At 37.6% G+C, this 72,089-nt stretch overlaps 3 protein-coding genes and 1 long non-coding RNA gene across 4 annotated transcripts; 2 read left to right on the top strand and 2 right to left on the bottom strand.

Moving 5' to 3' along the window:
• Nucleotides 1-1,228: 1,228 nt before the first annotated feature.
• On the top strand, nt 1,229-29,505 carry LOC138879600 (uncharacterized). The gene is made up of 11 exons (XM_070159216.1): nt 1,229-1,336; nt 17,388-17,872; nt 18,038-18,344; nt 21,100-21,165; nt 22,301-22,457; nt 22,538-22,741; nt 24,268-24,361; nt 24,611-24,739; nt 26,433-26,626; nt 28,676-28,844; nt 29,031-29,505. Exons 1-11 carry the CDS (start codon nt 1,229-1,231, stop codon nt 29,503-29,505), a joined length of 2,388 nt encoding a protein of 795 aa, XP_070015317.1.
• Nucleotides 29,506-65,147: 35,642 nt separating this feature from the next.
• On the bottom strand, nt 65,148-65,608 carry LOC104243437 (uncharacterized). Its single transcript, XR_715193.2, has 2 exons — nt 65,528-65,608; nt 65,148-65,422 (listed from the first exon to the last, which is right to left on the bottom strand). It is a non-coding gene; the product is annotated as an uncharacterized lncRNA (long non-coding RNA).
• Nucleotides 65,609-66,764: 1,156 nt separating this feature from the next.
• On the bottom strand, nt 66,765-67,553 carry LOC138879601 (protein FAR1-RELATED SEQUENCE 5-like). The gene has a single exon (XM_070159217.1). The coding sequence runs from the start codon at nt 67,551-67,553 to the stop codon at nt 66,765-66,767; it is 789 nt and encodes a 262-aa protein (XP_070015318.1).
• Nucleotides 67,554-69,491: 1,938 nt separating this feature from the next.
• Nucleotides 69,492-70,268, top strand: LOC104243436 (agamous-like MADS-box protein AGL80). Its single transcript, XM_009798620.2, has one exon. It carries the CDS (start codon nt 69,492-69,494, stop codon nt 70,266-70,268), a length of 777 nt encoding a protein of 258 aa, XP_009796922.1.
• The last annotated feature ends 1,821 nt before the right edge of the window (nt 70,269-72,089 follow it).

Raw genomic sequence — 72,089 nt, forward strand, 5'->3', positions numbered from 1 at the left:
TAGTTAGCATTTTCAGTGTTCTTTAGAGTCTTCGTAGACTATGACCCAGTCAGTCAGATATTAGCAGGCTTACATGTGTTAGCCTTGTCGGCTACTCGTTTATACTGTAAGCACGTGATTTTTGCCCAATATGAGAATTACTCCCAAAAAATCCAAAAATAAAATAATTTTTCTTTGGTGTGCAATTTTGTGATATTTTGAATAATTATTTGTATTTGTCTGTGCGTGTTTATTTGATAAATTAATAAAAAATACAAAAATATATCGCATTTTGCATGTAGGATTTAATTCTACAGTTGTTAGTAATTAAATTTGTTTTACAAAAATTAAAAATTACAAAAATAGACATCGTTTGCATTTTTAGCATTTAATGTCCAAATATACAATTTTATGCTTAATTATTACTTAATTGTGCGTTAATTGTTATTGGGAGTTAATTTGCGCTTTTATAACTTAATTTAGTTCTTAATAATAGTTTAAGTATTTTTATAATTTAGTTTTAGAAAAATAAAAGAAGAAAAGAGAGCGAAAATATAAAGAAAGTCGGAATTGGGCCTCTTCTTCAATTTCAAGCCACAGGCCCAAAAAATGGCCCAATCTTCCCTACGACCCAGTCCATTTCGAACTGGGTCGACCCAGTCCATAACCCAAAAGACCCAAACCCCTTTGTCTTACATTTTACAAAACAAAACAAAAATAACAAAAACAAAAAACCCTAAACTAAACATCCGCCCCCTCCCTTACTTTCATCTCCTCCAAACTCCAAAAACACCCCATCCATGGCTGCCCAAACCAGCTCCCTTCGTCCATTCCGGCACCCACGCGTAGACCACCACCAAACACCACTGTTACACCCAGTCGCTTGGCCCGTCGACCCTACTGTTCCGTCGCCTCCTTCCACTGTTACACCCAGTCGCTTCCATGGCCAAGCTCATCGTTGACCAGCTGCTCAGGTTGCTGCGTCCTTCTCCTTCGATGTCCTTAAGCCGAACAAGTCGACACCACTGTGTCACGCTGCTGCCCATGTCCAGCTGCGACGAGCGTCCATGGCTACTCCAAGCTCGCGCTACTGCTTTTGTCTCTCGCTGCTGCCCTTGTTTCTGAAACACCATGGATTCCATGGATGCGGCTCATCGCTGCTTACTCCGTCGCTAGCCAAACACACGAACAACTGCTTTAGTCTCCGAACTACTGCTGCTCGCATTTCTGGTAGTTGAATTCGCTGGCCATGGCAGCATCGTCATTAGCTGCTTCTGCCTCCTTCGTCATCCCGTTTGCTACTGCTTCATCGTCCAGATTTTGCTACTGTCCCGTTTCTTCAGTTACTTCTTATCGCGTTCGTCATCGTTGGTTCGAGCTTTGGTCGAGGCTCGTCAAGTTCGTTGTTGGTTTAGTCGTTTGTTCGTCGTTCATCTCCGGTTAGTAGATTTTTGAATTTTATTTTGTCCACATTTCGTTTTGATATTTTCGAATCTAAAATCGGCAAAGGTTTGTTTTGTTTATCGTTTGAATTAATTTTTAGTTCATGTTCATGTGTTGTTTGTTAAATTAATTTTCAGATTTCAAAATAGAAGTTTAATTAGTTGTTTTCATGTTTATTTCATGTTTGTATTATTGTTTAAGTAAGTATTTGTTAGTTTGATGTTTGTTAGATTCAAATTGAAATTTAATCAACTATTTCTTCAATTTGTTTCATGTGTTTATGTATTGTTAGAAATTGTTAATATTGTTAAGTTCAAGTTTAAGTTCATAATTGTTTCTTCGTCGATCTTGTTATTTGTTTAAAGAATTTAGTTGTATTAAAGGAATATATTGTTTTAATCGTTTAATCCGTCATGTTTGTTGTCTTAAAATAGATTCATTCATGTTCATACTTTGTTTGGATGATCTTGAATCCGAATTTTGTATAGTTTGATTTCTTGTTTACCATTTATGATTATTGCTTGAATTGTTCTCATAATCTTGTTTAAAGTTTAATATAAGAATTGTTTGTTGTAATGTTGTTAGAGTTGATTTTAAGTTCAATATGATTGAATTTAGAAATCTTCATACTTTGTTTGTTGTTGTTGTTGAATCCGAAAATAGGATTGTTTGTTGCTAAAATATTGTTCAATCAAATTTTAGTTGTTCTTTGTTGTTCAATTCGTGTTCATGTGATTTGTTGTTGAAATGTTGTTAAAATCGTGTTCATGTGATATTGTTGTTATGATGTTCATCCATGTTCATATTGTTGTTTGAACATTGTTAGAAATTGATCATATTGTCTATATTTTGGTTAAGTTTGATTAATTGATGTGTTATAGCTGATGGGTAGTTTGGTAAATTTGTAATACGTTCAGGGGTAGTTTGGTAATTTCAGTAAGGTCGGAAGGGGTAGTTTAGGAATTGTACATTTTGAAATTGTTTATTTGAAGCATGGGGGACAAAATGAAATGGGGTGGGTTGTGATATGATTATTTAATATAAAGGGGGGACAAGATTTAAATTAAAGGGGAATCTTGCATTATTTTAAATAAAGCATGGGGGACAAAATATAATGGGGTGGTGTGATATGTTTATTTAATGTAATGGGGATGAGTGGAAAGATAATGGGTTGGGTAGAGAAAAAGTATTGATTTAATTGATTAAAAGGTTTATGGGATGTGTTATATATATGTGAAGTCTTGAACACAAATAGGAAGAAGAAATACAGAGAGAGAAATAGGGAGAGAGATACGAAAAAAATACACACACAGATAGAGAGAAAAATTCCGAAAAATATTTAAGCTTTCAAAATAAAAAATAAAACTAAAAAAAGATCTACTGCTTTCTTTCTTTGTTTGAAATTAGTATTAATGGTTGTTGTTTCATTTAAAGCTTAAAGCTTTTGTTTTTGGGATTACTACTCCACCGGTCTGTTACTGGGTTGTTACTGTTGCTGGGCAGTTGTTGCTATTGTACTGTTATTATTGCTGCTGATTCTCATCATCATTTTCTTTTGCTTCCAATATCAGGTACATATCTGTAAATTCATGTCATGAAAAGCTTCAACATGGCAAGTAAATGAAGTTTGGAATTATAAGGATGTCTTCTACTCATTTAAATTTTATTAGTTTAAATTTCAGTTTGTTTCAGTTGGTTAACAAAGTAGTATGCTTGACATGAAGACTATTATCTAATCATTTTCTTTTTAAAAGTTTGCATAAGTTTTGTAATAATATTGTCCATTTCGAAATCTCATTAGTATAGTTATATTTGAATTGTCAAAATAGGGAATATGACATAAAAATGGGCCATTGATTACATCCCGTAACATTGTTAGCTAAATGTAAAGTAGAATAGAAATATCAAGAAAACTACATTCTAACCTCTGTTGTTGAATAAGGTTAAAATGATGTTGATTGTATTTTTTCATATATGGTAAGATAACGGGTATATGTATAACCATAAGAAAGGTGAATTGATTAGCTTGTTACGACGTTAAAATATTATGAATGGTTCCGACGAATTGATTAGCTTGTTACGACGTTAAAATATTATGAATGGTTCCGACGAACAACTACGTTGTATATAAAGCAATTTTATTGAATCAGTTTGTAATATTTCTTTTTTCTTATCAACTTGACTCTTATCTTCCATTGCAAACATTAACCAAACCATTATAACTTTGGACTAAAAACAAGTAGATGAGAAGGAGATATAATTTCTTCGAAAACTATTAGTTTGTTTATCAAATTAATTCTCTTTCCTAGTTTTATATGTAATTCATTTTTTGGGTATGCATATATTGTATTTACGGAAAAATGGTATTATTAATCCCACGTTTATTTTTACCCTTTTAAATTTGAATGGCTTGGATTTCTCATGATGTTCACATAAAAATACGTGGATATAATAAACAATTTGTAAACAAATTTATACTACCATCAAGAATATTTTTGTGATTAGGGATACGTTCGCGTAACCTAATTATATTTCTAAAGGCAATTCGGATTATGCGTTCGCGCAACTTCGATCGAATATTTAATAAAAGGGATTTCTCGGAGAATATCATTATTAATTTCATAAAAACCCGAGATGTGAGGTTCACTACTTAATTATACCAAAAGGGCGAATGTTCTTGATTTTATTTAAAGCATAATTTCGAAAATAATTATTTTAATAAAAATATTATCTATATTATTGTGTACACGTGCGCGTGACACAACTCCGCATGTTTTAAAAAATATAATTTATAACACGAATATACGTACGCGTGATTCGATTCAAAGAAGGGACTTTAAATCTAAATAGAAGCGGTAACAATAAAATCATGCAATAAAAAATGTATTTAGCTAATCAAAATAATAAAGCCGAATATAACAGTTGAGCGACCGTGCTAGAACCACGGAACTCGGGAATGCCTAACACCTTCTCCTGGGTTAACAGAATTCCTTATCCGGATTTCTGGTGCGCAGACTGTTAAATAGACAGAGTCATATTCTTTTCCTCGATTCGGGATTAAAATAGGTGACTTGGGACACCCTAAATCTCCCAAGTGGCGACTCTGAAATAAAGAAATAAATCCCGTTTCGACTGTCCTTTAATTGGAAAAAACTCCCTTGCACCCTAGTGGGGGCGGAAAAAGGAGGTGCGACATATACTTGTAGGCCTTTTAGTATTTTCCACATCTATGATATTTCAGTCAGACTCTTTAGACGATTATCATGTTTTATATTTACCTCTAGCTCATAGTTATGCCACATGATGATCCAGCCATACAGTTGGTTCGCTCGGTCACATGCAGTCAGGAACCAAGTGTCGTGTTACACCCAGACCATGGTTCGGGGTGTGACAAACACTCTCTCACCAAAACAATACACGACATCACCCTTCGTGCTTTAACACTCTTCCTCACCTAAACAACAATCACAAACAATAGGGTAAGGAAATGAATGAAATCACAATCAGAATCCCGGCAAGGGAACAATAGTTCAACAATCAAGTCCTGGCAAGGGAACAACATCAAAAGAATCATTAACATCCCGGCAAGGGAGATAACATTAAAAGCAACAATATCCCTGCAAGGGAGGCCACATAATGATTCTCTTCTCTTTCTCACTTTTACTTCACAACTCAATTCATAACTTGAGCCAATGCTCTAAAAGGATCAATTACCACTTATACTTTCACATTTAATTATACAACTTGAGCCAACGCTCCTCAATGTTCAAATGTCACAATTACTTCCACAAACTTTGCCCAATAATAGAAATCATCAACCAAAACATGTATAATACAACGAAGTCATAATAATCACAATATAAAACTCACGGGCATGCTTGACACCAACGTATAAATACTCGTCACCATGCCTATACGTCGTACTCAACAAATATCACATAGCAAATAGGACTCGACTCCTAATCCCTCAAGCTAAGGTTAGACCAAACGCTTACCTCGATGCCACAAATACAATTCAAGTCTCAACTATCGCTTTACCTCTTGATTCCACCACCAATTCGCTTGTATCTAGCCACAAGTTACTTAATTACATCAATAAATGCTAATTGAATCAATTCTAATGCATGAAAATAAGTTTTCTTAAATTTTACCCAAAAAGTCAAAAATTGCCCTCAGGCCCACATGGTCAAAACCCGAGGTTCGAACCAAAACTCGATTACCCATTCCCCCACGAATCCAAATATATAATTTATTTTGAAATCGGAACCCAAATCGAAGTCCAAATCCCCAATTTTTGAAAAACCTAGGTTCTACCCAAAACACCCAATTCCCCCGTGAAAATCATTGATTTTGAGTTGAAATCATGTGAAAAGATGTTAAAGATGGAAGAAAACTAGTTAGAAACAACTTACAATCGATTTGGAAGAGTAGTTGTCTTTGAAAAATCGCCCAAAAGTGTTTTAGTTTTGAAAGAGTGTGAAAAATGAAAGATTTTCGGCTAAGTTATAAAATTGCAGGTCGCAGATGTCGCAATTGCAACCAGGGTTTGCAATTGTGAACCCAGACTTCTACTAAGCTCGCATTTGCGAAGTCGCTTTTGGGAAAAATATGTCGCATTTCCGACGACTGGCCAAAAGGGGAAACATCGCATTTGCGAGGTAGGTTGACCTGGGCTATTTTCGCATTTGCGACATAGCCTTCGTATTTAAGAACTCGCATTTGTGAGGCCTGCAGGCCTGCAATAGAGCAGCTGGAACCTGCAATTTCCCAAGTCCAAAAATCCACCCCGTGGCCTATCCAAAACTCACCCGAGCCCTCGGGGCTCCAAACCATACATGCACACCAACCTAAAAACATCATACGGACTCGCTCGTGAATTCAAATCACCAAAATAACATCAACAACTATGAATTTAACATCAAGATCATGAAATTTCTTAAGAACTTCAAATTTTCCAATTTTCTCAAATACGGTCCGATTCATATCATTTCAAGTCCGTTTCTTTCCAAATTTCAAAGGTTCGACTCAAATCATATATAAGACTTGCACCGGGCTCCGGAATCAAAATACGGGCCCGATACCATCAAACTTTAAACACATTTCACTTTCAAAAACTAATAAATATTCCCGAAAATAATTTTCTTTAAAAAATCCATTTCGCGGGTTTGGGACCTCGGAATTCGATTTCGGGCATACACCCAAGTCCCATATTTTCCTACAGACCCAAAATCACGGGTTCGGGTCCGTTTACCCAAAATGTTGACCAAAGTCTTAATTCATTTTAAAGTCAAAATTTATCATTTTCACATATTTTCACATATTGACTTTCCGGTTACGCGCTCGGACTGCGCACGCAAATCGAGGTGAGACAGAAAGAATTTTTTAGGCTTCGGAACATAGAATTTATTTTTAATACATGTGATGACTTTTGGGTCATCACACCAAGTTAGGATTTCTTACCCTAAAGTTTCCCTTGAAATCTCATGAAAAATCGCCACAAACTGAGCTCTCTAGGTCCAAAAAGGAATTATGAAATTAAACGCTCGAAATAGGCCTTTTTTGCCCAGCGATCCTCGCTTCTGCAGTCTCTTAGTCGCTTATGCGATGCCGCACCTGCGAAAAAAGCACCTGCGCACGCGCGCCTGTGGAAAAATCTCCTCTTCTGCGATGACCCACCAAGCTTGCCCTGTTCGCATCTGCGACCACTTTTCCGCACTTGGGGACTCGCAGGTGCGAAAAGTTCCTCGCACCTGTGATCCCAGGTCTGGGCAGCCCTTTCGCTTCTGCGCTTCATCACTCGCATTTGCGAGTTCGCACCAGCAGCCATTCCCTTAGGTGCGATGACACCAGAAGGCTGTCACTTCAGCAATGAGGCTAAGTCCAAAATTGATCCGGTTTCGATCTGAATCACACCCGGGGCCTCCGGACCCCGTCTGACTATACCAACAATTTTCAAAACACATAACGGACCTACTCGAGGCAAAAAATTACGTAAAACAACATCGATTCGACGAATCACAACTCAATTCAAGCTTATGCAACTTTGAACTTTCGAATTCCAAAATGAATGCCAAACCATACCAAATTAACTCCGATTGACCTCAAATTTTTCACACAAGTCATAAATGACATGACAGACCTATTTCAATTTCTGGAATCAGAATCCGACTCCGATATCAATAAAGTCAACTCCCGGTCAAACTTCTAAACTTCCAAACCTCCAACTTTCTAAGTTTTACCAATTCACGCTAAAACGACCTACGGATCTCCAAATCAACATCATGATACGCTCCTAAGTCTAAAATCATCATACCGAGCTATTGGCACCGTCAAAACTCCATTCCAAAGTCGTCTACATAAAAATCAAACTATGGTCAACTCTTTCAACTTAAAGCTCCACCTTAGGGACTATATGTCCCATTCCACTCCGAAACTTGCCCGAAACTATAACCAACCACCCCCGGAAAATCACATAGCCATAAAACAATATAGAGGAGGCAATAATTAGGGGATCAGGGCAAAATACTCAAAACGACTGGCTGGATCGTCACTAGTTGCTCATGACTTGTGACACCAATTTTTGGATAGTTGTTAAAATTTTGCATTGTAGTTACTTATTTATACGACTATCTTCTATTGTGGGTTACACATGTGTTAGTTGGTTCACCTAGCGAATACTTATGTACCATCACGACCCGATGTGATTTGGGTCGTAACATTTCTCTTTTTTTTTTTTCTATTACTGACAAGTACAATCAAAAGTTAAAATTAACAAGAAAATCAAGTGGGTAGAACCCTATGTTTTTTTTAAGGTGCTTTGCTCGTGGCTTCTGCGCAATCATGTACTTGGATTCACCCATTAATGTTTCTTTTATTGTTAGACTTATGGTTCCGTTTTTTGGGGATCGCAGGGAAGTGAAGGGAGAGGGGGAAGAGAAGTATTGGTACAGTGGTGAGGGGAATGGCGGAGGAGGTGGTGGGCTGATGGCATGAGAGAGACAATAAGGAAGCAGACACAATTTTAATATACATCAGATGTTCAATAGGTTAGCCCTTAAAATAAAGCGTTTAAGTGAAAATTTGGGGCAAGTTTTGGTGCCATATATTAGGGGTGACAAAATAGTTAAAAGAAAACAGTTAACCACCCATATTATTAATTAAAAATGAATTGAATAATGAACTTTTTAAAAACGGGTCAAATATGGATAAGAACCATATTCTCCATTTAGAAAATGAATAACTAATGAGTAACCAATGGATAACCAATGAGTCTAACTTTTATATTTGTAAAGCCTCAAATTGGAGGTTCCTCAAATTATGGACATTAAGAATTCTCCCAAAAATGATCATATACAAGAAGTCATGGATAATATGGGTAACCCATATTATCCGCCGGTTAACCCATTTTTTTATCCATATTAAATATGGGTCGGGTCGGATAATTGATATATTTTTTCATTACCTATTTCGACCCGAACCATATCCAACCTAACCCGCCCGTTTGCCACTCCTACCGTATATGTATTTGGCCCATAAACATCCTCCGCAGCTTTGAGCTATATATCTTAGACTAGTAAGGGTAGCCCATGCTGCGCATGGGCCCAATAACACTATGTTTAAGTTGAGATAATTAGCAAGAGTAAAAAAATTTCTTAAGTTATATACATTGATAGTATAAAGATTTACTCATCATTTTTACAAGCTAGGTGATTATTTGTTTTTGTGTTTCAACTAAATGAAAACATCTTTTTCCTCACGTTAAGGCATATAGTTTAATATTTTTATTGTTTATTGTTTATTTTTTATTTTTATAGATATATCAATGCCTTTGGATTCCAATTAAATTCTTTTTTTCTGTTAATTCTTCTGTAATGTTTTTAGTCTTTTGCTTAATTTTTATAAAATTTATTAGCATAATAAATGTCATTCTTCTATTTAATTAGAAAATTTATCCTTAATATCATTGTAAAGAAAGTAATACCTCCGGCAATGTTGCACTAAATTTGCACCAAGTTAATCACGTCGTTTGATAATACTAGACTACTGGATTTTTCCTGCTCATCAATAACTTTACATTTTTTTTCATATCGCTTTTATGTGCATAATTCATTTTTCTTCTATTATAAATTATTGAATAAAAATGTTCACTTCATTTGGAATAGTCTTATATTACGTCTAGAGTATTAGGTCTGTATGTTGCTTTATTTTTGATAAATTTTCTGTAATTTATTTTTACAAAAGGAATTTTTTTCCTCCAATAAATACCTTGTATCGCTTCCATTGTATTAGGTTTCTATCTTATTTCATTTTTGATAAATTTTCTACAATCTATTGTAAGAAATAATTTTTTACTCCAACCAAAATCCAAATTAAAATCTGATAGGAGTAATAGGTTTGGACATCAAAATACTAATTCAATATTTTTATCCACAAAAGTTTTGCAAAATGACTACAAAGTAATACAAAAATGTGCACACAGAAAGGAAGGAAAATGAAAATTGATGTACTTTGGGTTAGAATATAGCTGGAAAAAAAGGCTGATATGTAATATATTTAACATGACATAAGCCATTTGATACTCCAGGAAATGGCAATTTCGTAAATGTAAGGTGTGTTGAAAGTTGGAACTTTGAAACATTAAAAGAGGGTCCACGTGATAGGAAGTGGCAACTTCAGATGCTACTATAAACGCATGGAATGTAGAATAAATAGTCAGATGGGCCCACATTTCCAAAACTATGCATATCTTAAGGGTGATGAGCAATGACATAAGCAAAGGGTAGTTTAGGTAAATCACTCAAACGTTTATACAGTAGCTACCGTAAGATTCTTTTTTGACCAATCGTATTACTCCATTGTAATTGAAATGACCAAAATACCCTCTAAATGCCAAGCAGGCATGTTGACCAAGAGGTGCCTGCTTATCCTCTCTTATATAATAGTAATGATGAAATGCTCCTACTTTATTTTACATGTAGAGAAAGGTTACTCGATGTTAATTTGTTAGGCAATTGGTCGATCCATAAAATCATCTAGCTGACATTTCACACAAAGGCCCTCAAAAAGGATCAATTCTCAGTGTCATGGAGCAAGTTAGGAGTGGTAATCAATCTACCTCGTATTTAGCTTGAGGAGAAGTGTTGAAAATAATTAAGGACAAAAAATAGAAGGAAAGAAGTTTGAATTCCAAGTAGATAGATTAACCAGGATCTTCCTATGCTATTTTCCTTGTTAATTTCCTATTAACTCTACCGTGTTTATATATATATATATATATACTTACAACTTGTGATACACAGTAAAACCAAAAAGCACCTTAATTGTTCTTCCTTTCATGCTGTAATAATTCACATATAATTGGTATCTTTAACCTTTGAACATAAATCAAATTAAATAATGAAGTTATCTATGAAAAAATGAACTTATGGTATATGAAATGTCACTACCCAAAATCCATTAAAGGTAATGATAACGTCAGACATCGCTATCACGCAAGCCAACACAGAATACTTAATTTAAGTCTCATTTTAATATTTTTGAAATCATAGTTTTTCCTTCAATTAAATAGTAGAAGGTGCAAATATCAGAGTAGCTGAATAACCCAAAATCACCCCAGAACCCGGTGTCACAAGTGCATGAGCATCAACTAAGAAGTAAAATAAAATACAGCATATGTCCGGAATACAAATTTAGACAAGAAAGAAAACATAAATACTTTGAAGGAGACTCTGCTGGTTGCGGGTCGTAATATGGAATGCAACCCATCTAAGTCCCTGTACTAAGCACGCCGCTGCGCCCACAAGACCACTAAATATGTATGCATGTACAATAAAATGTACAACAAGTGTAGTATGAATACTAAAACAATGCGTACCCATTAAGTATCTAGTCTAACCTCGAAGAAGTAGTGACGAGGGGTAGGCTCTGACACTTACTATGGGCTATAAATAAAATGCCAATGATATAATTTAAACATGGGTTGTATAAAACAGTTGTAAGCTCAATATTATGAAGTAAGTAAGCAATTCTTTTATAATTAAGAAATCTCCAAATTTATTTCTCATCATTTAACAATTTATCTTAGGCCAACGAGGCAATATAAATTATTATAAATTCCAAAGTAATCAATTCAATCATGCGCAAATCATGCCGAGGTCGTGTGGCCCGATCCAACATATAAATATAAATTGTGTACTGCCGAGGGTCGAACGGCTCTAACCATATATGCATCTATTAAAGCTGTCGAGGTGTTCGGCCCGTTCCACAAAAAGGTAAACACATTCAAACAACCAAATCAAAAATTTATTAAGGGACAATTATTCAAGAAAATATCAATTCTCATTTAACGGTCAAGAAAACGAATTTTTATCCTTTTAAAATTTCTTTACCAAGTTCAATTTGATTTAAGCAATCAAATTAACAAGAAAGTTGCAGCCATCACAAGTATAGTATGATTTGGGTCCTAGACTACTCGGACTTAAGCATAATAGTAGCTACGCACGGACTCTCATCACCTCGTGCGTACGTAGCCCCCCATAAATAGAAGCACATATTGAATTATTTTACCTATGTGGTTAATTCCCTCGTACAAGGTGAGAAAGGAGACTTACCTTGCTCTGAAACTTCATAACTAGCTCCCAAGCCCTTCCAACGACTCAAACCGATGACTAACGCTCCAAAACTACTCAATAATTGTGCAAACCCATAAATATATACTCAAATACTCATTATAATCCTATTTACAATAATTCCCAACTCCGCTTGAAAAGTCGATAAAATCACCCTCACGCCCACGTGCCCGGATTCCAAAAATTTTCGAAGATAAACTTTATCCATAACCCAACGAACTCAAATATATAATTTATTTCTAATTCCATGCCCAAATTCGTGGTCAAAATCCAAAAATACCAATTTTAGTTTTTTCTTTAAAATCCCAAATTTTCTACAAATTTTCACGTCTAAATCCATATATAAATCTTGTATTTAACTCAAAACTAGTAGAAATCACTTACCTCTTAATGATGATGGAACCCCTCTCCAAAAGCTCTCAAAAATCGCTTAAGACCAAGTGAGAAATGGGCTGAGTCTCGGAATAAAAAAACCTTGGCTCCAGCCGCAGATGTCGCAATGTCGTATTTGAGACATCTAGCTCGCAAATGCGATGGTATCGCATTTGCGACAAATGCGATGGTATCGCATTTGCGACAAATGCATCGCAAATGTGAAGCTAAGCTGTCCCTGCCATGGTCGTATTTGTGACCAAAATCTTCGCAAATGCGAAGTGGACAGCATTGCAAAAGCGATAAATTCTTCGCAAATGCGTTCTTTCCCTCAACAGCCCAGGTTACACCACCTAGCAAATGCGATGGTTGCATTTGCGACCAATACATCGCAAATGCAATCACACCAGAACCAGCAATCCAACTTCTTCACTACTTCAAAACTCACCCGAGCCCCCAGGCTCCAAACGAAATACCCACACAAGTCTATATACATAACAGGAACTTGCTTGAGGCCTCAAATCACTCCAAACAATGTCGAATTCATGAATTGCACCCCAATTCAAGCTTGATGAACTTTAGAACTTCAAACTTCTACATTCGAACTCGAAACCTATCAAATCACGTCCGATTGACCTCAAATTTTGCACACAAGTCACGTTTGACATTACAGATCTACACCAACTTCCGAAATCGAAATCTAACCCCGATATCAAAAAGTCCACTTCCGGTCAAACTTCTCAAAAACCTTCAAATTTCTATCTTTCGCCAAACGATTCCAAAATTACCTACAGACCTCCAAATTTACTTTTGGACACGCTCCCAATACTGGAATTACAACATGAATCTATTCTCAGACTCGAAATCGCAAACGGACCTCGATAACATTGAGATGTACTTCAACCCAAAGTTATGAAATTCTTCCAACATGCTAACTTTCACAAAAGGCGCCGAAATACTCCCGGGTCATCCAAAACCCGATCCGAACATACGCCCAAGTCTAAAATCATCATACAAACCTGCTGGAACCTTCAAATCTCGATTCCGAGGTTGTTTACTAAAAAATCTAACTTTAGTATATTCTTCCAACTTAAAACTTCTGAAATTAGAATTTTCTTTCCAAATCAACCCTGAACTTCCAAAATTCCATTCCGATCATGCGCACGAGTCATAATACCCTAAGTGAAGGTGCTCATGGCCTCAACCCGCCTAACAATGCGATTGAGCTCAAAACGACCGGTCAGGTCGTTACATGAAACAATCTCTAGGTCAACAAAGATGTTTGTGTTTGTTAACCTACTAATTATGTGCATGCAAATGTTAAAGAGAGGAGTCATCTATCATATTAGAAATTTTTCACTATATGACACACACTAGAACCACATGCATCTGCATCAAAGTTAAATTAAAATTATATTAAGTTGGGCATGTCCAACTCACATATAGTTGCTGAGGTGGTTTGATTTTGTGTCCCCTTCTTTATATATCTAATTATTTAATCTTAATAAGGTCTACCGTATATGCCATACTCCCTTAGTCATATAATTATGACTTTTTTCTAATTAAAGTACTCATACAACTATGTCTTTTTCTTCTATGATTTTTTCCACTAAAGTCATATAACTAAGTCTTCTAATACAAATATCACAATACTTTCACATACTCACAAAAAAATTACAATTCCCAAAGACATCTAGAATATTTTTTTACTCTATATTTTTATTTTTTATTTTCAATGTAATAAATATTGACCCAATTAAAAGAGACACGAATCAACGAATTCGTAAATTTTAATGGAAGAATATATTATTCCAAAGAATTTTATACGCATAGTCTACTGTTGACACAAATCAACGATTGGAAGGAGTGTTCCGCAGGAATTACTGTCGAGCATAGTCTACGCATTAGATGCTTCAAAGATGTGGGTTGAGTTCAAGGAAAGGTTTGGCAAATCGAATTTGACCAGATTATATTATCTTTGGACTCAAATTGTGTCACGATCCAAAATCTAACCGTGTCGTGATAGAGCCTATCGTGATACTAGGCCAGCCACTTATTTCCAAATACTCCATTTTTCAAATAAATACTTAAGGAAAATCATAATTTTTAACATAAATTCAATAAGATAAAAGTAGAAATCAAAATCCAGCAGAAAAAAATACAATCCCGATCTCGGTTGTCACTAAGTCATGAGCCAAAACTACTACATCTATTCGAAATAACATGACCAACACGGTCTGAAAATATCCAAATAAACATACTAAAGGAAGATAAGGAAAGGAGAAGGCGGAACTGCGGTCGCCAAGCAGCTACCTTACAATCTCCACAGAAAGTCTCCAATCGTCAAGACAACAACCGCTACCATGCCACGAGATACCTGGATCTGCACACAGGGGTGTATGGGGTAACGTGAGTACACCAACTCAGTAAGTAACAAGTCCAAACTATGGACTGATGGTAGTGACGAACCAAACCTCAACAGGTTGTAACAATTAATTGTACGAAAAGTTAGACATGCTTACAGTTCATGTAGTTTCTCAGAAATAATTAAGCACAATATGAACGATACAAAGTATAAAGCTCAGGAACCTCTAAGTACCAATGCACATATAGCATGATCAATGTTATGTATAATACCTCCACTCACATTGCTCAACCACTCAGTACTGTTTACGGCCCACTCAACCCAAGGAAGATCCATCCCAGAATGTATATACATCATAGACTATAAATCACCCAGTACCGAGGAAACAAGCCAATCCAGCCTCATGGAGAAGATCCATCTCCATACCAATACTTTAGACAAGATCCATGTCCAGGGTAGATCCATCCCTTAATATCATCAACTGCGCTCACCGGGGGTGTAAAGACTCCGAAGGGGCTTCTCTGAGCCCAATCACTATATTATTGCCAGCGAAGGCATGATCAATATCTCGCCAGGGCGTGCAGCCCGATCCCATACTGTCAATCAATATCAGGCTCTCGGCCTCACTCAGTCAATACTCTCCAGTATCACACACACGGGCTAAAAATATCATGAGGCAAACCCGAACAATGATATGATATGTCAAATAGCAATAATCGAGACTGAGGCATGATATAATATGCATGAACAGGACTGAGTATAGATTGTAGATGAAGCTAATGACATGACAGCAAGAAACGACCTCTCGGTTCTCAACAGTGTTAGCGTGAAGCCTTAGCATGATAATTAGCATGATTTGCAACTTATTAACTTAATCACATAATTACAACACAGGTATCAACTTAAAAGAGTCACTAAGCGGTGCCATGGAATGATCCAGACAACATTTCTCACGGTGCATGCCCACATGCCCGTCACTTGGCATTGCGTCACCTCAATAGTAATCATAGAACACATAGTTTGGGGTTACAAACCCTCAGAACCAAGTTTGGAAGCGTTACTTATCTCAAGCCAAGCCAAACTCTAGACTACGACACCCTTGCCTCTTGATTCGACCTCCAAATGCCCCGAATCTAACCAAAATCAGTATATAACCATCAAAATATGCTAAGGGGACAAAGCCTACTCGAAAACAATCAAATTACATAAAAATCTCAAAATTGGTCAAAATCCGACCCCTGGCCCCACGTCTCGGAATCCGATAAAATTTACGTCAATAGAATCCTTATTCCTCCATAAGTTCATACATATCAAAAGTACCAAAAATGCAACCACATATGACCCCTCAAATCCCTAAATTTAGGTCTCCAATTCCCAAGCCCTAAAACCCAATTTTTGCTACTGATTTTCCTATGGATTTCATGCTTACAACGTTAAAAATTATCATACAACCAAGTTTAGGGACCAAAAACTTTACCTCTACGAAACCCTCTTGAACTCTCCCTTGAATTTGCTATCCCAAGCTTCTTCTCGTTTGAAAAGTGATGGAAAATAACCCAAATTCGCGAAGGGCAAAATATATATGTTCTGACCAAGCAAAATCGCATCTACTATCAAAATTCTCGCACCTGCGGTCCCAGGTGTGCATCTGCGGAAACCACTTAACGCACCAAGACCGCACCTACGATCGAAATCTCGCACCTGCGCCATCACAGGTGTGCCAAATATTTCACATCTGCGACTCCAGCCATTTATCCACTTGGCCGCATCTGATCTCCCTTTCCCTTATGCGGTCATCGCACCTGTGGAACCCTAACTGCAGGTGCGGTTATGACAGTAAATCAGCAGCTGAAGCTGCTCCAACAAATCCCCAAACTCCCCGTTAACTATCCGAAATCATCCCGATGCCCCCGGGACCTCAGCCAAAAGTACGAACAAGTCATATTCTACCTCCAAACTTATACCATTCTTCGAAACACCTAAAACAACATTGAAACATCAAATTAACCACGGATTCAAGCCTAAGAACTCTAAAAACTTCCAAATTCTGCTTTTGATCAAAAGGTCTATCAAGCCTCGTCCGAATGACCTGAAATTTTGCACACACATCACAAATGACATAGCAAACCTACTGCAACTTCCGAAATTCCATTCTGACCCTGATATCAAAATTTTTGCTAGTAACCGGAAAATGCCAAAATTCCAATTTCGTCAATTCAAGCCTAAATCTACCACGAACCTCCAAATTACATTTTGATCACGCTCCTAAGTCCCAAATCACCTTCTGAATCTATCCGAATCATAAAACCAAATTCCGAGATCGTTTGCTCACAAGTGAACTTCCGGTTGACTTTTTCTAACTAAAGACCAACTTAAGAGACTAAGTGTCTCAAACCTTCCCAAAACCTTTCCGAATTTGAACCGACTAATCCGATACCATATAACACAGATTAACAAAGCATAAAGAAGCAGAAATGGGGAAAACAGGGCGGTAACTCATGAAATGACCGGCCGGGTCGTTACAAATTGGAACCCTAACTCAAGGTAAGGATTCTATTACTACATATTTCACTAGAATGAAGGACCTTTGGGATTAACAGGATACCGTAATACCAGGTCGTGGTTGTAAATGCAAAGAATTAGAACCATTTTCTGAAATATTCTATCAGCAGTGTCTAGTGCAATTTCTAGTTGGATTAAATGAGACTTATGCTTATGTTCGTAGTCAAATTCTATTGAAAACTCTTGTACTTACAGTAAACCAAGCATATGCCCCAGTAATACAGGAAGTGAGTCAACGAGCTCCTGGTGTAATGGACTTGAACAAAGAACCATTAACCATGTTAGCTGGAAAAGGACAAATGACGAAAGGAAAGAAACTTGGTGTGATTTGTGATCATTGTGGGTATAAGGGACATCAAAAGGAAAACTATTACAAATTGTGGGGTATCCACCTGATTTCAAAAGTAAAGAGGCCAATGCAGGGTACTGGTTTCAAAATCTATGTGAACAACACAACAGTTGAGAGAACTAACTCTGTTGAACGTCAATCACAAGGCCATTTCTTTACAGAAGAGGAATATAAGTAACTGGTGAATTTGTTAAACAAATCAGCATCATCTGGTGACTGTAGAGCCAATATGTTAGGTATTATTTCCCTGCTATCCAAAACTTGTGGTATTGAATAGATTATAGATTTAGGGGCATCTTATCATATTACTTCCTGTAAAGCAAAACTGATTGACATTAGGAAATTAGGGAATCAAGAAGGTAGAAAAGTGCAGGTGCTAAATGGGAACAAGTCACAGATAACTGATATTGGAGATGCAACAATTTTAGGAGGTCAGAGGATTAGAAATGTCCTACATGTACCAGTTTTCAAGTTTAATTTGCTTTCAGTAGCCAAGCTAATCAAGAACCTTGTTTGTACTGTTAAATTCTTTCCCGATTTCTATCTTCTTCAAGGTCTTTATAGTGTCAAGGTGATGGGGATTGGTAGAGAATCTGATAGCCCTACATTCTCCAAAAAACATACAAAACCAGTAATAGGAGAACCAGTAATAAAAGGGAAGCATGACACAAAATTGTAGCGCTCAAGACTAGGACATCCTTCCATGAAGGCAATGCACCAGATATCTATCTTGAGAAATCTAGTAGATGAGTGTGTGCAACAGGAGTGTCAAGTATGTCCAATGGAAAAACAACATAGATCAATTTTTCCAGTTAATAGCAGTAAATCAAATTGTATTTTTTAGCTTATACATGTAGATGTTTGGGGTCCCTATAAGAGGCCTATACGTGATAAGAAGCATTACTTTGTCACAATTGTTGATGAATTTAGTAGGTACACTTTGGTTTGCCTAATATAGTCTAAGTGTGAGGTATTGGTTGTATTGACAAATTTCGTCTCAATGATAAAAAATCAGTTTACTATGATAGTTAAGGCGTTGAGATTAGACAATGACACATAACCTTTTAATTCAAAATGTAATGATTTACTTTCTGGTCTTGGAGTGATCATCAAAGTAGTTGTCCATATACGCCACAACAAAATGGGACTGTCGAGAGAATACATAGGCATATTCTGGAAGTTACAAGGGCTCTAAAACTGTAACGACGCAGCCGGTCGTTTTATGAGTTACCACTCCGTTTCCTATATTTCTACTTATTTATGTCTTGTTTAGTTGTATTGAATGGTATCGAGTTGGTTGGTTCGAGTTCGGAATGGTTTTGGTGAGGTTTGAGACACTTAGTCTCTTAAGTTGGTCTTTTAGTTAGAAAAGTCAACTGGAAGTTGACTTGTGAGCAAACGATATCGGAATTTGATTTTTATGATTCAGATATCTTTGGGAGGTGATTTGGGACTTATGAGCGTGATCTAAATGTGTTTTGGAGGTCCGGAATAGATTTAGGCTTGAATTGGCGAAAATGGATTTTTGACATTTTTCGGTTGATAGAGAGATTTTGATATAGGGGTTGGAATGAAATTCCAAAAGTTGGAGTAGGTCCGCTATGTCATTTGTGATGTGTGCGCAAAATTTTAGGTCATTCAGACGAGGTGTTATAGACCTTTTGCTCGAAAGTGGAATTCATTAGTTTTTGGAGTTCTTAGGCTTGAATCCGTGGTTGATTTGTTGTTTCGATGTTGTTTTAGGTATTTGAAAGATTGGTATAAGTTTGGATGGTGGTATATGACTTGCTAGTACCTTTGGTTGAGGTCCCGGGGGCCTCGGGGTGATTTCGGATGGTTGTCGGGATGTTGAGAGTTATAATTGTGCAGCTGAAGCTGCTGATTTTGCTGTCATAATCGCACTTGCAGATTGGGGACCGCAGATGCTGGGCCACAGAAGCGGAAGAATAGGCGCAGATGTGAGAGTGGGCAAGAGGAGCTGAAGGCGCATGTGCGAAAGGTTGATCGCACCTGCGAGACCGTAGGTGCGGAAGGGTGTGTGCAGGTACGGCTTTGGGGATTTAAGTGAAAACCGTAGAAGCGGTTGGTTTGGATGCAGAAGCGGCACCGTAGGTGTGTTAAGAGGACCGTAGGTGCAAAAAGACTAGGTCAGAAAGTATATAAGGTTTCCTTCACAAATTTTTGGTTATTTCATCATTTTTTCATACGGGTTTGAGCTTGGGAGAGCAATTTGAAGAGAGAAATCAAGAGGGTTTCATGGAGGTAAGATTTTTGGATCTTAAACTCATTTCTATGATGGTTTTTGACTGATTAAGCTTGAAATCAATGTAAAGTAGTAGCAAAAATTGGGGGGTTTAGGGCCTGGAATTTGGAGACCTTAATCTAGGTATTTGAGAGGTCATTTGTGGTCAGATTTTGGTAATCTTGGTATATATGAACTCGTGGGAGGATAATGAGTTTATTGATGTAACTTTTATCAGATTCCGAGACATGGGCTCGGGGGTCGGGTTTTGCTAATTTCGGGATTTGTGCTGTAATTTGATTATTTTCGCATGGGCTTCGTTCCCTTAGCATATTTTGACATCCTGATTCTGATTTTGGATAGATTCGACGCGAGTTGAGGCCGAGTTGAGAGGAAAGGGCATCGGGGAGTAGTATTTCATCCGGTTTGAGGTAAGTAACCATTGTAAATCTAGACCTGATGGTATAAAACCCTAGTATTTCGTATTGTTTTGATAAACGAGGTGGCACACATGCTAGGTGACGAGCGTGTGGGCGTGCACTGGTAGGGATTTGTGACTTGTTCCATCCCGTAGCGGCTATATATATATATATATATATTATGGATCGGGCTGCACGCCGCAGCGATATATATATTGGATCGGTCTGCACGCCGCATCCATATGACGCTTGGGCTATAGGAGCCCATCCGAAATTTGTACACCCCCAGTGAGTGTAGTCGACTATAAACTATGTATCGGGTTGCACACCGCAATAGTTATTACTATTATTGTTATTATGAGATATCTATCGAGCCGGAGTGATGAGTGTGAGTATTGATCGACGAGAGCTGAGTCAGGAGTGACTAAGAGGCTTGCCCGAGAGGCTATAGTTATGAGTGATACCTTGCCCGAGGGGCCTATTTATGACATTTTGTTGCTTTCACTCTTCTTTTCATACTGATCCTCTGTTGAAATCTGGTAAATAAATGATTTCAAAGTATTTTAATTGAAACTGAAGTTTTACGAGATGACAAACTTTTAAATTGCAGAATTCGACTTTCTATTTCTGTTGAGACTTATTATATGATCTTTACTGCTCGTCAATTCACTCAGACCTTATTTACTTTAGTTACTTATTGAGTTAGCGTACTCACGTCACTTCCTGGACCTTGTGTGCAGATTCAGGTGCCCGAACAGCAAAGTGAGAGCTTCCAGCACTCTCAGAGCTTTACCATAGACTGCAAGGTAGCGGCACAACGTTCGCAGCCCTACTTTCCTCCTTCCTATCTTAGTGTTCTGCTATTTCAAACTTTTGATGTATTATTCAGTCAGTTTGAGTTGTATTTAGAGGCTCTTGACTAGTGACACCGGATTGTTGGGTTGTGTTGGTATTTTGTACTGGTTTTTCCGCATATTCTATTTCACCCATCTATTTCTTATGATAAATTTGAGACTTCTTCAATACTAGAAAATGATTTTTATAAAAGATTTTGCTGTGGTAAATATTTGGTTGGCTTGCCTAGTACTGTGATAGGAGTCATCATGACCGAGTATTTGGGGTCGTGACAAGTTGGTATCAAAGCATAGGTTACATAGGTCTCGCGAGTCATGAGCCGGTTTAGTAGAGTCTGGCGGATCGGTACAGAGGCGTCTGTATTTATCCTCAGGAGGCTGCAGAACCTTTAGGAAAACTTCACATTCTTGAATTCCTGTCGTGCGAAATCTGTTGATTCTAGTACTAAACCTTTGTTATTCTATTCTCTCACAGATAGTGAGGACACGTGCTATGGGTCAGGACGGACGACCACCAGTACCACCAGTTGGGGCTACTAGAAGCTGAGGACGCGGTCGAGGCCGTGGTAGGGGCAGGGGTATAGCCCACACAGCAGCTAGGGCAGCACCTACAGATCCACCAACTTCCCTAGTTTAGGATCAAGTCCTAGTTGTGGACGCTCCAGCAGCACCAGCTCAAGCACCGACTATGCCTATTGTGGTTCCAAGCCTTCAGAAGGATTTAGCTCAGATTCTATGAGTATGCACTGGCCTGGATCAGGCGGTCTCAGTTACTACAGCCACAACTACTTCTCAGGTCGGGGGAGGCACTGAGACTCCCGTTGCTCGCACACCTGAGCAGGTTGTGCAGGGACTTCAGACGCCGGGGGAACCTCTAGCCCAGCCGGTTGCACCAGCCTAGGATTATGTGGTACTAGTTATGCTTGACGACGAGCAATGTCGATTGGAGAGGTTTGGTAAACTTCAGCCTTCGACTTTCAGTGGTACAGAGGGCGAGGATGCCCAGGGTTTCTTGGACAAGTGTCAATGGATTCTTCGTACAACGGGTATTCTAGAAACCAGTGGTGTAGCATTTACTACTTTTTAGTTTTTTGGAGCTGCCTTTACTTGGTGGGAGGCTTATGAGAGGCGTAGTCCTGTTGATGCAGTGCCCCTTACCTGGAAGCAGTTCTCGATTCTCATTTTGGAGAAGTATGTGCCACATTCTCGCAGAAAGGAGCTGCACAGGCAGTTCAAGCAGTTGCGTTAGGGGGATATGACTGTGACGCAGTATGATATAAGGTTCTTGGAGTTAGCTAGTCATGCTGTTGGTTGGTTCCTACAGACAGAGAGAGGATCAGAAGGTTCGTTGATGGCCTCACATATCAGCTTCAGATTCTCATGACTAGGGAGAGAGTGTCAGGTTCTACTTTTGAGGAGGTTGTTGATATCGCTCGCGAGATTGAGTCAGTTTGTTGCCAGGAGCGAGATGAGAGAGAGGCCAAGAGGCCTCGGGGATCTGGTAGTTTTGGTGGTGCTCCTTCGAGAGGTCAGTTTTAGCATGACAGAGGCCATCTATTCAGGCATGCTCAGTCAGCTCGCCCAGTTTGTCGTGGGGCATCGTCGGGCCATGGTTCTCACAACTCACATCAGGGTTATTCATCATTTAGTGCTTTACCCGCCCAGAGTTCGTCCCGTGCTCCATCGGTTCAGGGTTCTTCTATGCCAGGTCCTTCTATTGGTCATTCTGGTACCAAGGGTTCCCTTCAGTCCCTGTTCCCCACACTAGGGAGTTGTTATGAGTGTGGAGAGTTTGGGCATATGAGGAGACATTGTCCTCGCCTTCTTGAGGGTCCGTCTTAGCAAAAGGGTCAGCCCTCAACTTCAGCTCCAATTACTTCACCACCCGCTCAGGCAGCTAGGGGTAGGGATCAGTCGGCTAGGGGTCGCCCTAGAAAGGGAAGTCGATCAAGTGGCGGTCAGGCTCGATTATATGCACTCCTAGCTAGACCAGATGCTATTGCTTCAGATGCTGTGATTACAAGTATTGTCTCAGTCTTCCACAGAGATGCCTCTATATTATTTGATCCTGGTTCCACTTTTTCATATATGTCATCATATTTTGCTTGTTATTTGGATATGCCCCATGAGTCTCTTGTTTCATCTATTCGTCTATCTACTCCGGTGGGCAATACTATAATTGTGGACCGTGTATACCGGTCGTGTGTGGTGACTATTGGGGCTCTAGAGACCCGAGTGGATCTATTGATGCTTTGTATGGTGGACTTTGATGTTATATTGGGCATGGATTGGTTATTTCCATGTCGTGCTATATTGTACTGTCATGCTAAGACAGTGACGTTGACTATGCCTGGTGTGCCACTGATTGAGTGGTGAGGTTCAACTGATTTTGTCCCCAGTAGGGTGATTTTATTTCTGGAGGTCCAGCGTATGGTTGGGAAGGGTTGTCTTTCATACTTAACATTTGTGAGGGATGTCGGTGTAGAGACTCCGGTATTGATTCTGTTCCTGTTGCGAGGGATTTTCCCGATGTGTTTCTTGCAAACTTGCCGGGCATGCCGCCGGATAGGGATATTTACTTTGGTATTGATTTGGTGCCGAGCACTCAGCCTATTTCCATTCCACTGTATCGTATGGCACCGGTAGAGTTGAAGGAGCAGCTTCAGGAACTCCTTGATAAGGGGTTTATTCGGCCTAGTGTTTCACCGTGGGGTGCTCCTGTTCTATTTGTGAAGAAAACGTATGGCACGATGAGAATGTGCATTGATTACAGGCAGTTGAACAAGGTTACAATTAATAACAAGTATCCTTTGCCTCGCATTGATGATTTATTTGACGAGCTTGGAGGAGCGAGAGTGTTCTTCAAGATTGATCTCTGTTTAGGGTATCACCAGTTGAAAATCAGGGACTCGAATGTTCTTAAGACAACTTTCAGGACCCGTTATGGTCATTATGAGTTCCTTGTGATGTCTTTCGGGTTGACTAATGCCCCAACAACGTTCATGCATTTGATGAACATCGTGTTCCGACCTTATCTCGACTCATTTGTCATAGTTTTCATTGATGATATTCTGGTGTACTCGCGTGGCCAAGAGGAGCACGTGGAGTATTTGAGAGTTGTGTTGCAGAGATTAAGGGAGGAGAAGCTGTATGCAAAGTTCTCCAAGTGTGAGTTTTGGCTTAGTTCAGTGGCTTTCTTGGGGCACGTGGTGTCTAACGAAGGTATTCAGGTTGATCTGAAGAAGATAGAGGCAGTTCAGAGTTGGCCTAGACCATTCTCAGCCATAGAGATTTGCATTTTTCTTGGTTTGGCGGGTTATTACCGTCGATTCATTCAGGGATTTTCATTTATTGCATTGCTCTTGACCAAATTGACTTAGAATGGTGTTTCATTCAGGTGGTCGGATGATTATGAGGCGAGCTTTCAGAAGCTCAAGACTGCCTTGACCACGACTCCAATATTGGTTTTGCCATCAGCTTCAGGTTCATATACAGTGTATTTTGATGCTTCAAGAGTGGGAATTGGGTGTGTGTTAATATAGGAGGGTAGAGTTATTGCTTATGCTTCTCGTCAATTGAAGCCCTATGAGAAGAACTACCCCGTTCATGATCTAGAGTTGGCTACCTTTGTTCACGCGTTGAAGATTTGGAGGCATTATTTGTATGATATGTCTTGTGAGGTATTTATTGATCATCGTTGCCTCCAACACTTGTTCAAATTGAAGGATCTCAATTTGAGGCAGCAGAGATGGTTGGAGTTGTTAAAAGATTATGATATTACTATCTTGTACCATCGGGGAAAGGCCAATGTGGTGGCCGATGCCTTGAGTAGGAAGGCAGTTCGTATGGGGAGTTTGGCGTATATTCCAGTTGGGGAGAGACCTCTTGTAGTTGATGTTTAGGCCTTGGCCAATGTGTTTGTGAGGTTGGATATTTCGGAGCCCAGTCGGGTATTGGCTTGCGTGATTTCTTGATCTTCTTTATTTGATCGCATCAGAGAGTGCCAGTATGATGATCCTCATTTGCTTGTCCTTAAGGACATAGTTCAGTACGATGATGCCAGAGATGTGACCATTGGTGATGATGGAGTGTTGAGGATGCATAGCTGGATTTGTGTGCCCATTGTAGACGGGCTTCGGGAGTTGATATTAGAGGAGGCCCATAGCTCGCGATATTCCATTTATTCGGGTGCCGCGAAGATGTACCAGGATCTGAGACAACATTATTGGTGGAGGAGGATGAAGAAGGATATTATAGGATTTGTAGCTCGGTGTCTCAATTGTCAGTAGGTGAAATATGAGCATCAAAGACCGGGTGGCTTGCTTCAGCAGATGATTATTCCAGAGTAGAAGTGGGAGCGGATCACCATGGACTTTGTAGTTGGGCTCCCACGGACTTTGAAGAAGTTCGATGCTATTTGGGTGATTGTGGATCGGCTGATCAAGTCCGCACATTTCATTCTTATTTGTACTATCTATTCCTCAGAGTGGTTAGCTGAGATTTATATCCGAGAGGTTGTTCGGTTACATGGTGTCCCAGTTTCCATCATTTCAAATAGAGGTACTCAGTTTACCTCACAGTTTTAGTGAGCCGTGCAGAGAGAGTTGGGTACTCAGGTTGAGTTGAGTGCAACTTTTCACCCTCAGACGGACAGGAAGTCCGAACGCACCATTCAGATATTGGAGGACATATTGCGCGCTTGTGTGATTGACTTCGGTGGTTCATGGGATCAGTTTCTACCGTTCGCGGAGTTTGCATATAATAATAGTTATCAATTGAGCATTCAGATGGCTCTATACGAGGCCTTATATGGGAGGCGGTGTAGATCTCCAGTTGGTTGGTTTGAGCCCGACGAGGCTAGACTTTTGGGTATAGACTTGGTGCAGGATGCTTTGGACAAGGTGAAGGTGATTCAAGAGAGGCTTCGTACAACGCAGTCGAGGCAAAAGAGTTACGCTGACAGGAAGGTTCATGATGTGTCTTATATGGTTGGGGAGAAGGTGCTACTAAAGGTTTCACCCATGAAGGGTGTTATGAGATTTGGAAAGAAAGGGAAGTTGAGCCCTCGGTTCATTGGGCCTTTTGAGGTGCTTCAGAGGATTGGGAAGGTGGCTTATGAGCTTGCTTTGCTACCCCAGCTTGTCGAGTGTGCATCCGATATTTCATGTTTCTATGCTCCGAAAGTGTATTGGAGATCCGTCTCATGTTCTGGATTTTAGCATGGTTCAGTTAGAGGGTGAATTGACCTATGATGTAGAGCCAACAACCATTTTAGAGCATCAGGTTCGAAAGTTGCGATCAAAGGATATAGCTTCAGTGAAGGTGCAGTGGAGAGGTTGGCCCATGGAGGAGGCTACCTGGGAGACCGAGGGGGAGATTTGGAGCAGATATCCTCACCTATTTGAGGCTTCAGGTATGTTTCTTGACTCGTTCGGGGACGAACGTTTATTTAAGAGGGGGAGGATGTAACAACCCAGCCGGTTATTTCATGAGTTACCACTCCGTTTCCTATATTTCTGCTTTTTTATGTCTTGTTCACTCGTATTGAATGGTATCGAGTTGGTTGGTTCGAATTCGGAATGGTTTTGGTGAGGTTTGAGATATTTAGTCTCTTAAGTTGGTCTTTTAGTTAGAAAAGTGAATTGAAAGTTGACTTATGAGTAAACAATCTTGGAATTTTTTTTTATGATTAGGATAGCTTCGGGGGGTGATTTGGGAATTAGGAGTGTGATCGGAATGTGTTTTGGAGGTCCGAAGTAGATTTAGGCTTGAATTGGCGAAAATGAATTTTTGGCATTTTTCGGTTGATAGCAGAGATTTTGATATAAGGGTCAGAATGGAATTCCAGAAGTTGGAGTAGGTCTGTTGTGTCATTTGTGATGTGTGTGGAAAATTCCAGGTTATTCGGACGAGTTGTGATAGACTTTTTGATTGAAAGCAAAATTCGGTAGTTTTTGGATTTCTTAGGCTTGAATCCGTGGTTGATTTGTTGTTTCGATGTTGTTTTAGGTGTTTCGAAGATTGGTATAAGTTTGGATGGTGATATATGACTTGCTAGTACCTTTGGCTGAGGTCCAGGGGGCCTCGGGGTGATTTCAGATGGTTGACAGGATGTTGAGAGTTATAATTGTGTAGCTGAAGCTGCTGATTTTGCTGTCATAACCGCACCTGCGGATTGGGGACCGCAGGTGCGGGGCCGCAGAAGAGGAAGAATAGGCATAGATGCGGGAGTGGGCAAAAGGAGCTAAAGGCGCAGGTGCAGAAGGTTGATCGCACCAGCGAGACTGCAGGTGCGGAAGTGTGTTCGCAGATGCGACTCTAGGGGTTTAAGTGAAAACCGTAGATGCGGGTGGGTTTGCCGCAGATGCGTTAAGATGACCACAAGTGCGAAAACACTGGGTCAGAAAGTATATAAGGTTTCCTTCGCGAATTTTTGGTTATTTCATCATTTTCTCATACGATTTTGAGCTTAGGAGAGCAATTTGAAGATAGAAATCAAGAGGGTTTCATGGAGGTAAGATTTTTGGATCCTAAACTCGTTTCTATGATGGTTTTTGACTGATTAAGCTTGAAATATATGGAAATTAGTAGCAAAAATTGGGGGGGGGGGGAATTTGGAGATCTTAATCTAGGGATTTGAGCGGTCATTTGTGGTCAGATTTTGGTATTCTTGGTATGTATGAACTCGTGGGAGGAGATTTTGGTATTCTTGGTATGTATGAACTCGTGGTATGCAAAAATTTTGGATAGATTCGACGCGAGTTCAGGCCGAGTCGAAAGGCAAGGGCATCGTGGAGTAGTATTTCATCCGGTTTGAGGTAAGTAACCATTGTAAATCTGGACCTGAGGGTATGAAACCCCGGTATTTCGTATTGTTTTGATAAATGAGGTGGCGCACATGCTAGGTGACGAGCATGTGGGTGTGCATCGGTAGGGATTTGTGACTTGGTCCATCCCTTAGCGGCTATTAAGCCTTGTATTTGATTTGAAATTTTATGATATCTCGTATTTTAGAGATTGATACTATATTTTGTGTCGTATTCCATGTTTGGGGCCTTGTGCACGACGTTCGCAGCCCTGCTTTCCTCCTTTCTATCTTAGTATTCTGCTATTTCAGACTTTTGATGTATTATCCAGTCAGTTTGAGTTGTATTTAGAGGCTCTTGACTAGTGACACCGGACTGTTGGGCTGTGTTGGTGTTTTATACTGTTTTTTCCACATATTCTGTTTCACTCATCTATTTCATTTGACGAATTTGAGTCTTATTTGATACTAGAAAATGATTTTTATAAGCGATTTCGCTGTGTTAAATATTTGGTTGGCTTGCCTAGTACTGTGATAGGCGCCATCACGACCGGATATTTGGGTCGTGACAAAAACTTAAAAGTGTTGTCCCAATTAGATTCTGGGGTAAGTGCATTAGAACTGCAGTATATTTGATTAACAAACTTCCAAGTGCAGTACTAAATGGCAAATCACCCTATGAAATGCTACATGGGAAGGTGCCTAAAATAGAGCACCTAAGAGTGTTTAGATGTTTGTGTTATGCTAGTGTCTTACCAATGGAAGATAAGTTTGTTGCAAGAGCAAAGAAAATAGTATTCATGGGATACTCAGAAACACAAAAGAGGTATTGGTTGTATGATTTGGAGTCATAGATCTTTTTTGTAAGCAGAGATGTGTCTTTCAGAGAGGATATATTTCCTTTTAAAGAAAAGAGACATAAAGATATTAAGGAAGATGACTTATTCCTGGCAGATCCTATAACACATAAATGTATGCAATTAGTCAATTTAGAAGAGGAATTTTAGCATAGACCAGCTACTGAGCAGGAGGTAAATGTTGATCGGGAGACAACCATTGATATCAACTCAAAAGCAACACATTTAGAGGAAGATGATATCAACTCAGAGCTAGAGGCTGAAAGGCCAACTGAACATAATTTGAACACAAGTGGTTATAACTCAGAGCCTGAATTCTCAGATGAACAGACTCAACATGAAATCTTCACAGATGTCCAAACTGCAGGGGAACAACCTGATATTCCAGAGATGGATAAAATCAAACCTAGTAGAGTGATACAGCCTCCTACATGGCTGAAAGACTATCTCACTAGGAAGAAATCTTCAGCATTTTGCAAATATCCTATCACCAACTATGTGTCCTATTATTACCTTTCTACAACTTACTGTACATATGTTGGACTTTTTATAACCTCTACTGAACCAAGAAGCTTCAAAGAAGCAGCTCCAGATAGGGGTGGACATTCGGTATTTCGGTTCGGTATTTAAGAATTTTTGTTCGGTATTTCGTTGTTCGGTTTATCAATATTGTATACCAAATACCGTACCAAATTATTTCGGTACGGTTTGGTATTTTTATTTTGGTTCAGTACGGTTTCGGTTTAATAATCGCTAAATAAATAAACTTAATTTGGTTCGATACTGTAGCACCAAACTGAAAACATTTAAACTTTGCAGAAAGTATTTCAATGCTGACTTTTCAGATCACGAAATAAAGTAGATAGTTAATTAACAAAGTGTTCAAGCAGATAGAGGCATCCAGTAGTGTTTGTAATTTTAAGTATCCAAGAGTGCACGAGTGTTTTTTGTTTCAATGAAAACACCATATTTAAAACAAAATAAAAACTAAGAACTAGTTTTTGCTAGTAATTGGTAACTATTGCTGATAGAAGAACGTAACAGTTTAAACTATTTGTTTTCCGCAATTGAGATTCTACATACGTCTAGGTAAGGGAATAGCAGAAAAATCTAAGTTAGTTGTTCCAAAATACAGAAATGCACCACACTACCACCTCTCTTCACAAGTAAACTAGCAATCCAGTTGAGAAATTAATACAATCTAAAAATCACCATTCCTATTTATCCAAAAGAACAATCAGAATGTCAAACAAATGCAGAGTCACTAGTGAAAGAGATGGTGAAACTGAATCAGTTCCAATAGTCATCACAGTAAAGCAAATTTTAGAAGTACCGAAACAAGTATTATCAATTACACACTGCCAACTGCCAAGAACCTATTATCATATTGCAATTTGCAATCCAATTATCATTGGCTCATCTCTACCAGAATTAGGACAATGGCAGAATTACGACTTACGTTTCAATACCCACCCACTGGAAAGTGGAAATACCTGAACAACCAACATTCTTCGAAAAAAGGCCATCCACAAACATTTAAGTCTCTAACATAAACACAACATTAAAGACAATAGCATAAACAAAGAGGGCATCAGACTCTAACAGCAGACCCTAAGTCTCTAACACAATAGTAGCAGAATTAAACAAACTTCAACAGAAAAACAGAGAGGCCATCCCTCAATTCAAGTTTACACTAATAGTCTCGAATCAACTTAGTCTTAATTCTTGAATACAGATTCCAGGAAGACGCTCAAGACAAAGCGTAATATGATTCCTTAAGCCAAATGTTCCATCCCTCTTTGGATGAACATTATAGACTCGATCAAAATGCTTGCACTCTACTTTGCGAACTTCTCTGTTATCTTCTTTCACCTCAAAGTGTTCCCAAATATGAGAGCGTACTTTAGAAGCACGGGGCATGATTGTAGTTGAACCTAAAAAAAATATAAATCATAAGTTAGAATATTATTTTTTGATGATAATAAAATAAAACTAAAAAAGTATATCACCAAACGAATAGAGTATTAAAATTACCACTCATTTCGCAAGTTGCAACTATACATCAATGTTCAAACAATGCTAGTAGGGCTTCCATTATTTCCATATCTAAAGATAATTCGATCAAATATGTCATACAAATAAACAAGTATTATATATTTTTTTGAACTAAACTACACACAAAATATTAAAGCTTACCAAGCTCGAGTTCCTCAAGATACTTCAAGTCTTCTTCAACACTTATAGGATTCTTCTCTTCTCTAAGCCAATATTGAACACAAACAAGAGCTTGCACACATTTAGGAGTCAATAAATTCCTAAATGAATCAAGAATACGACTACCAATGCTAAACACATATTCCGATGCCACACTAGAAATTTGAATGACCAACGCATCATGAGCCAACTCCGAAAGAATAGGAATCTAGGAGCATGTGTTTTCCACCAACTTAAGATATCAAATTCTTCTCTAAAAGGCTCTTGTTCTTCACTAATGTATTTATCCAACTCCGATTTAGTACCCTCACTTCCATTGTCTTGCTTTTGTTTCTTCAAGTGAAGCTTCGTCCTTATTAATGATGCAGTTATAACACTCCCACTAGATGTATTAGATGAAGTAGAACTAGATGGAGAATGAGAAAGATCCAGTTGAATACATTTTTAGATACTTTCCAAACAAAGAATTCATATAAGCATGCACCTCACCATTTATTTTCTTCCCCTTTTACTCCCCAAAAAGGTCTTCAAGTGTTCCCTTTACATATTCAAATTTGTTACATGGATCCAAGACGGAAGCAATAAAAATTATTTTATTCATCTTTTCAGGCTCACCCCAATACTTCTTAAACTTTTCTTGCATTTGCTCAACCATTTTTCTCAAATGCTCATCCTCACTAACTAAACACATTTTTAAATGACAATAAAGTTCAGATACATCCCCAAAGTGAGAATTACAAGCGACATAATGTGAACCTGAAACTTTTTTAGTTAGCTTGTGAAATCTTGCAAGAAACTCTATCACATTCCTCACATTCACCCAATCATCAGAATCAAGAGGACCTGCACTACTACCATCTTCACAAAGATGATAACATTGATAAGCAGAAAATCCATCATCAAAAAGATGAAACTTGTCAAAGGCCTTTTCAAAGTTTTGTGCCATATCCAATATCAAATAGGTGGAATTCCACCTAGTAGTAACATCCAAACATAATGTTTTGGTACTTTCTACCTTTACATGTGCACAACACTGTCTAAACTTTAAGGTCCTTGCAAGTGAAGATCTCACATACCTCACAATATTTCTAACACGTGTGACAGAAGCATCAAGTTCTTTCAAACCATCTTGCACAATTAGATTTAGTATATGAGACATGCATATCACATGAAGATGTTTACCACTCATCATATTAGTTTTTCACACATCTAACTATTTAGACAATTCTTTGACTATGACATCATTTGAAGAAGCATTGTCCACGGTAATAGTGAATACCTTGTCTAATTTCCATTCAAGCAAATAATTAGAAATAGATTTAGCCATCTCTTCACCCTTATGACTAGTGATAGGGCAAAAATATAGTATTCTTTTATGCAACTTTCAATCCCTATCAATGAAGTGGGCTGTCAAACACATATAATTTATTCTTTGTAATGAAGTCCATGTGTCTGTTGTAAGGCAAATTTTTGGTTGTGCTTCTCTAAAAGACCTTCTTAGATTTTGCTTCAATTCACCGTAAACTTCATAACAATCCCTTGTTATTGTTCTACGAGAAGGAAGACGAAATAGTGGTTGAATTTTTCTCATAAACTTCATAAAGCCTTCATTTTCTACAAAGCTAAATGGTAGTTAATCAATAACTATCATCTCAATTAAGGCCCTCCTAACCACTTCTTGATCAAATTTACAAAGTGATCCTCCATTATTTTGGCAAGATTGAAAATTTATTTTTGTTTGACTTTTATCTTTATCAATGTTAAGTGGGTATTCTTTGTATCTAGTCAAATGAGTCTTCAATCATGTTGTTCCATTCCTAGATGAATTAGCAACATAAGCTTGCTTACAATATCTACACCTTTCTTTACCAACCCCATTTACCTCAAATTTATCAAAATAATTCCAAACGTCGGATCTAGGTTGCATGACTTTCCTTTTCTTAGAATCTTGAGTATTAATAGTATTGGTGTTGCTATCTTCAGTAATAGGTAAACTTTCACTTGAACCAGCATCACTTACTCTACTTTCATCTGCCATCCATACAAAATTAAAACAAATATAAACACAAATTAAGAACTTTCCATTATTTTGTCAAGCAACTTATCAATAGGGAGAAAATTTCTTGTCTAAGAACTTTTCTTCTGTTAATCTTTGTTTGCTACCTCTATTTTTGGTTAATTCTGGATATTTCTTGTCTATTTCATACTCTCTTTACCTCTAGTCCTCATTTAACTTTCAGTTAAAGGCACTCTTCATTTTACATATTCTTCTATTCAAAAAAAGCAAGTTTCTTGGAAGGTAGACAAGTCTTTGCAAAACAGATATCCAAAGCAGATATAAGAAAGTAACAGATAACCAATGTTTGATCTAGGATTCAGACCATATTGAAAGGACAAACACTTAGCAACTATGGTTATTTGCTAATCAATTCGTAATGAAACTCCAAGCTTATCATCAATAGCTAACAAATGATTAATAGCTAACAAATGATATCCAGAAACTCCAAGCTTATCACCAATAACTTACAAATGATTTCCGAATTGGACATTTTAGTCTGTTATTTGCTAATCAATTCATAATGAAAGCTGGTTTCTTGAAAGATCTAATTAATTTTTTTGATAACCCAACTAACTTCCAACTAATGTACCAGCAAGAGCACTTGAAGACATGTATAAATATAAAAAGTTATATGCCTAAAAGTTCCAGAACAAATTAGTGCAAAAAAAATGAAGATTGAAGAATGAAAAATTTAAAAGTTATGAACCGTTGAAGTCTTGATTTGAAGAGTTGACAGCCGATCTCAGTTGTCACATGCCACAACTGATCTGGTGATCTCACAGGCGACAACGGACAGCCGACCTCAGTTCTCACTTCTCTGAGTTTCTCAACAAGGAGTTGTTAGGTTTCTCAGTAAGGAACTAAGGAGTAAGGATGTTAGGGTAAACTAGGGTCTGGGGGTAAGACAAGAGGGTAAGAAAGTGAAAGACTTTTGGGTTATTGGGTTATTCATTATTAGGTTGGGTCTTATTGGGTTGGGCTCCAACACTAAAAATAAACATTTTGGATTTTAGGTCGGTACTTGGGCTGGGGTGTTGGGTAGTCTACTCCTACATCATTTTTAAAAATTCGGTATACCGAATTGTCAAGATCCTAATACCGAGGACCGTACCGAAATATCAAAAATTTAGTACTGAATTGAACCGAAATACCGAAAAAATAGAAACCAAAATACCAAATTAATTCGGTTCCGTTCGGAATTCGGTATTTCGGATTTTATGCCCACCCCTAGCTCCAGATGAGAAGTGGGTAAAAGCCATAAAGCAGGAAATTAATGCATTGGAAGACAACCATACTTGGGAGGCTGTTGATCTCCTAATGGGCAAACAAATAGTAGGCTCTAAGTGGGTGTACAAGATTAAGTACAAAGATAATGGAGAGGTAGATAAATACAAGGACAGGTTGGTGGCAAAGGGATACCCACAACAAAAGGGCTTGGACTATCATAAAACATTCTCCCCAGTTGCCAAAATGGTAACTATGAGGATAGTGATAACACTTGTGTCACGATCCAAAATCCAAACCGTCGTGACGGCACCTAACCCCACCCGCTAGGTAAGCTAACTAACAATAAAACACAATATAATAATACTGATGTGAGTCAAAAAAATGAGATAACTGAATTTTATACAACTCCCCAAGGACTGGTAGTACAAATCATGAGCGTCTAAGATTTAGACTTTTACAAGACTGAAGTAAAATAGTTACAACTTCTGTTCGAAATGTAAAGACGCATAATTCGAATCTAATGATACCAAGGACAAGTGATAGCCATAACTAGAACATAGGTACATCTTCCGATCTAGCTCCCTCCGTACGCAGCAACATCAGCATCCAACATTTATATGCAAGGTGCAAAAGTGTAGTATGAGTACAACCGACCTCATGTACTCAATAAGTAACAAACCTAACCTTAGGTTGAAAGTAGTGATGAGCTGGTACAAGGGTCAGAGTCCAACTCAAAAAACCAGCAACAGTTCATAACAATATAATAAAGGTGGTACAAGAAATAACTAAGGTCGTTCATTGTTACAGAAAATAAGCATGCTTTTTAAGTATATAGTAAATCCCAAGTCTTTCACCGAAAACCCCAAAAAATATATAAGTAAGTTTGAAAACTGTGATATTTCCCAAAAATCTTTCAACAATAAATAAGATGTTTCATTTTCAGATATCATGAGGAAAATATACCTCTATGCCTACATGTTAATATACAGGTGAAATCATAAATGTCACCAAAAATCGGGTAGCAGAAAGAGATGCATCTTTATGCATGTATCTCAGGTACGCATGACAAATGCAATGCATCTCAGTGATGAACTCATGTACTCAAACTCTCAGAGTACTCAATCACTTAGTACTATACGGGGCAGGTCCAGCTTAGGGAAGATCCATCCCTCGATGTAAATAGCGACTCACAGTCAGTCACTTAGTACTGTATATGGCTAACCCAACCCAGGGAACTCTATCCCAAATATGAAATTATAAGGCAACTCCATTCCCAGGGAACTCCATACCAAATGTGAATATATAGGGCAACTTCATGCCTAGGGAACTCTATCCCAAATATAATATCCACTATGCTTATTGTGGGGGTGCAGACTCCGGAGGGGCTCCTTCAACGCTATAATAAGCCATATCCAGGCATAAATAAATACAAATATGCTACACCGTGCAACCCAATCCCTTAATTATCACTCACAATCAAACCCTCGGTCTCACTCAGTCATTAATCTCTCCAGTCTCTCGGGCTCACAATGCTCATGCTAAACATCCCTAATAAATGATACGAGATGTGACAATAACGATAACAAAGACTGAGATATGATATGTAATGATAAATGCGACTAAGCAGATAACTCCAATTAAGCCAATAACTCAATAGCAAAGAACGACCACTATGGGTCCCAATAATACCAGCATACAACCTAAACATGGTTTCTAGCATAAATTACAACTCAAGTGCTCTAACACATAAAGTACAGTAAAATGTTCAGATAATATAGCTACGTAGTTCCAAGGAATCGACTAAATCACAGTTCACATGGTGCACGCCCACACGCCCGTCACCTAGCATGCGTATCACCTCAACATCCATCACATAACATGTAATTCGGGGCTTCATACCCTCAACACCAAGTTTAGAAGTGTTACTGTCACGACCCAAACCGATGGGCCGCGACGGGCATCCAGTACCTTACTTGACCGAGTACCAACGTAATGTACCTTTCTTATTACATCATTATATACATGTGACATATGGGCCTAATAGGCTAACATAATCATTTATAAACTCAAACATAGGTCGACATGGCCGTACAATCTTTCACGTACACGACATATGTCTACAATCCTCTAAGAGTACATAAGTGTCACAAAGGTCGGGACAGAGTCCCGCCATACCAAACAATAGACGTCTAAATCATACTAACCAAATACGCAACTCCGAAGCAAATGGAGCACACCAACATCTTCCGCTGAGCTGATAGCCTACTTGGAGGGCTCTTGAACTGTCTATTAGGACCTGCGGGCATGAAACGCAGCGTCCCCGGGCAAAAGGGATGTCAGTACGAATAATGTACCGAGTATGTAAGGCACATAAATAAATACATAGGAGACATGGAAGACATATGGAGTACATGACTCAACCCGTAAGTCTGAATAACTTTGTAAATCATAAATTACTTTCAGCGTCATGCATATGCGTATGAATGTCATGTCATGCATAGGTATATGTTTCATAACATCATCAGCCTCTGAGGGCATCCCATCATATCATATCGGCCACTATGGGCAAAGTCATAATCGTATACCAGCTGATCAGGTGGTGGTGCGTATATAACGCCATAACCATTCCCATATCCCATATATATATATATATATATATATATATATATATATATATATATATATATATACGCGTATATAACGCCGTTTGAATACATACATATATATATGCGTATATAATGCCATTTGAATACATACCCATATATGCGTATATAACGCCGTTTGAATCATATTTCAGCCACTGTGGGCAACATCATCATCATATACTAGCTGATCAGGTGGTGGTGCGTATATAATGCCATAACCTTTTCCCATATCCCGTATACATATATTTACATATATACGCGTATATAACGTCATCTGGTCATGGGTCAATGCACATGAATGCAATGCATAAAAAGTACGTCAATAAAATCATTCAGAATGTCACAAGACCATTTTGCCTCTTGAGCAATATCATAAAGTAACATCTCTTCAACTTTCATATTTTTCTGAGACCCATGAACAGATGATAAAATATTATGACACATGGAAATTAAAGAACATAGATATTTCTATTACTTCTATGAGTAGAGTAACTTATGGAATTTGTGCATTTGCACGTTTCGTTCATATCGTATGGATCATGCCAAAGAAAGAAGGGATAGCCTTAACATACCTTAATTGCTCATAACTATTCGACCAAGAAATATCCAGCTACTCCAAATTAGGTATAACGTACCCACTGTTTCAAGGTTTAAACTCTTTTAAGAGTAAACCTCAACCAGCGTCTTCAAGTTTCAACTCCATCCCTTCTTATAGAAAGTTTAATATCTAAGAAGATTGACTAATAAGAAACTTGTCTCCCATGATTGAAAAGCACATAACAATTCTTGCTTAAACGTTTTGTACTAGACTTTTTCTAGAATAACCTTTTCTTTTCTCTTATTAAATATGTCACTATAAGTGTAGGGAGGACTAGTATGTATTTGCATGGTTTAAGAATGTTATCCATGTGTCTTTCTTATCTAATTTTCCAAAACAAGAGTCACTAGTTCCTTTGCCACTTGCTGCCACGTGGGAAGAGTAGGGTGAGTTATTTTATTACTCTTTTATCCGCTTATTAGTTAACCGGGTAATGTTTCGTTACCTGATAATTAATCTATTACCCGCATAATTTAAAAATTACCTCAACTTAATTAAATACTACTCTCTTCTAACATACCTTGTACACCTTACTATCATGGCCATGTAGTACCTTATATGATACTAGTCTATAAATACCGGGTATTTTAGATCTGGCCGTATTTTATCCCAAACTGCCAAACTTTGAATAAAATTCGTTTTCTTAGACTTACTCCCCCTTTCACCTTCATAAATTTACTAATCACTTGTGAAATAGCATAATCCTTATAATCCCCAAATAATCTTTTCCTTGGACCGATATCAATTATCTTACGACAAATTTAACGTAAAATACTGCATGACGTAATATTGTAGGGCGTAACATCATTCCCCCCTTTGGAACATTCGTCCTCGAATGTTGACCGATGCTCTTATCATTTTCGTAACTCATAGCTCTTGTGAATACCTTAATACTCTTCTTGCCATTTAAACAGTTGCTCTATGAATAAATCCAAAGTCTAGGGTATTTCCCCCATTTAGTCTTTTTGCTCATATCATGACCTATGGTCGAAATATTCTTAATCTTGCAACTTCTGTTACCTCCTGACATGCAGCTTGTATGACCCTGGCTTTGTAGGTGCACTTATGCGATTCATCTTTTTTTTTCCTTTTACCTTTTAGTCAATCTTTAGGCCTTACTTTGTATATACAAGGCTTAATAGGATGCCTCTCCTATAGGTATATTGAAGTCCTTTGCTCGATACTTTGTTGAATTCACGAATATTTCTATATCTCGTCGCATCGGTTCGTTTAGCCATCCGTATGAATTTACTGCCATAACTGTTACTTTAATTTATCGTTGCTGAGGTCTGTTACCAAATCCCATATTACTCTTGTTGCCTATTCCATATGTATAAATTTACGACCTTTAATACTTCCTCATTACTGATCATCTTTAAAATGACGGCCTAATCTCATCTCATACTTTGTGGCTTTTGTCCATCCATTGTTGATTCACCTCAATATTGATCTACAATATACCACTGGTAACTTGAAACATCTTACGTAATACTTTGCCGCTAGGGCTTACGTTGCATTGAGGAATATTTGAAGTGATTCCCATAATCGTATTTCATAGTGTCTCAATGTGATTCACCTTTTGGGGGTATCTTATCCCCATACAATTCTTGAAATCCCTTTATTTATCACAATTACACCCTCGTTCTATTATCAAGATAGCATTTTATCTCCTCTAAATGTTACTAGTCCTAGACTCATTTGACTTCGTTCAGGCTATATTGAGCTTTTGTATAACTTAGAGGACCCATCAACTTTCTTGTTTTTGTGGGCTTAATATCGATGGCTTATCCACTTTCGTCACCTTCTCACTTGCCTTTTCATATCCTTATACATGTCTTCCAAAAACCTTGTCGCTCTATCACACTTTAGCTTGCGACCTATAAATATCCATTTATAATACTCGCAACTTTCCTTCAACTTTCTTGCACCGTAGATTTCCTTATGTTTTTCTGGAATGTCAAGCGATACATCACATCATCCCTAACTCTTCTCTATTATCTTAACTAGATCTCCCAGTACTTAGAAACCATAGGTTGGAAGATATGTTGCCGACGATGCCGCTATCATTCCCAGTTATTGGACTTCCGTGCTTATAGCCTTCTATCCAAAATATGGACTATTCACAACTTCTTGCATTTGAGTATCTCGCACGTTGTTCACTTTTACCTTACTTACTTAAAATCTTATATCATATCGTTTATATCCTTCATAACCTCCCTTCAACCTAGGTGTAATTCACGTCCATAATTTGAAGCTCTATTATAATACTTGCACTTCTGGGTATACACAGTTCGGTGGGAGCTTCATACTGACTTCTTATGTGGCGAGTACTTCTTCTAACTACCTTTATTGTAAGCTGTATAGAATATGGTTGTTGTAATATCTCCCTTGTACCTTTGATAGTAAGAGTACTTCTGCAATATTCTCAATCACGATTTCTATAACTTCTGGGTCCAATAATCAGATTCCTGATTTACTTTGTTGATGTAACTCTTTATTTTCCTCCTTCTGATCAGCCTTTGTGTCGGCATAAGTTATCTCCCGATCTGTGGTTCATGGTATTAGTTATCCTGTTTAACCTTTCATGGGCGCTGAGAAATATGCATGATACAATCCTTTAATAATCTAATCCTTCGTTTATGACCTGGGCTCAATTCTTCCCTTTAACGTATACCAGAATCTTCTATGGCTGTATATGCTGTATGCATAAAACTCCGAACCCTTAAGTGTGTTCATAACATAACCAACTCTGGATCATTGGTCGAATAATTTCTTTCGTTCCATTTTAGCTTTCTTTTAAAGTAAGATATTACCTTTCCTGATCTTTCTTCCCCCTTGTTGTGTGTATACTTAGCTTATCTTAGCTCCCATGCATGCCGGAATTTCCGTACAACTCATATGATCTTCGAATATTTCTTTTGATTTTTACTTCCCGTTCACTAGCCACGGTAGATTCCTCTTTCTTATGGAGGACGAACAATGTTATTGTGAAAATGTTGTTACAAGATCATTTCCTCTTTAGGTCACTGTGCTTAGGTTGAAGCCTTCTTTCTCGTTTCCTCCGCTATTCCTTCACTGTAGTACTTAGGGAGGATCCTCCGACTCTTGTAAAGATGCGAGCTTATATATCGTATTCCTGATAGAATTTTTTGATGTTTGTGCTTAGTTGTAATTATCCTTAGTTACTTACCTCCACACTCATCTACTCGTACGACTGCTTCTGAACTGAAGTTTTGAATGTCTTCCCAGTGAAACTATCTTTTATTTCTATACCACTCATACGGTACCTTTAACTACCCCTACTCCTATTTGAATGTTTCTCAAGTATTACAATGTCATAACTGCGGGGCTAAATTCACTATATTGGGTTTTACTATCTTTATCATGCACGACCTGCTGTCTTGTCTGCATCCTCTTGACCATCCATAACTAGGCTCTTCCTGAATCAACTACTAACTACTCGTTGGCCCATTCTCACATCAATATTCCTCGTAATCTTTCTTGGGTTATTTACCTTGTCTTAACTTACATCTCGCACTGACTCCTTATTTATTAATAACAGCTCGGGCAGGAACCTCTACTTCCTCTCATTGACGTCGTGCTTGCACAATATTCTTAAATCATAGCGTATATGTAAGATTTGAATAAGTGCCATCTCATTCCTCTTTCATTTATCGCATTCTTCCTTTTCCATTCTATAGTCACTAGAACCACTTAATTTTGACATGCCACATCACTCCATAATCCCCCTTTAGGGGTGTACTAAAAGTTGAAGCCACAAGGATCTACCTATAGATGTTTTACCTCTTCATCTTTGGCGTCATTTCTCAACATCAATGATCCTTACTCGCCTCGCGGCAATCCTTCTGTACTAAGGATGACAAATTCCCTTACTCGCGAAGGTGACACTTAGTGTAACTGGATCATACAGTCTCTTAAGCTTAACTTTTCTCACATTGCTTGCTCTAGGGAAACGCCTCCCTGAATGACCATTCTCTGAATTCATCATGAATCTCCTTCTGTGGTCCATTCTATTACCGCCGGAACGAAATCTAAAATTACCATGATGCTGAGTACTTTCCAATTATTCAGTCCCTAATTCATATTTAGTTTATTTTGTTTACCAGCCCATAATAATTTCTATTACTCCGGTGATTAACTCTCCCCTCTGGTAGTCGTGTTGGAGTCACGAGCTTATTTCTCAAAATGGGGATATAACCTTATGGCTATACTCTTTTGTTATCTTAAGGCCTGTTACTTCTCATCTTTCCTTCCATTGACTACAAACTGTGTAATACTATCATTTTTTTTTACCTACTATTTTCGTCCATGTATCATACGCTTTATTAACTCTCTCTTATTTCCCGCTAACATTTATGTCTATCACTTTATCCTGGACTCGAACAAGACATTCCCTTGTTTTTAGCTTCCCTTGCTCCATCTACTGGCTCTTCAAGTTGCCTAACATAGCCATACTAAGGTAATATTTATCCTTTCAAGGCATCCAGTGCCTGTCTTTGTAGTACTCATATTTAGCTGTACTATTTAAGAGTAAACCTCCTGGGTGTCTCACAAGGAGATCTATTAGCACATTCGCAATATCCTTCGGAAATGTCAATTAACGCAAGCAATCCATTCACCAATTTGGGTTACCCTAACCCCAACTGGATCTTCATATCCCGTCCTTCTCTTAACTACACATGTTAGCCCTTATACAATATAATTGAAATGGGTGTGACCAATTGTACATACCTCTGTTACTGTTGAAGATAACTCAAAATACTGATAATCTTCATTAACTTGGTGTACTCTTCTTCACCTTGCTTCTTTTACTCGTTGAAGCTTGCATCTAGCTTCTGAATTTCCCATTGCTTTTCACCATAGGGGTAGATAGATATTCTTACCTTAAGGCTCCTTATCAAGAAGCTTACACCTTTCAATACACACATGATCTGCTAAAGACCTCATAGTTACTTATCGTAGGCATCATACAAAAATCGAGTTCCTCTGACTCAGCACTTCCACATCTATATCTCTTTCCAACTGTTTTTCCAAATGTAGGTATCATCTTATTACGCATAAAGAAGAATTCTAGAATTTGAATTCTTATAAGTGAGTTCTACCACACGATCTAGAGTAAGAAGAAAGAGTGACAGTCCTAAATGCCCTGTAGCCTCTCGCTTATAAGTGTGGTGCACGACACACCCATAAACAAGACTCTACTAGACACGGCTTGTAGACTCCCTAGGACAGAACTGCTCTGATACCACTTTTGTCACGACCCAAACCGATGGGCCGCGACGGGCACCCAGTACCTTACTTGACCGAGTACCAACGTAATGTACCTTTCTTATTACATCATTATATACATGTGACATATGGGCCTAATAGGCTAACATAATCATTTATAAACTCAAACATAGGCCGACATGGCCGTACAATCTTTCACGTACACGACATATGTCTACAAGCCTCTAAGAGTACATAAGTGTCACAAAGGTCGGGACAGAGTCCCGCCATACCAAACAATAGACGTCTAAATCATACTAACCAAATACGCAACTCCGAAGCAAATGGAGCGCACCAACATCTTCCGCTGAGCTGATAGCCTACTTGGAGGGCTCTCGACCTGTCTATCAGGACCTGCGGGCATGAAACGCAGCGTACCCGGGCAAAAGGGATGTCAGTACGAATAATGTATCGAGTATGTAAGGCACATAAATAAATACATAGGAGACATGGAAGACATATGGAGTACATGACTCAACCCGTAAGTCTGAATAACTTTGTAAATCATAAATTACTTTCAGCACCATGCATATGCGTATGAATGTCATGTCGTGCATAGGTATATGTTTCATAACATCATCAGCCTCTGAGGGCATCCCATCATATCATATCGGCCACTGTGGGCAAAGTCATAATCGTATACCAGCTGATCAGGTGGTGGTGCGTATATAACGCCATAACCATTCCCATATCCCATATACATATACATATATATATATATATATATATATACGAGTATATAACGCCGTTTGAATACATACATATATATATGCGTATATAACGCCATTTGAATACATACCCATATATGCGTATATAACGCCGTTTGAATCATATTTCAGCCACTGTGGGCAACATCATCATCATATACCAGCTGATCAGGTGGTGGTGCGTATATAATGCCATAACCTTTTCCCATATACCGTATACATATATTTACATATATACGCGTATATAACGTCATCTGGTCATGGGTCAATGCACATGAATGCAATGCATAAAAAGTACGTCAATAAAATCATTCAGAATGTCACAAGACCATTTTGTCTCTTGAGCAATATCATAAAGTAACATCTTTTCAACTTTCGTATTTTTCTGAGACCCATGAACAGATGATAAAATATTATGACACATGGAAATTAAAGAACATAGATATTTCTATTACTTCTATGAGTAGAGTAACTTATGGAATTTGTGCATTTGCACGTTTCGTTCATATCGTATGGATCATGCCAAAGAAAGAAGGGATAGCCTTAACATACCTTAATTTCTCATAACTATTCGACCAAGAAATATCCAGCTACTCCAAATTAGGTAGAACGTACCCACTGTTTCAAGGTTTAAACTCTTTTAAGAGTAAACCTCAACCAGCGTCTTCAAGTTTCAACTCCATCCCTTCTTATAGAAAGTTTAATATCTAAGAAGATTGACTAATAAGAAACTTGTCTCCCATGATTGAAAAGCACATAACAATTCTTGCTTAAACGTTTTGTACTAGACTTTTTCTAGAATAACCTTTTCTTTTCTCTTATTAAATATGTCACTATAAGTGTAGGGAGGACTAATATGTATTTGCATGGTTTAAGAATGTTATCCATGTGTCTTTCTTATCTAATTTTCCAAAACAAGAGTCAGTAGTTCCTTTGCCACTTGCTGCCACGTGGGAAGAGTAGGGTGGGTTATTTTATTACTCTTTTATCCGCTTATTAGTTAACCGGGTAATGTTTCGTTACCTGATAATTAATCTATTACCCGCATAATTTAAAAATTGCCTCAACTTAATTAAATACTACTCTCTTCTAACATACCTTGTACACCTTACTATCATGGCCATGTAGTACCTTATATGGTACTAGTCTATAAGTGCCGGGTATTTTAGATCGGGCCATATTTTATCCCAAACTGCCAAACTTTGAAAAAAATTCGTTTTCTTAGAATTACTCCCCCTTTCACCTTCATAAATTTACTAATCACTTGTGAAATAGCATAATCCTTATAATCCCCAAATAATCTTTTCCTTGGACCGATATCAATTATCTTACGACAAATTTAACGTAAAATACTGCATGAGGTAATATTGTGGGGCGTAACAGTTACTTACCTTGATCAAGCCGAATCCAATGCCGAGCAAGCCAAACGATGCTCCAAAATGCCATCATGCACGTACCGACCTTCGAATGGCTCAAAACTAGCCGGAAGCAACTCAAATACATCAAATAATGCCAAAGGAACAAACCCGATCGATAAAGGTTGAATCTTTAATCAAAAGCCCAAAATCAACCCAAAAGTCAAACCCGGGCCCGTACCTCGAAACCCACAAAACTTACAAAATCCGACAGCCCATTCAATTACGAGTCCAACCATACTAATTTTTGCTCAAATCCGACTTCTAATCGATGTTGAAAACTCGAAAATTTAGACAAAATCCCCCAATTTCCTCTTTAAATTCATCAACCAATAGCCAATATGAACATAGATTCACGAAATATAATCAAAACCGAGTATAGAAAACTTACCCCAAGCTTTGTGATGAAATTCGTCTCAAAACTCGCCTCAATCTGATCCCTCAATCTCAAAATATGATAAAAGAACCAAAAACTCAATTTTATAGCTTCTGCCCAGAAATTCCGCATATGCAATCACACTGCCGCATATGTGATGCCCGCTTATACGATGAAATACTTTGCTTATGCAAAAAGAGATTGTCCCAGCACCCCTCGCACCTACGGTAACAAACTTCGCTTCTGCGAAGACCTTCGCACCTTTGTTTCCAACTCATCGCACTTGCGCATCCGCACCCTCTTCAAATTCTCAACTTCTGCGAGCTTCCTCACCCAGCTCTCACCTCGCTTTTGTGACTGCTTTGTCACTTCAGCGACCATCGCACCCGCAGAAACGAGCTGCAAGTGCAATCACACCAGATCATTTCACCAAAAGCCTTAACAAAAATGAACCAGACGATCCGAATCTCGTCTGAAACACTTCCGAGCCACTCGGGACCCCGCCCGAATATACCAACTAGTACTATAACATAACGCATACCTACTCGAGGCCTCAAATCATGCATAAAAACATCCAAACGATGAATCGCACCTCAATTTGGACTTAAATGAACTTTGAACTTTTAACTTTCAAAACTCGCGCCGAAACATATCAAATCAACCCAGAATGAACTCAAATTTTGCACACAAGTTCCAAATAACATAAGGAAGCTATTTGAATTCTCGGAACCACAATCCTAATCCGATATCATCAAAAATTCAACTCTCGGTCCAACTTATGAACTTTTCAATCCTTCAAATTCCAATATTTTTGCCAATTAGTGTCGAAACCTTCTAGAAATATCTAAATGCGAATTGGAACATATGCCCAAGTCCAAAATCACCATCCGAACCTAACGAAACCATCAAAACACTATTATGGAGTCAAATTCACAAAAGTCAAACTTGGTCAACTCTTCCAACTTAAACCTTCAATCATGAAATTCATTCTTCCAAATCGATTCCGAATAAACTAAAAACCAAAATCGACAATTCACACAAGTCATAATACATCATACGATGCTGCTCAAGACTTCAAATAGCTGAACGGAATGCAAATGCTCAAAATGACCGGTCGAGTCGTTACATCCTCCCCCACTTGAACATACGTTTGTCCTCGAACGTGCCAAAAGTTGATCCAATTCCATCTAAGCGCAGTGTAACCTTACCATGCATATACCCGGGGGTGATCCCATGTCACCCTATTCCATATAGGTCCGATAACGCAGCATACTGAAGATCATTATTTCAACCTTAGCCCATAAACCACAGAATCTAATTTCCAACGTCCGAAATTTCCTACAAGGCCTGAACCTCGCATCCACACACTGTATAAGTCTGAACAAGCTGCATCAAGCCATAACCATAACCCAAGATGTACTCACATGACATAGCACACAACTCGCATGCTCGTAGAAAAATTTCTAATCACAGTAGCTGCTCAAAACAACCCAATACCGGTAATAAACCTCATATCAAACAAAACCTTGTTCTAAAACCTTCGTACACTGCCGATGATGAAAGAAACACATAGAAACTCATAACCATTCATCAGATCAACAGTCATGGAGCTCCATCTTCTTCGACAAGAACTATAGCCTATTTCTAAGACGATTAGCAACATTATCCTTTCAAATGTACCGCAATCAGATCCGATAGCACCCATTCTAGGTTTGATGACCTCATCTTATCAAATACAACCAATCCTACTGATATGCCATACCAATACAACCTAGATCCACAAACCGTGCAAGCCGTGCACCAATACACAACAAATCAAATGTACTCAAATATAGAAAATGGCTCCAATAAGAGAACCATCCTGCAAGCTCAACAAGTACCACCACAACACAATGCTAAGAACCCATCACATATCGTAGAACCAAAACACACGAATCTAACACAAAGGATCATATCCCAACATAACTTTGCTACAATGCACAACTCCAAACACTGGTCCACATGAAATACCTCGAGTCATCATGCTCAAAATCAACAACCACGTGCAATTTTACGTCTAGAACCAAAAGTGCATGACCATAACCACTGAGAAGCAAATGACTCAATACCATAATAATACCATAGTTAGGAAAGAGCATAATCAATGCGCGAACAATCATTCAACACCCTAATACCCCTCTTGCTCAAATTCCTCTATAAGGCCCATATAGGATCGCACCAAGTGTGCATATAACCAACAAATCACACCCCTCGAAGCATAGAAGAATAACACATAGAACATATCAAAACACGAATAAGCTCAACTCTAACTGAATGGCACATCCCTCAACAATAGCAGTACAGAGTCAACCAATCTGACCCGGTGTCGAATACATATCCTCATTGGGCTTACCAATGGACACCAAATCAACTCTGGTCACCCACAAATAGATAAATAACCCTCCAAAAGTCCACAATGACCTAACCATAATGCCTACCATCATCTAGCTAGCTTTGGCCACATTTTCACAGTCCACCACGAAATAGTCTGATTTTGAGAACTCATAGTCTCCAAATCCATAAAACATACAAGTCACCATATCTAATCCCAACTCCACCGCCCGAATGCTAACACATCTCTCATACATGCTCATACCACGAGGAATACTTCGAAAATTCTTCAGCAGTCGATCAGCTAGGTGAGTACTGCAATACCAATGAAGCATCCATAAGTCAAAACTCAGTGCACCTTCTGAGATGCGCACCTTTCTCAGGCAATACCAAGTAGTTATAACATTCATCTAAACATCTAAAACCATCTAAATTGTTCACGATTCGTGACCTCCCCTTCAAAACTGATCTGTAACATTGAACATGCAAATCTCAATCTCACACAACACATCGCATCTATCATGCTATCATATGAAAAGTAAGAGAATCTCATAATCAACTCTGAGTCACAAGCAGAATACATACCCGGTCAGCCAGAAACCCTCCATTTGATCTCATCTAGGAGAAAATTCCAATACACAACATGTTTCTCACGCTAGTAGGAAATATCTACCTCTAACCGTGATAGAAATCATTGAGAACTCTTTGAAATCCATTTGCACATAACCAAGCTAACAGAACCGAATCTCTCGAACTCAACCAAGACACATAGGTCGCCAGAACCAAGAGCATTGCCACGAAACACCTGTAGAGACTCACCACATCACAAGTACCCAAAGAATTGATCATACCCATTACGGTGTTGATCCAACCTACTATCAAACTATCCTATTTCTCTGAGTTCCTTCCAACTTACCCTCAAGGTGACACTTCTCCTTGCCATAACACCACGATCCTTAACCAAAACTCACCCCACGAGATCCTAGAATAAAATCACACCTCCCTAAGGCCCATAAGTTGTCGTATTCCCCCTTAAGCACCCTAAAAGTACCACAATTGAGACACCCACTCCAAAGAGACATTATGTGAGTCTAAAGCCATTTCCTTCACCATCGAATGTAAATCTTAGTTTCTACCCATATACTTATCCGCCAAATTCTCAATTGCTATATATAAATCTTGAATCCCTTAGAACCTTTTCGAGAGTCATCCACACTGCTCAAATCTCAATTGCACCGATCAAATGCGCCAAACGACCTATGCCCCATTAACACAACAACACTTAAGGAACTAACCAGGCCTTAACACAATCAATCAAATTCATACTCCATAAGCACTATATCCTTCACACATAATAACTCAATCATTCCATGGTTTGAATTGTCAAAACCCAAAATTCACTAGTCATGATAGCACCTAATCCAACCCGCAAAGTATGCCAAATAATAACTATCCAAATCCATTAAAGTCAACCAATAATTAATAGAGAAGTTAATTGAATTTTATACATTCCCCATGGACTGGTAGAACAAATCATGAGCTTATAAGAATAGAGTTGAAAAGTACAAAAACAGAGTTGTACAAAGCTAAGGCTACCATGAACAAGAGGCAGCTACATCAAGGACGCAGGTACACCTTCAAATCCAGCAACCATCGAATGCAACAACATCAGTATTCGGGATCTGCATGCAATGAGAAGGAAGTGCAGTATGAGTACAACCGACCCCATGTACTCAAAAAGTAACAAACCTAACCTCAGATTGAAAGTAATGACGAGCTAATACAGGATCGGGTCCAAAGCCAATATTTCCACAATAGTTCATAACAACATAAATGCAAGTATAAAAGAGATATCTCAAAAGTAAAATACTCAGCTCGTTCACAGTTCTAGACGATGGTCATGCTTTTCAGTGATAGAAAATCCCAGATCTCTTACCGAAAATGCCAAAAGTACGAGTAAGTTTGAAAACATTAATTTTCCAAATATCCTTTACACAATATATAAAATGTTTCATTTTCTTTCCAAATAACAAGTATAAAGTGCCTCTCCATAACCACATATCAATGTATATAATAAGTCATGAATGACGTGATACTATATATAGCATGAAGAAGAATGCATCTTTATGCCTGTATGTCATGTATGCATGTGAATGCCATGTATCTCAGAGATGAAACATGTACTCACACTCTCAGAGTACTCAATCTCATTACCTTGCATCCTCTCTTACTAAGCTCAATACTCAGCACACTAAATCACTCAGCGATGTATAATAACTGCTGCGGTGTGCAGCACGATCCATATATATATAGTCGACTGCGCTCACTGGGGGTGTACAGACTCCGGAGGAGCTCCTACAGCCCAAGCGCTATATCGCTGCGGCGTGCAACCCAACCCAATATCGTGCGGCGTGCAGCCCGATCCATATATATATATATATATATATATATATCCTCATAATCAGACCCTTGACCTCACTCAGTCATCACTCTCTCTAGTCTCGCTCACGGGCTCAAAATGTCATGAAACTAACCCGACAACAATGATATGATGCATCAACAACAACAGCTGAGACTGAGATACGATATGAATGCATAAATATGACTGAGTACAAAATGTCAATGGAAATCAGTGAGATGACAGCAAGAAATAACCACTATGGGTACAAACAATAATAACATAAAGCCTAAACATGATATTTAGCATGATTGACAACTCAATTACTTTATCACATGATCAAAACACAAATATCAACAAAATAGGGCCACTATACAAGGCCATGGGAACAACAGAGTCCCATTTTATAGGGTGCACGCCCACACGCCCGTCACCTAGCATGTGTGTTACCTCAATAACCATCACATAATACGTAGTTTGGGGATCCATACCCTCAACACAAAGCTTAGAAGAGTTACTTATCTTAAACACGCTAATTCCAACACCGAGCAAGCCAAGCGATTCTCCAAGAATCCCATCACGCACGTTACGACCTCTGAATGGCTCGAAACTAATAAAAAACAACTCAAATACATTAAACAATGCTAAAGGAACTAATCCCAATCGAAAAGGTCAAATTTTTAATCAAAAGCCCAAAATCAGCCAAAAAGTCCAACCCGGGCCCGCATTTTGTAACCCTACAAAACCCATAAAATCCATTAACCTATTTAATTACGAGTTCAACCATACTAGTTTCACTCAAATCCGATTTCAAATCGGTGTTCAAAACTCAAAAATTCATATTATGAAACTTTAGGCGAAACTCTCAATTTCTTCTTTAAATTTCATTAACCAAAAGCTAAAATTGAAGATAGATTTATGAAATATAACCAAAAGAGAGTAGATAATACTTACCCCAATTCATATGCTGAAAAGTGCCTCGAAAAATTGCCCAATTCCGAGCTCTCCAACTCAAAATATGTTAAATGCGTAAAACCCTCGCTTTTAATATTGTTCTACCTTGTTTCTTGTGCCAAAAGATCTCGAAACTCACTTTTCATACCTCCAATGGATTCCTTGTGAAATTCTAGTCAAGTTAGGATCTTGAATCACTCCATTTGACCTTATACTGAAAGAGATATGTTAGTTTCAATATTTGAAAATAGTGTAGATTTTTAAATACGCAACAGTGGCAATTTCATAATTAATCTTTAAAAAAATCTGGCAACCCAATTCTTAGTAAAAATGACCATAAAATCCTCATACGATGTCCAAATTTTATAATTCTTTTTTCTATGGCTCCATAATTACGATACAGATCTAATTCTTCAATAAAAATAGAAATCGGAGCTCATTTTTTCAATGTGGTACCATTTATGCTTGAAGAAACGACGTCGAAACATAAGAAAAATGAGCGCAAGACAACCCAAACCTATTTGAAACTCACCTGAGCCCCTCGGGACCCCGTCTAAACATACTAAAAAGTTCCATATCATAATACGGACCTACTCGAGGCCTCAAAACACACATAACAATATCGAAACAATGAAATGCACCTCAAATCAAACTTAATGAACTACCGAACTTTCGACTTCCAAAAACTTACGCCGAAACATAACAAATCAACTCGGAATGAACCTAAATTTTGCACACAAGTCCTAATACATCATACGGAGCTACTCATGCCACCAAATTACTGAGCGAAGTGCAAATGCTTAAAACGATCGGTCGGGTCGTTACATCCTCCCCCACTTAAACATACATTCGTCCTCGAACGTGCTCAGAGTTGTTCCAAAAGCCAAAAAAATCACTGTATAATCTTACCATGCCCATACCCGGGGGTGATCCCACGTCACCCTGTCCCATATAGGTCTGATAACACTATATGACTGAAATTCCTTAACCCAACCTAGCCCATAAGCCTTAGAATCCAATTTCCAACATCCAGAACTTTCTATAAGATCAGAGTCTCACATCTACACACTGTATAAGTCTGAACAATTTGTATCAAGCCATACCCGTAACTCAAGATGTAATCATATAATATACCTCAAAACTCAAATACTTATAGCGATAATTTCTAATCACAGTAGCTGCTCAAAACAACCTAATGCCGGTAATAAACCTCTTATCAAACAAAGCCTTGTTCTAACACCTTCATAAACTGCCAATGATGAAAGAAACACACAAAAACTCATAACTATTCACCAGATCAACAAGTTGTGGAATTCTCTCTCCTTCAATAGGAACTATAGCAAATTTCCAAGCCGGTCAGCAACAATATCCTTCCAACCATGTTGTAATAAATTCCGATAGTATTCATTCTAGGTCCAATGACCCCATCTCATCCAACACGACCACTCTAGCAACATGACACATCAATACAATTTGAAGCCACAACCCGTGAAATCCGTGTACCAATAAGTAATAGTCCAAATGTACTCAAACATGAAAATGACTCAAATGAGGGAACCATCCCGCAAGCACAACGGGTACCGCTACAAAGCAATGCTAAGAACTTATCACACACTGCAAAAACCAAAACGCACAAATCTAACACAAAGGTCATACCTCAATATAACTCTGCTGCAATGTGTGACCCTATCCCAATGCTGGTCCATTTTATATTCCTCGAGCTGCCTTGCTCAAAATCAATTACCACACAAAATTTGACATCAAGTACCCAAAGTACATTACCATAACCACGAAGAGCAAATAACACAATGCCACTATCCGAAAAGAACATAGCCAATGCACGATCAATCACACAATACTCGAATGCTCATCTTTCTCAAATTCCTGCTATAAGCCCAAATAGAACCGCACCATGTGTGCTTATAACCAATAATTCACAACTCCTCGTAGCATAGAAGATTAACTCATAGGTCATTTCATAACACGAACAAGCTCAACAATAACTGAATAGCACATCTCTCAATAATAGCAGTTCGACGTCAACCAATTAACCCCCAAATCAACTCTAGTCATCCATAAATAGATAAATAATCCTCCGAAAGTCCACAATGACTGAATCATAACATATACTATCACCTGGATAGCTTCGACCACACTTCACAGTCCACAACCATGCAACGACCTGCTCCTGATAGCTCCCAGTCTCCAAATCCATAGAACACATGAATCACCATATCTGATCCTAACTCCACCGCCTAAATGTCTAACACATCTCTCATACACGATCATCCCACGATGAATACTTCTATAATTATTTTGTTCCACAAAGTAAAATTTGAACACCAGCAGTCGATCAACTAGGAGAGTGCCGCAATACCAATGAAGTATCCATAAATCAAAACACATTCCCCCTTCTGAAATGTATACTCTCATCAAGCCATACCAAATAGTAATGTTATTTATCTAGTCATCTGAAACTATCCATGTTGCCTAAGGACTCATGACCTCCCCTTCAAAACTGAACCGTGATCTTACACATGCAAATCTCAATCCTACATAACACACCGCGTATACTATGCCATCATACGAAAAAAATACGAGAACTTCATAATCCACTCCGAGTCACAAGCAAGTACTCACTAAATTAGCCAAGAACTTTCCATTTGATTTCATCCGGAGAAAATCACTATACATCACATGCTCCTCAAGCCAGTAGAAAATGTACTCCTCGGACCGTAGTAGAAACTATTGATATCGCTTCGAAACCTATTCGCACATAATTAAGCCATCAAAACTAAACCTTTCTAATTCAACCAAGCTACGCAGGTCACCAAAACCCAAGAGTATTGCCACAAAACACTTGTAGAAATCCATCACATCATAAGCACCCAAAAAGCTATCATATCCATTACCATGCCGATCCAACCTACTACCAAGCTATTCTATTTCTCCGAGTTCCTTCTAAATTACCTTCAAATTGATACTCCTCCCGCCTTACTACCACAATCCTCAACCAAGACTCACCACACGATACCCTAGCATCAACCGCATCGCCCTAAGGCTCATAAGCCACTAAATGCTCTCTTAATCATCCCAAATGTACCATAACCGAGATACCCACTCTGAAGAGACCTTCTGTGAATTTAAAGCTATTTATTTTACCTTCCTAATACTGAATGAAAATCCATAATTTTATAGAAATATTGCGAGTCTCGACACCATCCAATGTAACCATCCGATTCTAGCCATGTACATATCCGCAAAATCTCAATTGCCACATTTAGATCTTGCATCCATTAGAACCATTCTTGAGAGTCTTCCACTCTACTCAGATTTCAATTAAACCGATCAAACGAACCAAACGACCTGTGCCCCATTAGCATAACAACACCCAAGGAAGTAATCCACTCTTCTATGTAACCGAGTGAATCCCTACTCCATGCACGCTACATCCTTTACAAATAACAACTCAAATCGTTCTGTGATTCTCATATACTCATAAAGTTTACCCAGAATTTCCTTTACTCAAGTCATCCTTGATCTCACCCTCTGCAGAACATAACTCATTCACAAGTATACCTCTAACCGAAACCAATACAACACATAACCGTGAAATCAACTTATCAATAGTGGACTCCCCCACTTGGCTCAAAGCCATAGATCAAAACACATCATAACTCCCAATGCCCATACTTTATTATAGCCATAATATCGTAATGAGATTCAACTAAATCCTCCATAAGCTCATGTAACACAAACCATACAATACCTCAAATCATTTGCAAATATCGTATTCATCATCGTAATAGTCAAGCCAACTATCACAACTAAAATTGCACTACATATACTTCACTGGTAAAAGAGAACTCTCAACAAAACAACATAGGGATCACACAACCTCAAGACATCCCAGAGGAGATAACCCACCTGCTTAGTCTCTACTGACATCTTTCTATACCCTTCCACAATCTTAACTATTACACAACCACTTAATCTTCATGAGTTTGAACTCATGTTACGACATGAAAATCTACTCCACTTCTCAACTAAACAACATGAAAAGGATCTTTCAATACACTCATAACTCGAGACTATACGTCAAATCAAGATGGAAATCAAGCACCAAATAGTTCTTTCTACACCTCAAGCAAACCCTTCTCATCATATTCAAATCATATGAACATATCTCGCAGTCATATCATACTCATCACGTAGCCATCCAGCCACAAATTCCACTAATAGGGACACTTCCGGATATATAAATCCAAAAACATATGCTCACACAATCAACATCTCAGTGCTCAAGCTACAGTCAAAATCCAGCCTCAAGTCCTCCAGACTAGCCCATCATCAGCATACCAAAATTACATCTCGCACCTCTTCCATGAAACCATAATCCGTTGATGAACAGCTGATACCGAGCACTCACATGCGCATACAAATGCATGGAAAGAATTCAAAGAGTTACACTTCAAGCTGAATCAATGCCGCACGATAAGGAAAGAAAGATAGGAAGTATATCCTAAATGTCATGTAGCCTCTCGAAGATAGGTATGGACGTCATCATACCGATCTATAAGTCTCTACTAGACACTTGCTCATGACTTGTAGAACCTATGAACCTAGAGCTCCAATACCAATCTGTCACGACCCAAAATCCACTAGTCGTGATGGCACTTAACCCAACCCGCTAGGTAAGCCAACTAATAATTATCCAAATCCATTAGAGTTAACTAAATAATTAAATAGTGAAGTTAATTGAATTTTATACATTCCCCAAGGACTGGTAGTACAAATCATGAGCTTCTAAGAATAGAGTTCATAAAGCTGATATGAAGAAAATACATCTTCTGCTTGAAAAGTACATAAATAGAGTTTTACAAAGCTAAGGCTACCATGAACAAGAGGCAGCTACATCAAAGATGCAGGTACACCTTCAAATCCAGCAACCATCGAACGCAACAACATCGGCATCCAGGATCTGCACGCAATGTGCAAGAAATGCAGTATGAGTACAACCGACCCCATATACTCAAAAAGTAACAAACCTAACCTCAGGTTGAAAGTAGTGACGAGTTAACATAAGATCGGGTCCAAAGCCAACATTTCCACAATATTTCATAACAACAGAAATGTAAGTATAAAAGAGATATCTCAAAAGTAAAATACTCAGCTCGTTCACAGTTCCAGACGATGGTCATGCTTTTCAAATATCTCAGTGAAAGAAAATCCCAAATCTCTTATCTAAAATGCCAAAAGTACGAGTAAGTTTGAAAACATTAATTTTCCAAATATCCTTTCCACAATATATAAAATGTTTCATTTTCTTTCCTAATAACAAGTATAAAGTGCCTCTCCATACCCATATATCAATGTATATAATAAGTCATGAATGATGTGATACTATATATAGCATGAGGAAGAATGTATCTCTATGCCTGTCATGTATGCATGTGAATGCCATGTATCTCAGAGATGAAACATGTACTCACACTCTCAGAGTACTCAATCTCATTACCTTGCATCCTCTCTTACTAAGCTCAATACTCAGCACACTAAATCACTCAGCGATGTATAATAACTGCTGCGGTGTGCAGCCCGATCCATATATATATAGTCGACTGTGCTCACTGGGGGTGTACAGACTCCGGAAGAGCTCCTACAGCCCAAGCGCTATATCGCTGCGGCGTGCAGCCCGATCCATATATATATATATATATATATATATATATATATATATATCCTCACAATCAGGCCCTTGATCTCACTCAGTCATCACTCTCTCTAGTCTCGCTCACGGGCTCAAAATGTCATGAAACTAACCCGACAACAATGATATGATGCATCAACAACAACAGCTGAGACTGAGATATGATATGAATGCATGAATATGACTGAGTACAAAATATCAATGGAAATCAGTGAGATGATAGCAAGAAATAACCATTATGGGTACAAACATTATCAGCATAAAGCCTAAACATGATATTTAGCATGATTGACAGCTCAATTACTCTATCACATGATGAAAACACAAATACAAACAAAATAGGGCCATTATACAGGGCCATAGGAACAAAAGAGTCCCATTTCACAGGGTGCACACCCACACGCTCGGAACCTAGCATGTGCGTCACCTCAATAACAATCACATAACACGTAGTTCGGGGTTTCATACCCTCAGTACTAAGCTTAGAAGAGTTACTTATCTTAAACGAGCTAATTTCGACACCGAGCAAGCCAAGCGATGCTCTAAGAATTCCATCACGCGCGTTCCGACCTCCGAATGTCTTGAAACTAATAAAAACAATTCAAATACAATCCCAATCGAAAAAGGTCGATCTTTAATCAAAGGCCCAAAATCGGCCAAAAAGCCCAACCCGGGCCCACACCTCGTAACCCGATAAAACTCACAAAATCTGTCAACCCATTCAATTACGAGTTCAACCATACTAGTTTCGCTCAAATCCGATTCTGAATCGGTGTTCAAAACTCAAAAATTCATATTATGAAACTTTAGGCGAAAACCCTCAATTTCTTCTTTAAAATTCATTAACCAAAAGCTAAAATTGAAGATAGATTCATGAAATATAACCAAAACCAAATAGAGAACACTTATCCCAATACATATGCTGAAAAGATCCTCGAAAAATTGCCCAATTCCGAGCTCCCCAACTCAAAATATATTAAATGCATAAAACCCTCGTTTTAATACTGTTCTGCCTCGTTTAATATGCCAAAAGATCTCAAAACTTACTTTTGATACCTCCAATATATTTCTTGTGAAATTCTAGTCAAGTTAGGATCTTGAATCACTCCATTTGACCTTATATTGAAGGAGATATGTTGGTTTCAATATTTAGAAATAGTGCAGATTTTTAAATACGCAGCAATGACAATTTCGTAATTAATCTGAAAAAATCTAGCAATCCAATATTTAGTAAAATGACCATAAAATCCTCATACGATGTCCAAATGTGATGATTCTTTTTGCTATGACTCCGTAATTACGATACAGATCTAATGCTTCAATAAAAACAAAAATCGAAGCTCATTTGTTCAATGTGGTACCATTTATGCTTGAAGAAACGACGTCGAAACATAAGAAAAACGAGTGCAACATAACCCAAACCTATCTGAAACTCACCTGAGCCCCTCGGGACCCCGTCTAAACATACCAAAAAGTTCCATATCATAATACAGACCTATTCAAGGCCTCAAAACACACATAACAATATCGAAATGTTGAAATGCACCTCAAATCAAACTTAATGAACTTCCGACTTCCAAAAACTTACGCCGAAACATATCAAATCAACTCAGAATGAAAACAAAATTTACACACAAGTCCTAATACATCATACGGAGCTACTCGTGCCCCCAAACTTTTGAGCGAAGTGTAGATGCTCAATACGACCGGTCGGATCATTACATGCATATACTCATAAAGTTCAATATAACCCGTATTCAGAAATTCCCTTACTCGATTCGTCCTTAATCTTAACCTCTGCAAGTCATATTCGATTCACAAGTATGCCTTAAACCGAAACCAGTGCATCACATAACTATGCATTCAAATCGTTGATAGTAGAATCCCCCACTTGGCTTAAAGCCATATAATAAAATATCTGATAACTTACAATAACCATACCCTATTACTGCCATAATATCATAGTGAGATTCAACTAAACCTTTCATAAGCTCATGTACACAAACCATCTAATATCTCAAATCATCTGCAAATCTCGCATTCATCCTCGTGACGGTTAGGTCAACTATTTCAACCAATCCAAACTCAAATCACAAAAATATAATCTACTGGTAGAAAAGAAAGTCTCCATACAACATCATAAAAATCACACATCCGTAGATTACCTCATAGGTTATAATCCACCTGCTTATCCTCAGACTGGCATCTCTTTATACCCTTTCATAGCTATAACTATAACACAATCATCTAATCTCACTAAGTCTTAACTCATCAACGAGACATGCGAATCTAATTTGTTCTACAATTTAACAAGATAAAAAAATCTTTCAACACACTCATAACTCGAGACTATACATCACATCAAGATAGAAATCAAGCACCCAATAGTCCTTTCTACATCTCAAGTAAACTCTTTCCGTCACATTCAAATCATATGAACGCATCTTGCAGTCACATCATACTCATCACGTAGCCATCCAGCCACTCATCGAGCCTCGAATTACACTCATAGGAACACTACCAGACATATAAGTCCAAAAGTACGTGCTCACACAACCGAAATCCCGAGCTCAAGCTACAATCAAACCCTGACCTCAAGTTCTCTAGACTGGCCCATCATCAACACACAGAAAATACATCTCGCACCTCATCCATATAATCACAATCTGTCAATGCATAGCTGATACCGAGCATATACATGCCCATACGAATATGTGGAAGGAATTCAAGAGTTACATTTCAAGCTGAATCAATGCCGCATGATAAGGAAAGAAAGATGACAAGTATATCCTAAATGCCATGTAGCCTCTTGAATATACGTATGGACATCATCATACCGATCCGCAAGACTTTACTAAACACTTGCTCATTACTTGTAGAACCTATGAACCTAGAGCTCTGATACCAACTTATCACGACCCAAAATCTAAACTGTCATGATGAAACCTAATCCCACCAACTAGGTAAGCCAACTAACATTAAAATACAATACAATAATACTAATGTAAGTTCAAAAAATGAGATAACTAAATTTTATACAAATCCCCAAAGACTGGTAGTACAAATCATGAGCATCTAAGATTTAGATTTTACAAGATTGAAGTGAAACAATTACAATATCTGTTCGAAATGTAAATGAACATAATTCGAATCTAATGCTACCAAGGACAAGTGATAGCCATAACTTGAACGCAAATACATCTTTCGATCCAGCTCCTACCGAACGCAGAAACATCAACATCCAACATCTACACGCAAGGTGCAGAAGTGTATTATGAGTACAACTGACCCCATGTATTCAATAAGTAACAAACTTAACCTTAGGTTGAAAGTAATGACGAGTTGGTACAAGGATCAGAGTCCAACTCCAATAACCAGCAATAATTCATAACAATATAATAAAGGTGGTACAAGAAATAACTAAGCTCGTCCATTATTAAAGAAAATATGCATATTTTTTAAGTATATAGTAAATGCCAAGTCTTTCACCGAAAACCCCTAAAAATATATAAGTAAATTTGAAAACTATGATTTTTCCCAAAAACCTTTCAACAATAAATAAGATGTTTCGTTTTCAGATATCATGAGGTAAACACATCTCTATGCCTACATGTCAATATACAGGTAAAATCATAAATGTCACCAAAAATCGAGTAACAGAAAGAAATGCATCTCTATGCATGTATCTCATGTACGCATGTCAAATGCAATGCATCTCAGTGGTGAATTCATGTACTCACACTCTCAGAGTACTCAATCACTCAGTAGTGTACGGGGAAGGTCTAGCCCAGGGAAGATCCACCCCTCGATGTAAATAGCGACTGATAATCAGTCACTCAGTACTATATAGGGCTAACCCAACCTAGGGAACTCCATCCTAAATATAAAAGTATAGGGCAACTCCATGCCTAGGGAACTCCATACTAAATGTGAATATATAGGGAAACTCATGCCTAGGGAACTCCATCCCAAATATAATATCCACTGCACTCACTGTGGTGTGTAACCTTCGGAGGGGCTCCTTCAGCCCAAATGCTATAATAAACCAAATCCAGGCATAAATAAATAAAAATATGATGCGACATGCAAACCATCCCTTAATTATCACTCACAATCAGGCCATCGGCCTCACTCAGTCATTAATCTTCCCAGTCTCTCAGGATCACAATGGTTATGCTAAGCAGCCCTAATAAATAATATGAGATGTGACAATATACGATAACAAAGACTAAGATATGATATGTACTGATAAATGCAACTGAGCACATAACTACAATTAAGCAATAACTCAATAGTAAATAACTACCACTATGGATCCTAATAATACCAGCATACAACCTAAACATGATTTCTAGCATCAATTACAGCTCAGGTGCTTTAACACATAAAATACAGTAAAAGGTTCAGATAAGATAGCTACACAGTTCCACAGAATCGACTAAATCACAATTCACACGGTGCACGCCCACACGCCCTTCACCTAGCATGCGCATCACCTCAACATCCATCACATAACATGTAATTCAGGGCTTCATACCCTCAACACCAAGTTTAGAAGTGTTACTTACCTCGATCAAGCCAAATCCAATACCGAGCAAACCAAATGATGCTTCAAAATGCCATCATGCGCGTACCGACCTCTGAATGACTTGAAACTAGCCAAAAGCAACTCAAATACATCAAATAATTCCAAAGTAACAAACGCAATTGATAAAGGTCAAATCTTTAATCAAAGGCCCAAACAACCCAAAAGTCAAACCCGGTCCCGTACCTCAGAACCCACAAAACTCACAAAATCTGACAACCCATTCAATTACGAGTCCAAGCATACTAGTTTTCACTCAAATTCGACTTTGAATTGATGTTGAAAACTCAAAAAATCTTTTTATGAAATTTTAGATAAAATCACCCAATTTCCTCTTTAAACTCATCAACCAATAGCCAAATGAAGATAGATTCGCGAAATATAATCAAAACCAAGTGTAGAACACTTACCCCAATCATTGTGATGAAATTTGTCTACAAACTCGCCTCAATCTGATCCCCAAATCTCAAAATATGATAAAAGAACCAAAAACCTCAATTTTATAGCTTCTGCCACGAAATTTCCTATATGCGGTCACACTATCGCATCTGCAATACCCGCTTCTGCGGTGAAATACTTCACTTCTGCGAAAATAGCTTGGCCAAGCACCCCTCGCACCTGCGGTAACAAACTCCACTTCTGCGAAGACCTTCGCACCTGCGTTTACAACTCATCGCACCTGCGCACCCACGCCAAATTCTCTGCTTATGCGAGCTTCTTCACCCAGATCTCACCCCTCTTTTGTGACTACTTTGTCACTTTGACAACATTGCACCCGCGCAAACCAGTCGCAGTGCGATCACACCAGATCCTGTCACCAGCAGCCTTAGCCAAAAATGAACCAAACTATCTGAACCTCGTCTGAAACTCTTCCGAGTTACTCGGAACCCGCCCGAATATACCAACTAGTCCTATAACATAATATAGACCTACTCGAGGCCTCAAATCATGCATAAAAACATCAAAATGACTAATCACACCTCAATTCGAACTTAAATGAACTTTGAACTTTGAACTTTGAACTTTGAACTTCCAAAACTCACGCCGAAACATATCAAATCAACCCGGAATAAACTCAAATTTTGCACACAAGTCGAAAATGACATAAGGAAGCTATTCTAATTCCTGGAACCACAATCTGAATCTGATATCATCAAAGTCAACTCCGATCAAACTTATGAACTTTCAAAACCTTCAAATTCCAATTTTTTGCCAATTAGTATCGTAACCTTCTGTAAATATCCAAATGTAAATTCGGGCATACGCACGAGTCCAAAATTATCATCCGAATCTAACAGAACAATCAAAACTCCATTTTGGGGTCAAATTCACAAAAGTCAAACTTGATCAACTCTTCCAACTTAAAGCTTCAATTGTGAAATTCATTCTTCAAATCGATTACGAATAAACTGAAAATCAAAACTGACGATTCATACAAGTTATAATACATCATACGATATTGCTCAAGACTTCAATATCTGAACAAAATGCAAATGCTCAAAATGACCGGTCGGGTTGTTACAACTTGCAACCTCAAAAGATTGGGAATTAACACAAATGGGTGTCAATAATGCCTTTCTGCAAGGAGATTTATTTGAAAAAGTATACATGGATCTACCGTAGGATTTTCATAGACAGGGGGAGTATACGGTGTTTAAACTTCTCAAATCACTATATGGCTTGAAGTAGGCTTTACGACAACGGAACATCAAACTTACTGATGCCTTGATAGATGCTGGCTACAGTCAGAGTTCCTATGATCACTCTTTCTTCACAAAAAGGGCTGGTAATGATATAGTCATTGTCTTAGTATATGTAGATGACATCCTCATCACATGTAGCAATAATAGATTAATTGAGGAAGCTAAAGCCACACTTCATAACAGGTTTAAAGTGAAGGATTTGGGACAGTTGAGATATTTCTTAGGGAATGAGGTTTTAAGATCACAATCTTGGATCTTACTCAACCAAAGGAAATATGCTTTAGAGTTACTAGCTGACATTGGTCTTAGGGATCTAAACCTGCTACTACACCTTTAGAGATGAACCTCAAACTCACCACTGTAGAGTATGATACTCATGTGGAAAGGTCTGATGATGAACAATTGAAGGATGTTGTAAGTTATCAGAAGCTAGTGGGAAAATTGCTCTATTTGACCATTACCAGACCAGACATCAGTTTTGTAGTGCAAGTACTGAGCCAGTACATGCATCAACCAAAACTATCACATTGGAATGCAACCTTAAGGTTGATCAGGTATATAAAGGGGTCACCTGGACAGGAAATACCCTTGAAAAGAGGCTCAGACATAGGACAATCGGAAGCCTTTTATGACTCAGATTGGGTTGCATGTCCAAATACAAGGAGGTCAGTCACATGATATATGCAATCAATCTAGGAGACTCTTTAATATCTTGAAAATCCAAGAAGTAACAGACTATAAGCAGAAGGTCAACTGAAGTTGAGTATAGAAGCATGGCAGCAACAACAACTGAAGTAGTCTGGCTAGAAAGATTACTAAAAGAGTTGAGTGTGGAAGTATCAAAATCAATAAAATTGTCCAGTGATGGCAAGACATCCATGCAAATCGCAGCAAACCCAATCTACCACGAGAAAACAAAACACATCGAAATTGATTGTCATTTCACTAGGGAAAATATCAAAAATTAGCTGATACAACCAGAATACTTGGGGAGCAAACAACAACTGGCAGACTTATTCACAAAAGGATTAGGGGCAGTACAACAACATTATCTATTATCCAAGGTAGGAGTGTTAGATGTATACCACCCTCCAGCTTGGGGGGGGGGGTGTATTAGGAGTCACGTGTTCAGTTAGGTTAATTAGTTAAGTGCACGTGTGAGTTGAGTGATGGGTATATATATGTACTGTGTCATCTGAATGAATATATCAGAATTTCATTTCGCATTATCTCTTCTTCCTTCTCTCTTCTCTCTATTGTCTTCTTGAATGTGCGATGACCTCCAATGGATGTTTCTTATTTTGATAAAAATAAAAGCAGACAATGTGGAGTAACAAAATTATTGCATCGGAAAGTTAGGTTTCCGGCAATTGTGACCTTTGTATGAGTAGGTAAAGTCTTGTAATTTTTGTATTAAAAAACATATATAGCTTTGATGGAAAAAGTGATATTACCTCATCTTATATTTTCCAATATTTTGGGTAAAAACTTACCCGCACCGGGTGTATACACCCAACTAATTAAAAGTGCCACATGTCGCCTTATTTAATTATAACTATTAATACTTAACCATAGTTAATCATTATATATTTTGCACATGCTCCTTAAACAAAATAGGCGGAGACATAAAAATAACGAGAAAAGTGAACGGGGAAAAAGAATTCACAATGAAGTTAAATAAATTTTTCACCCAGTCAATTCACAAACTGAAGGACCGTTAGTTCAACTTGATGTACTCATGTGTATATTTAAGGGATAAATATAGGCCTAACCCCAAAGATAAGGGACAATTTTGGCTAAAAACTCTCATTGTTCACCACAAAGGATAAGGAAAAATTGGCAGAAGCTCCGAAGAAATCCTCATTTATGAAAAATGTATCTCTAAGTTACAGAAGATACCTTCTGTGATGATCTTGGCGGTATTTTGGGTGAACATGCCACTGCTGATTATCGCATCCAAGTAAAATGTAGTGAGATTTACTAGAGAAGACTACTATGGAGAAGCAAAGTAAAGCTTATGTAAGCAACGGTAATTATGGGTTTTAATAATATAAAAAAATTATTATTCAACAAAAGCAATCAACCATTCTCCACAAATGTATGTAAATTCTTCTATCCAAAAATCAAAGAAATCTAGTTCGCTAGCTTCTGCTTCTCGAATGTCTCAAAATACTACTTCATATAAATCATTCTATATAAGAGCTTCAATTTCTAAACAGCTGGTGAAAAGTAACGAGCCACACTATAGTACTTCAATTGTACTTTGCTCCTGATTTCCACGTACTTGTAGATGATTGCTACAAAATAAAAATAAAAATAGAATTAAAAGTTTTAAACATATTAACTATAGTTGCAGTATTTCTCCACACTTCTTATACAAGAAAGTCAGATTGTTAAAATACCTGTGTTGTGTTCCCAACACTTTGTAACAAGGCTAAAAGTGAGACATTTGATTCATTCATATCCAAATCAAAATCAACATCCTTACAGGAAAAAGAAAATTTAAGATGAGTTAATAATATGACAATAATTTAACATAAGTTTTACGTAAAAAGGAATGAAAGAAAACTAACTTGCAAATTAACTTCTGGTAAAGGAGATATTGCTTGATGAGGAGTGTAAGCATTGTCCTCAAACATGTTTTTTCTTGATGGTGCAACATCTTTTTGAGATTTCTCTGTGAACAAACAACTAATTAGACTGTTACAAAAAAAAAAAAAAAAGGTAAAACAAGCAAAGACTTGTATAGTAATACTTACTAATTTTCCCATTAGTCAATTGAGAAGTTTTTCTTTTTTTTGGGTTTCTCCCAATGCCGTAGAATACGCTCTTTACGAATACCTGGTGCTTTTACATAAAGAGACTCTAATACCTTGTTGTCTTCTATGTTTTTCTCACAATTTTTTGCTGAAATATGGGCAGCACTACTGTTCAATTTCTCTAAATAATCATCTAACTCATCTGAAGCATTTTCGAGATGTCTTTGAAAAATATCTCGACACTCCACACTATATTTGCTAAGATGAGTAAGATTATAACAAGTTTGCATCATACTATTGGTGTAAACAATCTCAGATTCTGAACTTCTATTCATAGAACAACTTTGGCTTGGCAAATTTTTTATTCTTTTCCTCGCATCTTTAGTCCATCTTCTCAAAATATATTCCTTAGGGATTTCACAAACTTTATTTGACGTATAAATCAACAGACAATGTGCACATAAAATACCCATAGATTCAAACTTCTTGCAAGTGCATGTCACGTGTAAAGTTGTGTGATCCAACTCAACAAACCAACTCTTACTTGAATTATGCATTTTCACTTCATATTTGGACACGTGGCCATCACAATATACTTTTGCCTCAATAAAACATGTTCCGGCTCCTTTGAGAAACTCTTTCTCAAATATGTTGTAAATCTTATGAGTGTAGACTGCAGAAATCTGAGTTAAAATTGGACTACCTTTAACAACAGGAGTAGGCTTACCCTGTTTACATTTGAAGTCCTCGTGTTCTTCACTCAAACACCACTTATTTACTACATTTTTTTCATAATTAGTCACAAATATATGCAAATAAGCGCTCAAATCTCCAAACCCATTTAGTACATGATTAGTAGATTCACTTCGAGATGTGGCTTTCAATCCAACACATCATTATTAAAAGCTGTAGACCACATGTGTCGAATATTATAAAGATTCTTCAACCACTTGTGTTCTTCTACATTGTGCATTGTAAGCATCATCTCCCATGTTTTATCAAATTCAGTAATAGAATCACATTCGGACATACACTTGTTAAAAAGTTTAGAAAAACCTTTATCATTCTTAAGTGAGCCCAAATGAGATGGAGCATTCTGAGATATATGCCATTGACATAATCTATGTCTAGTGCCAGACATCACTTCTCTAATGGCAATTGCCATTGCTTGAACTTGATCAGTTATAATAGTTTTCGGGGCAATACCTCCCATTGACTTTAAAAATGTAGAGAACAACCATTTGAAAGATTCTGCAGACTCATCAGATAAAAATGCACAACCAAAAATTATATTCTGCCAGTGATGATTTATTCCAATAAATGGTGCACAAATCATACGATACTTATTTGTTCGATATGTGGTATCAAAAGACACAACATCCCCAAATATCTCATAGTCAATTCTAGATCGACCATCTCTCCAAAAGAAATTAGCTATACGTCCTTCCAAATCAAGTTGAACATCCCAATAAAAGAGTGTCTCATTTGCTTGTCTGTTATTAAATTCATTAACAACACTTTGAGCATCCCCAGCTTCCACCTTAGATTTTATCAACTGATGTATAAAATTAAAACAATCCTTCTTTGAATAACCTAAAACATCAACCCCTCCAGCTTCTTCTGCCAAGTAAGAATAAGTTGCAGTCGGCTTTATACCAGCATTAACCATATTTTCAATCACTAGCCCTTTGGTTTTAGTTATTCAACGAGCAGATCTTAACAAGTGTCTCTTTTTCGGTGAAGCCATCTCATGATTATGCTCTTTAACAAATCTATCAACCATGAAAGGACTATTAGGAAATTGGCGCTTAAAGCTTATTATTGCAGGACAATTTGATCGTGTATCTATGTGACTACAAGATGTCTTACTGGGTTTCCTTTGCCTTTCATCCTTTTCCCCATGCTTATAGCACACGAATCGTTTTTCTCTTATCACTACACCACCTTAAAAGTAATATTGTTTATCCTTCCTTACACTGAAACCTTTAGAATGGGCATATTCACAATATAAGGTATAAGCTTCGTCCTCATCCCTAACAATTTGATCTTTCATTTTCTCCTCTAATTTAGTTATGTTATTTTCTGAAACTTTCTCTTCTTCTATTTTCTCATCATCCTCTTCATTTCTAATATCTTCTAATGACTCTTCATGACTCTCAATATTGTTTACCTTCTCAAAATTTGACATTCTGATATTCCTAAAGAAGAAATAAATTTCTGTAATACATATGACAGGATAAAAAACAGAAACATTTATACAATTATAATCGAATTTAGCCAGACTCATGTAACACAATATAAAAAGACCAAACTAATAGGAGTAACTGATAAAGGATCTAACACTTCCTCGTACATTTGTTTATTATACTCCTAAATACTACATATAGAATTTTCGTTTCTACACATTAAATGACGTAAAAAGCTTTCCTAAGTCCTAAAGTCAAACCATGAGTATTTGTTTTACCATTTTTAAGAGTACCGATACTTCTGATTTTTTCAAGTACCAAGACAAGTAAAACAACGAGGTTTTCAATCAGCGGCAATGGAGAAATAAAAACAGTGGTAGAAACAATATGAACAAAAAGTATTCTTTGAATTCTTTCAATATGCACATGTTCCTAAATAGTATGAACTAACCTGCTATATACCAATTCTTTAACTCCCAAATCAGTAGTAATCTAGAGAACTTGGAATTGAAGAGCCGCACGAATAAAAGAGAAGGCACGTTTACGGCAAACCTATATTTTGCATCATTATATTTCTGTTATTATGAATTTAATTCCTTTTTAAATAATTTTATTTATTAGAAATAAGACTCCTAATAGCCTTAGTTTATCTTTTATGGTTAACTTAACTAAGGTGGGTGTATACACCCGGTACGGGTAAGTTTTTACCAATATTTTGTGCTTCTGTCATCAAATTCAGAAAAATCTTTAATATATACTACATGCATGATAAGATATGGTAAGCTATTATAAATATGTAGTGCTTGCCCTTGAATGATTAAATTTATTCTCTAATCAGAAAGTAAATTTTGATATTGATTCGGCAATTGCATTGTTTAATGAACATTCACTTGTTGGACAGTATGGTGAGTAGACATTAGCAATATAATTAAAGAAATTACTTAAATGGCACCAGATTCAATTACTTTGCTAGAAAGGATGTCGTGTCGCAGTTACCTTGTATTTCACAATATAGCTGATAAAAGGTTTTATTTTATTACACTACTAAAATTTTGATGCTAAACTCATATACAGATTTCATAATGTTTCTACCATAAATGGAAAATGCGTAAGAGATTGTAAAGTTTAAATTGGGATAATATTTATGTTTCACCATATACAACCAAATTATTACCTCAATAAAAGTGTGAACACTATATTTCCAATTATGTGCACTTATTTATATGTTACCATGTCTGGATATGATAGATGGATTTTCTTTGTCCTAAGAGTCGGTCATGACTCATGACTAAATATATATATATATATATATATATATATATATATATAGCTACCCTCCCAAGCCTCCATATTTACTTTATTTCATACCTCTAAACTTTCACAGTTGCAAAAGAAAGTGTATTTTAGGTCTTGTCTGAAGAATGGCTAGGAAGAATATCAATGAGCGTGGAAGTTCAGTTGTTCTTCAAGAAAGGATGGAAACTTTGTTTAAGAAAGCAGAGGAGCTATCCATTCTATGTGGCGTAGAAATTGGTATTGTTGTTTTTAGTCCTCATAAAAAAAATGCTGAATATGAGTGGCCATCAAGAGACAAATTTAAACAACTCTTGATGAGGTTTCTAGATAAACCACTAGTAGAGAGGCTTAAGAAGTTGACAACACATGAAGAGTTCCTTAGGAAAGAGATAGAGAAGAATGTGAGAAAAATTGATCCGCAGAAGACTGAAGAAAAGGAAATGGAACAGTTATTTAAGCAGTTATATCATGGGAAAAAGACTGTCTTTGAACTGGATAGAAGACAACTTATAGGTGTTCGCAACTTGGCTATAAAGGCGAAAGAGAAGGCCGTTGAAAGGAGAATACGACTCCAATTACAAGATCAACGTCTTTGGTTACCAATTGATCACGTACCATTTCTAGTGGCTTCACTTAATGTTCCGGATCAACGTCTTCAGTTACCAATTGATCCCATACCACTTCGAGTTGCTCCACTTAATGTTCATGATCAACGTCAAATTCTTCAGTTACCAATTGATCACGTACCACTTCGAGTGGCTACACTTAATGTACAAGATCAGCGTCTTCACTTACCTATTGATGATCCTTTGGCACTTCGATTGGCTCCACCTAACGTACAATATCAACGTCTTCAGTTACCTATTGTTGATCCTTTGAAACTTCGATTGGCTCCTCCCTAGAATTAATGAATATGGTTAATCTCAATCAGAGTATTAGCGCAGCAACAATAAAAAGTTTATTTGTGCAACTTCATGATGGAAGCTTCATAATTTTTGCCAATAGGAAAGCATACTTGTGCAACAATCAACATATTTGATGTGTTCCATTTCTCTTTATGTACCTTTGCTTCTTTTGGTCTCTTATTTTTTTTCTATATAGCAACAACTGTCGTTCAAAAGTCACTTTAAAGTTTTAGTTTTACAAATGAAGAGTAGTGTTATTCCAATTTATGTGAACCTATTTCTTTTTTGTTCTGTTCCAAAAAGAATGACCCCTTTCTAAATTTGGTAACAATTTAACTTAAACTTACAATTCTACATTTAATGAGAAGCTTTTATAACCACACAAATACTTTGAGCCCCTTTTTGACTTGCTTAGGACCACAAATTCCAAAAATCTTAATATTTTCTTAAACTCCGTGCCCGGTCAAACAAGTTCACATAAATTGGAACAGAGGAAGTATAAATTTTCATATGCAAATTGTATGAATACCTAGTTATGAATTTTCAAATGCAAATTGGCCAGATTATTTTCTTCAACAAAGAGATCGACTACATGCTACAATATTTATCTAGGAGAAACTTACATGACATGGCCATCTCAGGAGCAACACACTTTTGCAAGATTCAGTAATATATCAGAATATAAAGCAATGGCATTTTGTTGTACCTAACATGGATGATAATTAAACATCGGAAAAGGGCCAAAAATGTCCTTGAACTATTCGAAATAGCTCAAAAATAACCTCTGTTTGTTTTTAGTGCCAAAAATATCCCTGCCGTCTATGTTTTGGACCACAAATGCCCCTAAGCCGTTAGTCTTGCCATTGAAGCTGACATGACAGTCCAACTAAGTTAGATTTGCTTACATGGCCATCCACCTAAGCAATCTAGCATGGCAAAACTATTTTTCCGGAAATTTTTATTAAAATACAAAATCAACATTTATTTCGAAAAAAGTAAAAAATATTCAGAAAAATTATTTATTTTGGATTTTTTTTATTAAAATACAAAATCAACACTTATTCCGAAAATAGTAAAAAGATTCCGGAAAAATTATTCTTGATTGGCTTTATGATTTGATTAAAAAAACTCCATTGTTCTCTTTTGTGAATTTATGATTAGTTTGATCTAAAATTTTAGATACTTATCAGTTATAGCTTCACAAAAGGCACACTTTTACTATAAGTATCAATTGGTTCATCCGAAGTTCTTATAATTTATGGAGTTTTCAAATTTTCAAAAATTCCGAAATTTAACTTTAAGTGAAATTTAAAATTTTCATGGTCGAACACTTATTCCGAAAAAAGTAACAAATTTCCGGAACAATATATTAAAGCACGCTCCAAAATAATTTATTTTGTATATTATATATAATATTTTAATAAATAAATAATTTTTCTGAATTTTTTGTACTATTTTCGGAATAAGTGTTTATTTTGTATTTTAATAAAAAATTTCAAAATAAATAATTTTTCCGAATATTTTTTACTTTTTTGGGAATAAATGTTGATTTTGTATTTTAATAAAAAAATTCGGAAAAAATAATTTTTTCGAAAAAACAATTTTTCATGCTGGATTGCTTAGGTGGATGGTCATGTAAGCAAATCTAACCTAGTTGGACTGTCATGTCAGCTTCAATGGCAAGACTAACGGTTTAGGGGCATTTGTGGTTCAAAACACAGACGGCAGGGATATTTTTGGCACCAAAAATAAATGGAGGATATTTTTGAGCTATTTCGAATAGTTTAAGGACATTTTTGGCCCTTTTCCGATTAAACA

This window comes from Nicotiana sylvestris, chromosome 10 (genome assembly GCF_000393655.2).
Source record: "Nicotiana sylvestris chromosome 10, ASM39365v2, whole genome shotgun sequence".
NCBI classification, from domain to species: Eukaryota; Viridiplantae; Streptophyta; class Magnoliopsida; order Solanales; family Solanaceae; genus Nicotiana; species Nicotiana sylvestris.

Coding starts and splice junctions, on each gene's coding strand:
- LOC104243436 (XM_009798620.2), top strand. CDS start 69,492: ATGGCTAGGAAGAATATCAATGAGCGTGGAAGTTCAGTTGTTCTTCAA.
- LOC138879600 (XM_070159216.1), top strand. CDS start 1,229: ATGGCAGCATCGTCATTAGCTGCTTCTGCCTCCTTCGTCATCCCGTTT. Junction 18,345..21,099: donor AACCAGTAATAGGAGAACCA/GTAATAAAAGGG, acceptor CCTTGTGTGCAG/ATTCAGGTGCCCGAACAGCA. Junction 28,845..29,030: donor TACTCAGAAACACAAAAGAG/GTATTGGTTGTA, acceptor ATTTTAGCATAG/ACCAGCTACTGAGCAGGAGG.
- LOC138879601 (XM_070159217.1), bottom strand. CDS start 67,553: ATGGTTAATGCTGGTATAAAGCCGACTGCAACTTATTCTTACTTGGCA.